At 49.6% G+C, this 72,089-nt stretch overlaps 1 protein-coding gene across 1 annotated transcript; it reads right to left on the reverse strand.

Moving 5' to 3' along the window:
• Positions 1–45,490: 45,490 nt before the first annotated feature.
• LOC140387664 (lectin-like) lies at positions 45,491–57,232 on the reverse strand. The gene is made up of 6 exons (XM_072470857.1): positions 57,203–57,232; positions 57,043–57,125; positions 49,215–49,375; positions 47,369–47,509; positions 47,173–47,281; positions 45,491–45,697 (listed from the first exon to the last, which is right to left on the reverse strand). Exons 2-6 carry the CDS (start codon positions 57,095–57,097, stop codon positions 45,618–45,620), a joined length of 546 nt encoding a protein of 181 aa, XP_072326958.1. The 5' UTR covers positions 57,098–57,125; positions 57,203–57,232; the 3' UTR covers positions 45,491–45,617.
• Between the last annotated feature and the right edge of the window lie 14,857 nt (positions 57,233–72,089).

Genomic DNA, 72,089 nt, shown 5'->3' on the forward strand with positions numbered 1-72,089 from the left:
TGTAAACAGAAAGAGGTTAGTGAAAGCAAAGGTGGGCCCATTAGAGTCAGGGACGCATGAAATTATAATGGGGAATAAGAAAAGACATTAAACTAATACTTGCTATCTGTCTTCAAGGTCGAAAACATAAAAATCATTGTGGATACAATAGGGTTCAGCAAGAATTATGAACTGAAAAAATCAATGTAAAGAAAGAAATAATTCTGGCGGAATTAATGGCACTAAGTGGCAACTCTTCCCTGGATCTGCAGCCTGAAGTTTTAAGGAGATAGCTGCAGTGATCGTGGGGGTGGTTTTGATCTTCCAGAATTCCTTGGAGTCTCCCAAGGATTTGAAGGTAACAAACATTAACAATCCCCTGATGTTTAAGAAAGTTTGAATAGAAAAAACAAGGAACAAAGTCAGTTATGCCAACATCAGAAATAGGTACACTCCAAGAATCTATTCTTGGGGAAGTGGTGACAGGGCAGATGGTGAAACAGAGTCAGCAGGATTTATGAAAGGAAAATCGTCTGCGGGATTCTCCGTCTGCGGGATTCTCCATCTGCGGGATTCTCCGTCTGCGGGATTTTCCGTCTGCGGGATCCTCCGTCTGCGGGATTCTCTTTCGGCGGGATTCTCCATCTGCGGGATCCTCCATCTGCAGGATTCTCCATCTGCGGGATTTTCCGTCTGGGGGATCCACCGTCTGCGGGATTCTCCTTCGGCGGGATTCTCCGTCTGCGGGATTCTCCATCTGCGGGATTCTCCGTCTGCGGGATTCTCCGTCTGCGGGATTCTCCGTCGGCGGGATTTTCCGTCTGGGGGATCCACCGTCTGCGGGATTCTCCTTCGGTGGGATTCTCCGTCTGCAAGATTCTCAGTCTGCGGGATTCTCCATCGGCAGGATTCTCCGTCTGCGGGATTCTCCATCTGCGGGATCCTCAGTCTGCAAGATTCTCAGTCTGCGGGATTCTCCATCGGCAGGATTCGCCGTCTGCAGGATTCTCCGTCTGCGGGATTTTCCGTCTGGGGGATCCACCGTCTGCGGGATTCTCCTTCGGCGGGATTCTCCGTCTGCGGGATTCTCCATCTGCGGGATTCTCAGTCTGCGGGATTCTCCGTCTGCGGGATTCTCCATCGGCAGGATTCTCCGTCTGCGGGATTCTCCATCTGCGGGATTCTCCGTCGGCGGGATTCTCCATCTGCGGGATTTTCCGTCTGGGGGATCCACCGTCTGCGGGATTCTCCTTCGGCGGGATTCTCCATCTGCGGGATTCTCCGTCTGCGGGATTCTCCGTCTGCGGGATTCTCCATCTGCGGGATTCTCCGTCGGCGGGATTTTCCGTCTGGGGGATCCACCGTCTGCGGGATTCTCCTTCGGCGGGATTCTCCGTCTGCGGGATTCTCCATCTGCGGGATTCTCCGTCTGCGGGATTCTCCATCTGCGGGATTCTCCGTCTGCGGGATTCTCCATCTGCGGGATTCTCCGTCTGCGGGATTCTCCATCTGCGGGATTCTCCATCTGCGGGATTCTCCGTCGGCGGGATTTTCCGTCTGGGGGATCCACCGTCTGCGGGATTCTCCTTCGGCGGGATTCTCCGTCTGCGGGATTCTCCATCTGCGGGATTCTCCGTCTGCGGGATTCTCCGTCGGCGGGATTCTCCGTCTGCGGGATTCTCCATCTGCGGGATTCTCCGTCTGCGGGATCCTCAATCTGCGGGATTCTCCATCGGCAGGATTCTCCGTCTGCGGGATTCTCCGTCTGCGGGATTCTCCGTCTGCGGGATCCTCAGTCTGCGGGATTCTCCATCGGCAGGATTCGCCGTCTGCGGGATTCTCCATCTGCGGGATCCTCAGTCTGCAAGATTCTCCGTCTGCGGGATTCTCCGTCGGCGGGATTCTCCGTCTGCGGGATTCTCCGTCTGGGGGATTCTCCGTCTGCGGGATTCTCCGTCTGCGGGATTCTCCGTCGGTGGGATTCTCCGTCTGCGGGATTCTCCGTCTGCGAGATTCTCCGTCGGAGGGATTCTCTGCTTCGCCGGCAGCGCATCCACACCCGTGGGTTTCCCGATGGCGTGGGGGTGGCCACAATAGGAAACCCCATTGGCCGACTGTGGGAATGGAGAATCTGGCTGCTGGCGGGGGCCGTGCTGGAAAACGGGGCTGACGGGAAGGAGATTCCCGGCCCACGTCTGTCATTTGTGAGGCGACACTTGGAGCACTGTGTACAGTTTTGATCACCTCGCCCAAGAAGGACAGACTTGCCCAAGAGGGAATGTAACAAATGCCCACTTGTCTGCTTCCTGTGTTAAGGGGATTGTCGTGTGAGGAGGATTGAGTAGACTAGGCCTATGTTCCTAAGAGAAGAGAAGAATGTGGGCTGATTGCACTGATACTGACAACAATGTTGAAAGGTGGTGACAGGGTGGATGCTGAGAAGCGGTTTTCCTGGATTTAGCTACAATATCAGGGGTGTATTGATTTGGAGCATTAGGCACCACTTCCGAGATTCTCTTCCCAGTGTTCCTGTCCAGTCCTGTCAACCCTTACCACTGGCACACTCTGGATTTCAATGGAGTGCTGCTACATACACCCACCAGATGAAGGGTGGGTGTAGCTTTTCCCCAGTTAAAGGAGGGGGCTTTGAGTCAGTGACAGCAGACTTGGCTTGGATTCTGTGATCCTGAGGCTAAGAGTTGACGCCGTCGGAAACGCCGTTGCATTTCTCGATGGCGTCAACACGGCCTCAGGATCAGCAATTCTGGCCCCTACAGGGGGCCAGCACGACACTTGAGTGGTTCATGCCCCTCTAGCTGCTGATCCCAGTGTCAAATGGGTGCTGCGGAATCCACGCATGCGCAGTGGCACCGGTGCCAATGCGCGCATGCGTAGTGGCTTCCTTCAACGCATCGGCCCCGATGCAATATGGCGCAGGACTACAGGGGCTGGCGTGGAAGAAAGGAGGCCCCCAGCCAGAGAGGCCGGCCCACCAATAGGTGGGCCCCAATTGTGGGCCAGGCCACATCGGAAGCCCCCGCCCCGGGCTCGGACCCCCCCCCCCCCACGGGCCACCCCCTGACCCTTCCACGCCGAGTTGCTGCTGAGAGCAGATATGGGCGGCGCCGGCAGGACTCGGCTTTTTTACGACAGCCGCTCAGCCCATCCCGGGCCGAGAATCAGTGGGCCAGCTGCGTTGAGCGGCCCCCGACCGTTGCCGCGCCAACCACGCCAGCGCCAATGGTGGCGATTCTCTGCTCTGCAGAGAATCGCGTGTCGGGGTGGTGTGACGCGATTCGCGCCGTTTGTGGGGATTCTCCGGCCCAGCACTGGGCTGAGAGAATTCCGCCCAGCAGTGTTTGAGTTGGAGGCACTGATGATGCCCTTACAACAACAACTTGCATTCATCCAGCACCCTTTCATTCCAAAATAAATCCCCGTGTGGAGTGACTTTCCGTAAAGATGTGAACACATCATCTGATTCAAAATGTGGCTGGAAGGTCTGTGAAAGGGAGAGAAAGATCGAGACTGATCTTCACTGACAACGGAACAGCATTCTAAGGAAAATATGTGGTAATATTCCAGGTCAGGAATCTACACTCTTGGGTTTGAGGTCTCAGAGTTTAGCTGGGAAATTTTAGGCAGCCTTTGGGGTGAATTTAAATTAAGTGAGCTGAGGTTTGGAATAGTTAAATCTGCTTCTGTGGTTCCTCTGGAATACGTAACGCCCAACTACAGTCTGATGTATATTTGGAAAGCGAAGATTTCTGTGACTTTTCTTAAACATGGTTCGATGTAAAAGATGGAGCAGAATGTTTCCTGAAATGTCATGAATGGATGAAGAAGGATAGAAGGGATAGTATCTAGATTAGAACCTGAACTACTCTTGTTACAAAGGGCGAGATTCTCCAGTCACCCAGTCACATGTTTCTCGGCAGCGCGCCATTCGCTGGCGACGGGATTCTATCTTCCTGCCACTTCTCAATGGGATTTCCCAAGGTAACCACCCCACGTGGGGATACACTGACAGCAGGAAAAGTGAATCACATTGACCGGAGAATTCCGACCAATGTCTCCTCACGTTGTTCATCCACTGTTTTAATCTGTCTTACGGGTTTATCAGGGTTTATTCCTTTTATACCAGTTTGGAATTTGCAGTTTTGTTGTCCAAGTACTTTTGTCTCTGACTGTCCCCTTTCTTTTGAGTTTTCATTTCAAATCTCATTGTTATGGATACCATTCCCCTGTTGCTCCCCAATCCTTACAGCACCTCTTTGCCCCATTTTATTTTGTATAATTACACCGAGCCCTGCTCCCTTCTGAACATTGTGATGTAGAGGACAGCCCTGGACACATTGCAGAAACCTCACTGAACAAAGAACAAAGAAAATTACAGAACAGGAACAGGCCCTTCGGCCCTCCCAGCCTGCGCCGATCCAGATCCTTTTTCTAAACCTGTCTTCTATTTTCCAAGGATCTACTTCCCTCTGTTCCCCGCCCGTTCATATATCTGTCTAGATGCATCTTAAATGATGCTATCGTGCCCGCCTCTACCACCTCCGCTGGCAAAGCGTTCCAGGCACCCACCACCCTCTGCGTAAAAAACTTTCCACGCACATCTCCCTTAAACTTTCCCCCTCTCACCTTGAAATCGTGACCCCTTGTAATTGACACCCCCACTCTTTGAAAAAAACTTGTTCCTATCCACCCTGTCCATACCTCTCATAATTTTGTAGACCTCAATCAAGTCCCTCCTCAACCTCCGTCTTTCCAACGAAAACAATCCTAATCTACTCAACCTTTCTTTATAGCTAGCACCTTCCATACCAGGCAACATCCTGGTGAACCTCCTCTGCACCCTTTCTAAAGCATCTACATCCTTCTGGTAATGTGGCAACCAGAACTGCACGCAATATTCCAAATGTGGCCTAACCAAAGTCCAATACAACTGCAACATGACCTGCCGACTCTTGTACTCAATACCCCGTCCGATGAAGGTAAGCATGCTGTATGCCTTCTTGACCACTCTATCGACCTGCGTTGCCACCTTCAGGATACAATGGACCTGAACTCCCAGATCTCTCTGTACATCAATTTTCCCCAGGACTCTTCCATTGGCCGTATAGTCCGCTCTTGAATTAGATCTTCCAAAATGCATCACCTCGCATTTGCCTGGATTGAACTCCATCTGCCATTTCTCTGCCCAACTCTCCAATCTATCTATATTTTGCTGTATTGTCTGACAGTCCTCCTCGCTATCTGCAACTCCACCAATCTTAGTATCATCTGCAAACTTGCTTATCAGACCACCTATACCTTCGTCCAGATCATTTATGTATATCACAAACAACAGTGGTCCGAGCACGGATCCCTGTGGAACACCACTAGTCACCTTTCTCCATTTTGAGACACTCCCTTCCACCACTACTCTCTGTCTCCTGTTGCCCAGCCAGTTCTTTATCCATCTAGCTAGTACACCCTGAACCCCATACGACTTCACTTTTTCCATCAACCTGCCATGGGAAACTTCATCAAACGCCTTACTGAAGTCCATGTATATGGCATCTATAGCCATTCCCTCATCAATTAACTTTGTCACTTCCTCAAAGAATTCTATTAGGTTTGTAAGACATGACCTTCCCTGCACAAAACCATGCTGCCTATCACTGATAAGTCTATTTTCTTCCAAATGTGAATCGATCTTATCCCTCAGTATCTTCTCCAATAGTTTGCCTACCACTGACATCAAGCTCACAGGTCTATAATTCCCTGGATTATCCCTGCTACCCTTATTAAACAAAGGGGCAACATTAGCAATTCTCCAGTCCTCCGGGACCTCACCCATGCTCAAGGATGCTGCAAAGATATCTGTTAAGGCCCCACCTATTTCGTCCCTCGCTTCCCTCAGTAATCTGGGATAGACCCCATCCGGACCTGGGGGCTTGTCCAACTTAATGCCTTTTAGAATACCCAAAACTTCCCCCTTCCTTATGGCGACTTGATCTAGAGTATTTAAACATCCACCCCTAGCCTCAACATCCGTCATGTCCCTCTCCTTGGTGAATACCGATGCAAAGTACTCATTAAAATCTCACCCATTTCCTCTGACTCCACGCATAAATTCCCTCTTTTGTCTTTGAGTGGGCCAATCCCTTCTCTAGTTACCCTCTTGCTCCTTATATACGAATAAAAGGCTTTGGGATTTTCCTTAACCCTGTTAGCCAAAGATATTTCATGATCATTTTAGCCCTCTTTATTGCGCGTTTGAGATTTGTCCTACTTTCCCGATATTCCTCCAAAGCTTCATCAGTTTTAAGTCGCCTGGATCTTATGTATACTTCCTTTTTCATCTTAGCTAGTCTCCACCCGTCATCCATGGTTCCCTAATCTTGCCATTTCTATCCCTCATTTTCACAGGGATATGTCTGTCCTGCACTCTAATCAACCTTTCCTTAAAAGACTCCCACATTTCAAATTGGGGCAGCACGGTAGCATTGTGGATAGCACAATTGCTTCACAGCTCCAGGGTCCCAGGTTCAATTCCGGCTTGGGTCACTGTCTGTGCGGAGTCTGCACATCCTCCCCGTGTGTGCGTGGGTTTCCTCCGGGTGCTCCGGTTTCCTCCCACAGTCCAAAGATGTGCAGGTTAGGTGGATTGGCCATGATAAATTGCCCTTAGTGTCCAAAATTGCCCTTAGTGTTGGGTGGGGTTACTGGGTTATGGGGATAGGGTGGAGGTATTGACCTTGGGTAGGGTGCTCTTTCCAAGAGCCGGTGCAGACCCGATGGGCCAAATGGCCTCCTTCTGCACTGTAAATTCTATGAAATGTGGATTTACCCTTAAACAGCTGCTCCCAATCTACATTCCCTAGCTCCTGACGAATTTTGTTATACTTGGTCTTTCCCCAATTTAGCACTCTTCCTTTAGGACCACTCTCGTCTTTGTCCATGAGTATTCTAAAACTTACGGAATTGTGATCGCTATTCCCAAAGTAATCACTGACTGAAACTTCAACCACCTGGCCGGGATCATTCCCCAATACCAGGTCCAGTATGGCCCCTTCCCGAGTTGGACTATTTACATACTGCTCTAAAAAACTCTCCTGGATGCTCCTTACAAGTTCTGCTCCATTTGTGGGCAGCACGGAAGCATTGTGGATAGCACAATTGCTTCACAGCTCCAGGGACCCAGGTTCGATTCCGGCTTGGGTCACTGTCTGTGTGGAGTCTGCACATCCTCCCCGTGTGTGCGTGGGTTTCCTCCGGGTGCTCCGGTTTCCTCCCACAGTCCAAAGATGTGCAGGTTAGGTGGATTGGCCATGCTAAATTGCCCTTAGTGTCCTAAATTGCCCTTAGTGTTGGGTGGGGTTACTGGGTTACGGGGATAGGGTGGAGGTGTTGACCTTGGGTAGGGTGCTCTTTCCAAGAGCCGGTACAGACTCGATGGGCCAAATGGCCTCCTTCTGCACTGTAAATTCTATGATTTCTATGATCTACGCCTACAACACTACATGAGTCCCATTCAATGTTGAGGAAGTTAAAATCTCCCATCACGGCCACCCTATTGCTCCTACATTTTTCTATAATCTGTCTACATATTTGTACCTCTACTTCACACTCGCTTTTGGGAGGCCTGTAGTAAAGTCCCAACAATGTTACTGCACCCTTCCTATTTCTTAGCTCTACACATATTGCCTCAGTGCTCGAATCCTCCATCGTGCCCTCCTTAATCACAGCTGTGATATCATCTCTGACCTGTAATCCAACTCCTCCACCCCTTTTACCTCCCTCTCTATCCCTCCTGAAGCATCTATACCCTGTCTTGCCCTTCGCTCAACCAAGTCTCAGTAATACCAATAACATCATATTCCCAGGTACTAATCCAAGCCCTAAGTTCATCTGCCTTACCTGCTACACTTCTCGCATTGAAACAAATGCACCTCAGACATCCTGTCCCTTTGCGTTCATCATCTCTTCCCTGTCTACTCTTCCCCTTAGTCACATTGAGTTTATTATCTAGTACCTTACTGGCTTTAGTTGCTGCCTCTTTACTGACCTCTAACTTCCTAATCTGGTTCCCATCCCCCTGCCACATTAGTTTAAAACCTCCCCAACAGTGTTAGCAAAAGCCCCCCCTAGGACATTGGTTCCAGTCCTGCCCAGGTGTAGACCATCCGATTTGTAATGGTCCCACCGCCCCCAGAATCGGTTCCAATGTCCCAAAAATCTGAACCCCTCCCTCCTGCACCATCTCTCAAGCCACGTATTCATACTGACTATTCTTGAATTTCTCCTCTGACTGTCTCGTGGCACTGGTAGCAATCCTGAGATGACTACCTTTGAGGTCCTACTTTTTAACTTATCTCCTAACTCCCTAAATTCTGATTGTAGGAACTCATCCCGTTTTTTACCTATATTGTTGGTGCCTAGATGCACCACGACAACTAACTGTTCACTCTCCCTCTTCAATATGTCCTGCAGCCGATCTGAGACATCCCTGACCCGTGCACCCGGGAGGCAACATACCATTCGGGAGTCTCGTTTTAGACCACAGAAACGCCTGTCTACTCCCCTTAAGATTGAATCCCCTATGATTATAGCCCTGCCAGTCTTTTTCCTGCCCTTCTGTGCAGCAGAGTCAGCCATGGTGCCATGAGCCTGGCTACTACTGCCTTCCCCTGGTGAGTCATCTCCCCCAACAGTATCCAAAACGGTATACCTGTTTTGGAGGGAGATGACCGCAGGGGACACCACCTGCACTGCCTTCCTGCTCTTTGGTCACCCATTCCCTGTCTCCCTCACCAATCCTAATCTGTGGTGTGACCAACTCACTGAACGTGCTATCCACGACCTCCTCAGTATCGCGCATGCTCCAAAGTGAGTCCGTCCGCAGCTCCAGAGCCATCATGCGGTCTAACAGGAGCTGCAGCTGGACACACTTCCTGCACATGAAGGAGTCAGGGGCATCGGCCGCGTCCCTTAACTCCCACATTCAGCACGAGGAGCATAACACGGGTCTGGGATCTCCTGCCATTTTTACACTTTACCTTAACTGATTACAAATATAATATCAAATAATGAATAAGTGAAAGGAATAAAGATATTACTTACCAATCACAATACTTACCAACACACAAAGAGTTAAATTTCTCCCAGCTACTGCTAATTGGAGCACTTTCCGTACCAGCCAATCAGGTCACTGCTTTGCTGTGCTGTCACTCTTCAAGGGAAGTTTTTAAAGAGGAAAACTTACCTTCCCGACAGACCCCTGGCCACTGTTCCCGCCGAAAATCTGAAGGCCGCTTCTCCGGCAGCTGTATCCCCGCCGTTCTCCTCACACTCTTTTATCCTGTGTCCCCGCTGCTCTCCTCGCGCTCTTTTATCCTGTGTCCCCGCAGCTCTCCTCGCGCTCTTTTATCTTGTGTCCCTACCGCTCTCCTCGCGCTCTTTTATCTTGTGTCCCCGCCGCTCTCCTCGCGCTCTTTCACTGAGTCTCCGCTGCTCTCCTCACGCTCTTTTATCTTGTGTCCCCACCGCTCTCCTCGCGCTCTTTCACTGAGTCTCCGCCGCCCTCCTCGCGCTCTTTTATCCTGTGTCCCCACCGCTCTCCTCGCGCTCTTTCACTGAGTCTCCGCTACTCTCCTCACGCTCTTTTATCCTGTGTCCCCACCGCTCTCCTCACGCTCTTTCACTGAGTCTCCGCCGCCCTCCTCGCGCTCTTTTATCCTGTGTCCCCACCGCTCTCCTCGCGCTCTTTCACTGAGTCTCCGCCGCTCTCCTCGCGCTCTTTTATCCTGTGTCCCCACCGCTCTCCTCGCGCTCTTTCACTGAGTCTCCGCTGCTCTCCTCGCGCTCTTTTATCCTGTGTCTCCGCCACTCTCCTCACGCTCTTTCACTGAGTCTCCGCCCCTCTCCTCGCGCTCATTCACCAGCAGTCACTCTGTCCTCACTCCGACCGGATTCAACTGGAAATTGCCAATCAGCAGCTCCGCTCTCTGCCCTCTGCTGGATGCTTGCCTTGACTTGAACACCTAGGGTGTCTTGCTCAGGTACACTTTCTGGATGCAGTGACGGCAATGCACTGATGCAAATTTTCCCCGCAACAGCCACTGCTTCTGTATTATCCTCTAATTGTCCTGCATATCCCTTCTTTCCTCGCTTTTCCATTGTTTGGTGGTTTACAATACACTCTGAATAGATTAGTGGATCCTCGTTATTAACCACAGAATTCCTACAGTGCAGAAGGAGGACATTTGGTTCCTCGAGTCCGCAATGACCAACAAAGAGTAACCTGCCTCGGCCCACACCCCCACCCTAACCTGTAACCCATAACCCCACCGAACCTGCAAATCTTTGGACACTAAGGAGCAATTTAGCATGTTCAATCCACCTAACCTGCACATCTTTGGACTGTGGGAGGAAACCTGAGCACTCAGAGGAAACCCACACAGACACAGGGAGAACGTGCAGACTCTACACAGTCACCCAAGGCTGGATTTGAACCCGGGTCCTTGGCACTGTGAGGCAGCAGTGCTAACCTCTGTGCCACCGTGCTGCATAATTATTACTTAACGTTAACAAATAGTTTCAGCTTTTGCACATTATTTCTAAGTTCCAGGTTGTAGCTGCATCATTGATTAATTCTGCCACCCATCCTTACCCCTCTTCCTACTGTAACCCGCTGTAGCTCCCTGTCCTGCCCTCGTCAAAACTGTATTCACACTTTTATATCATAACCAGCTCACCGCAATATGAGCATTTGACTGACCAATTTTATTCAGAATGCTTTGCACAGTCACAAGTAAACTATTCAAGATCTCTATTTATGTTTCACACTCTTGCTCACTGTAATTCCTCTTCCACCTTTCTGTTCCTGTGACGCTGCTACCCACATCAGGAGATAGTCAAGACGTCAAATAAAATTGGGAACTTTGTGCTGAGTTGTTGTGGAATTTATATTATTCTCTAAGTCTGAATAAAGATTGTAGACTTCCAGTTAACACAAATACTTTATTCAGTAGGTTTGTTCTGTTTCCAGAGCTTAACTAGATGCAATACAGTCAAGAGATATGACCAGTGAAGCTAAGGTAAGCGGCCTATGCTGAGCTGTCTCTGTCTGCTGCTGCTGCTCCCTAGCCCTGTGCTTCTGAAAGAGGCGGATCCTACCTTGGGCTGGACCCTTTATACCCGTCTCTGATGCCCTCTAGTGATGCTGTGGCTGTTACATCTGTCTGCAGTCCCTGGTGTATGTGCAGATGTATGTACAGATGTACAGATCACCACATTCCCCCCCCCCCCTTTTATTGGACATGTTTTCTAGACTGGCCTCAAGAAAACTGTACATAACAAGTGGTGAGAATATGCAAATCTGCACATTGTGAAAATGATAATAGTAATACAGAAACAATTAACTGTGTTGTGAGTCCATCGTGAGAAATGTCCATAATCGTCTTGTGCATGCGTTGAAGTGTCGTCACAAATCTAGCCGGTCGGGTGCCTTGCGGCTTCTGCTGGAGCGTCTTAACGGTGGTAGTAGGGATGATGGTGTGATGTCATCAAGATTACTGTCTGGCGTTGTGTGGCGAGGAACGTCCTGTGGACAAATGGACTGGTCAAGTCCAGTGTGGGAAATACTGTTGTTGCAGGTCGAATCTCTAATAGATCCCGGCGGTTACGGCAAAAAAGTACTCCCGCAGACGATTTGACAATGTAGGACCGCGGTGCCTCCTGCCTGATCACCGTGGCTGACTCAGACCATCCGCCTCCTGGGTCCCTGATTCTGATGGTGTCACCTATTGTCAGTGGCTTGAGTGGGATCGCATGTTGATCGTAGTATAGTTTTTGTTTGGGGCATATTGCCCGCATGTCGTCGAGAACCGGTGTGTTGCCGGGGTCTCGGAATTGCTTTGCCGGTAGGGTTGTCCGGATGTCTCTGCCGAAGAGCATTTGCGCTGGTGACAGTCCTGAGCTCAATGGGGTTGCTTGGTACGATAACAGAGCTAGGTTGATGTCGGAACGTGACTTGGCTGCTTTGCTGATGAGCCATTTAATGATGTGGACATCTTTTTCCCCTGTTCCATTTGATTGCGCGTAGCGATTCTGTGATGCACCATTGTCTGACCTCGACTTTTCCTTGTGTTTGTGGTATTGATTCTGTATGTCATCGTTCGTGAAAGCTGTTTTGCTTGTTTGTTCTGGGGCAGATGTGAATTTGTGAGATTCTTTATCATGCCCTGGCATGTTTGCAGTCTTGTCAGTGTTTCGCAGTGTGCTGTGGCATTGTCCTTCACGTGCAGAGTTGTACCATGTTGTGCAGGTCGTTGTTTCATTGTTGTCATTCTTGTTGTTCTTTTTGTCACGCTTGTTGATCTGTTTTCGTTGTTTTCGCTTTTATTCTTGCTCTTTTTCTTGTCGTGCTTGTTGTTTCTGGGATGCTTTTTGTTGCTTTTGTTGTTGCTGTTGTTCTTGTTTCTGATGTACTTCGTGCGGTTTTTGTTGTTCTTGTTGCGCTCAATGAGTGTGCCATGTGGATGATTTGAGTTATTGTCACAGTTATTCGTGTCCGTGTCCTTTGTGGTCTCTGCTACATTGAGCATATCTTCTTGAGAATTGTGAGAATGATCTGATGTGGCATTGATGTTGGTGACATCAGTCATTTGTGGTGGATTTGATTCCTCTTCTTTGCTTACTTGGTATTCCTCTTCTGGAGTCATTTCTGGTTCACTTGAATCATCATTGATTTCTAGGTGCTCCTCTTTTGGAGTCATTTCAGGGTCACTTGAATTATCATTGAGTTCTGGGTGCTCCTCTTTTGGAGTCATTTCAGATTCATTTGAATCATCTGTGATCTCTTTGTGCTCCTTTTCTGAAGTCAAATCTTCAAGATTTCTATTGATGTGGTTTCTCTGGACTCTTGGTGCTCCTCTTCTGGAGTCAAAATCTTCAATATTTCAATTGACATGGTCTCTCTGGACTCATGGATGGCCGTCCTCTGATTATTGAATACTTCCGTGCAGACGAGCTGAGATATGTCAGTCTCGCTGTGATCCTGCACATCCTGTATGGGAATTGTGATTTCTTCGTCACTTGTCTCACATACAGTGGGTAGACATTCAGTGTCTTCTTCTGGTGGCTCAAATAAGCTTGATAGATCTTCATGGTCTTGTACATGCATGGCGTTCACTATGGAGTCTTTGCTTGCTTCCATTTTTGAGTCTGTCACCGAGCTGTCTGTGGAGGCTTGCGTCACTCTCTTTGTGGAGGCTTGCACGCTCTCTTTGTGGAGGCTTGTGTCGCTCTCTTTGTGGAGTCCTTCATCGCTCTCTCTGTGGAGTCCTTCGTCGCTCTCTCTGTGCAGTTTGTCATCGCTCTCTCTGTGGAGTCTGTCTTTGCTCTCTTTGTGGAGTCGTGCAGTGTTCTCACTGTAGAGTCAATCTGTGTTCTCTCAACGGAGTATTTCTGTGCTCTCCGTGATGGGTCGTCTTCATCTAGGGTATTGCTGTCATCCAATGTATCGACGATCTGCCATGGCATCATGGTGTTAGATTCATCTACCATGAGAAGACTCGTATTAAACTGTTCAACCGTGTTGTTGATGCTGTGATCAGGATCTCCGAATAACTCAGCCATGTCTGAGCAGTATTGTGTGTATTGTTCGATAGACAAATCATCGTTTTTTTGTTTTGGAGTTGTGACCGTTCTCTTCATGTTCAATGAACAAATCATCTTCTTGTGTGGAGGCTGGGACCCTTCGTGGTGCGTGGACCACTCTCCATTTCTTGACATCAGGCCTCAGCATAATCCTGCACTCACGAGTCGGGATGTCATATATGCTGGGCTGAAGATTCCCCATTCCGAAGAACTCATCGTCGGGGTCTTCACTGTACAACACCTCCAGTTGCGGTTCGGATTTGGTACTGGGGTAGCCATCTCCCAAGATGAAATCTTCGTCTGAGTCGTAGTCTACAAGGACCATATCATCTTCTAGGGCGGTGCTAACTGCTTGTTCCAGGGTGTTGTGAAAGTTATTTTTAACTGCTGGTGGAAGTTCGGGCATTGTTCTGTCTTTTGAGGCAAGAAAATTGGGTGTTGCAGCTTTAAATTTATTTTTGTTCATTTTTGTGCATTTCCCTTTTAAGTGGGCGTGGTCCTGGTTCTCTGACGTCATGACGCTAGTGACGTCATGGGCCATACTCGATTGCGCATGCGCAATTTGAGTTTCCTTTACTATGCGCTCTTGGCACAACTGCGCATGTGCGGCTCCTTCCTCAAAATGGCTGCCGCTCAGAACTTCCTTCAGTCCTGTCCCTGCCTCGTGGTAAGTTTTGGCGCCGTTTTTTCCGATTTTCTTTTCTAGACACTGATTCTGTGTTTGTAAAGACTGACAGTATTGATTTTGTTTGTGTTCATGAGTAAGGCACTTTTGTACAGCGAATTCTAGAGTTAGATGCTTATTTTGTAATAGTTCTTCCCCCAAATTTTTATGAGATAGTCCAGAAATTAATTGATGCATTATCACAGTGTCTCTGAAACCAGCATAATCACAGCCTTGTGGTATTAACTTGAGATTTGTCATAAAATCAGAGATGGGCCCTCCATTTCTCTGACAAGAGTTAAATCTTTCCAGCATCTCACCAGCCTGACTGTTACAGCATTTAGCAAATTTTTTGAGTATGATTTCTACTTTGGATTTGTCTTCATCTTCTAAGTAATTAAAGCAATTATAGATTTCTCTAGCACCATGCCCTCCTGTTGAGAAAAGTAGGGCTATTTTCATTGCATCAGAGGCATAGCTTAAATCATTAGCTGTGATAAATATTTGGAACATCTGTTCAAACATTTTTCAGTTATATCTTAAATTACCGGTTGTTCCAACAAGTTCCATCGAATCAGTTAGTCGTCGAGGATCCATTTGCTGCAAAGTCTTCCACAGTCGAATATCCGGTTTAAGTTTTTCTTCTCTTGCTGATGTCTAGCTAGCTTTCTGAAATCACTCCTGGTATCATATATTATTCTCTAAGTCTGAATAAAGATGGTAGATTTCCAGTTAACACAAATACTTTATACAGTAGGTTTGTTCTGTTTCCCGAGCTTAACTAGATGCAATACAGTCAAGAGGTATGACCAGTGAAGCTAAGGTAAGCGGCCTATGCTGAGCTGTCTCTGTCTGCTGCTGCTGCTCACTAGCCCTGTGCTTCTGAAAGAGGCGGATCCTACCTTGGGCTGGACCCTTTATGCCCGTCTCTGATGCCCCCCAGTGGTGCTGTGGCTGCTACATCTGTCTGCAGTCCCTGGTGTATGTGCAGATGTATGTACAGATGTACAGATCACGACAGAGTTTAGACTTTGATTAAAATCTGAAGTATCTGTTCTAACACCTTTGTTTTAAATCCTTCCGTTGCTCTGCCCTGTCTGAACGTCCACAGGTTTCACCTCAACTCAACCAAGGAGTTGCCATGAAGCCAGTGTTAACAGGAACGCTTTCCCACACTTTATCATGGCTTCAATTTGACTGAGCTCTCACACAAACCATTCAATGGAGACAGTTACAGAAGCTCGATAGCTCATTTCTCACTTGGCTTGGTCGATGCAGAAATCCTCATCACATTGAGGAAAAGTTCTTTGTTCTGCACTTAGTGCCATAACCTACGGCAGGGACCGAGTGAGCTCCTAATTGGGAGTTGGCCAGATCACTCTTCTGGGGTGAAATTCTCCCGAAACGGCGCGATGTCCGCCGACTGGTGCCCAAAACGGCGCCAATCAGACGGGCATCGCGCCGCCCCAAAGGTGCAGAATGCTCCGCATCTTTGGGGGCCGAGCCCCAACATTGAGGGGCTAGGCCGGCGCCGGAGGAATTTCCGCCCCGCCAGCTGGCGGAAACGGCCTTTGTTGCCCCGCCAGCTGGCGCAGAAATGACATACCCGGGCGGCGCATGCGCGGGAGCGTCAGTGGCCGCTGACAGTTTCCCACGCATGCGCAGTGGAGGGAGTCTCTTCCGCCTCCGCCATGGTGGAGACCGTGGCGGAGGCGGAAGGGAAAGAGTGCCCCCACAGCACAGGCCCGCCCGCGGATCGGTGGGCCTCGATCGCAGGCCAGGCCACCGTGGGGGCACCCCCCCGGGGCCAGATCGCCCCACGCCCCCCCCAGGACCCCGGAGCCCGCCCACGCCGCCTTGTCCCGCCGGTAAGGTAGGTGATTTAATTTACGCCGGCGGGACAGGCATTTTGGCGACGGGACTTCGGCCCATCCGGGCCGGAGAATCGAGCGGGGGGGCCCGCCAACTGGCGCGGCGCGATTCCCGCCCCCGCCGAATCTCCGGTGCCGGAGGCTTTGGCAACCGGCGGGGGCGGTATTCACGCCAGCCCCCGGCGATTCTCCGACCCGGCGGGGGGTCGGAGAATGATGCCCCTGGACTGAATGGGCTTCTTCCATGCAGCCAGTGCTCCAGGTTTCTATTTAATTAACCTCATTGCAAAGGAATTACATTTTGAAGTGTGATTATGCAGGCAGTTTGCACACAAGATGACTGGGAATGAAATAACTCACAGGTGACACTACCATCATTTTTGTTGATGGAGGTTGGGCCTGGCACACTTGGAAAACTCATTTGCTCTTCTCCAGCCATCGCCATGGGGATGTTTACATCCCATCTGAAAGACTGTAGCTTTGCCAATGTGACACCTCCTCAGTGTGGATTGAAGAGTCAGTCTAGGTGACAGACTCACTCCTGCAGCAACACTTGAAAGGATCACATTATTTGACTCATAAATCCAAATACACATTAGATCAATGAACGGCCAAACTGTGCAAACATTTGAGCTTCCACACAGCAAGGAGGCTGAGTATGTGTTCAGTGGGTGTGATTATTGAACTCAAAGTGAACAGTTGTTCCGCTGCCCAGCTTGTAAACAGTATCAAAGAAATTTACAGTCTTCAACTCAACAGCTCCCACAATGCACTCTACGTTTTTAACACTTGCAGTAAGAAGACTTTCGAATAGTTACTGGGAGGAGGGGTTTGCTGGAAGGGGAAAAGGATTCAGCTCTTCATCCTCTTCTGCCCTTGGCCTCAACTCCATTGACTCACCCTCACTGCTTATCCCTCACTGTTCATCCCCATTCAGCTCAGTCTTCAAAATTATAATCCACCCAGCAGCCTGTTTTCTGGGAAGGAGAATCCCAGATTCCCACTGCCCTTTGTGTGAAAAAGTGCTTGTTCACATCACCCCAAAACAGCCGAGCTTTAATGTTTGGATTAATCCCCATGTTTTGGATACCCACAGAAGAGAAAATAATTTCTTTATACCCATCCTATTGAATTTCTTTCTGGTTTTAAACACCTGGATCAGATCAAACTCGAGGGAATAAAAAACAGTTTCTACAACCTGTCCTCATATTGTAGGTGTTGTAACCCCAGCGGAGGTCACAGGATAGGAACCTTCAGGTTACCCATGCCCTCCGGGGATATGAACCTCCTCGGTAAAGGGGCGGGACTTCCCCTTAACAGGTGTAGTCCCTCCAGTATCTAAACCCCAACCTGGGAAGGAGACCCTCTGGGGAGTGGTGGTGATTTGACTGTTAGTAATAATAAACCTCTTTGTGCTCCAACCAACTGCTTATGCCTGGCTGCTTATCTCAGATCTAACAGTAACCCTGGTACAATTCTGGTGATTCTCAACTGTACCGTAATCCGGGCCAATCACTGCTAAGGGTTGGTGCTCAGAACTGAACACAGTTCTGCGGTTGGGATCTGATCAAGACTCTGGACGTCATTTCCTCTCCTTTGTTTTCAGCAATCTTGAGAGAACGGCCAACGTTCCAATAGTTTTTCATTATTTCCACTCCGTGTGCACTGGCTGTTTGTGATTAATATATACGGTGTTACAGACAATTATGTTTCTAATGTCTCCTTGACCCTAAGCTGAAATAAAATGTTCTTGACAGGGGAATTGTGATATTATTATAGCCCTGCCTGGAGACAAGCAGATGGATCTGGTTGGCAAGGGGAAAGAAGCCCAACCTGAGGTCTATTGAAAATTAAGTGACAGTTTTCACTCCTTGACATAGAAAATAGAGAGTTACTATTTGCAGATAGAGACAGGGGGAGAATGGGAATGAGACAATGTAGCACTTACTGTAAAGAGCAAAGAAAGATTGTTCTTGTGTTAGCAACCAAGCAGAATGCTGGTTAGAGTTGATTTTCTATTTGAAATGAAGGAGCTACAATGGATTAGATGTTTGGTCTTTCAGGAACAAGGAGAGTCACTGAGGTGCAATGTGCGATGCTAAAGCTACAATGCTTCCATCTCAGCATCCTCCGCAAACGTGGTAAGGAGCTGAACTTGTCTGATGCCCTTTCCAGATCCTTGCTACCCATCAGTGACCAGACAGATCATGCGGAAGACATAGACATCATGAAAATAGAGTGCTGTGCTCCTGCAGAATCCATGAAATCAAAGACGGACCTCAAATGCAAACAACTGCACAACAGCATGGCGGCATAGTAGCACAGTGGTTAGCACTGTTGCTTCACAATGCCAGGGTCCTAGGTTCGATTTCCGGCTTGGGTCATTGTCTGTGCGGAGTTTGTACGTTCTCCCCGTGTCTGCGTGGATTTCCTCCGGGTGCTCCGGTTTCCTCCCATAGGTTCAGAAAGACATGCAGTTAGGCGATTTGGACATTCTGAATTCTTCCACTGTGTACCCGAACAGACGCCAGAGTGTGGTGACTAAGGGTTTTTCACAGTAACCTAATTGCAGTGTTAATGTAAGCCTACTTGTGACAATAATTATTATGTTATTATTATATACATCATCATGAGGCACTGGCCAAAATCTTCAAGGGAGCTTCCCCACGAGCTCCAGACATTCTTCGCCTTCAGAGGTGAACTGACCGTACGGGATGGACTGATCCTGCGTGGCCAGCGATTCGTCATCCCTACTATTCTTCAGAGGTACTACACCCAACAGCTTCACCAGGGTCACACAGGGTTGGAAGTTGCCAGGTGCAGGGTCAAGGAATCACTGTACTGGCCCTCCATGTGCACAGATGTGGAATGGGAACGTTGCAGATGTGCACCATGCATCGCAGTCAAGCCACATCGACAAAAGAACCGTTGTAGTCACATGTGGTTCTGGCCCTCCCATGGTCATTGACAACAGCTGACATAATCGAATGGAATAGTAAACAACATTTAGTCTTTGTCGACTCATATCTCGGCTGGTTTGAACTCGACCACCTGCCGAACATGACGAGTAACACAGTCGTCATCAAGCTCAAGCGACACTTCACCACACATGGTATCCCTCACACACTCGTGCCAGACAACGTTCGCCGATTCATCTCCACCTTTCAAATCGTGACCTGGATATGACGGAATTTAAAAAAATGTATTTTCTATTGAGGCTTTTGCGATTTTTTACAGAGTTTACAGAAAGAGATCATCATGTATTTACACAGGAATAAACCCCTCTCCCTCCATCTCCCCTTCCCCCCTGACAGATGGCCCCGCCCTCCATCTCTTCTCCTTTACTCTTAAGGTGGTGCAACTGGTTCTGCTGAATGGAGTTTGCCACCCGGGGATTGGGGGGTGCGTGGGGTGGGGGTGGGAGTGGGGGTGGGGTGGGGGGGGCGAGGGTGGTGGTGGTGGGGGGGGGGGCGAGGGTGGTGCCCCTTGGCCTGAAGCAGCCCCCGTTCTGACCTGGTACCTTTGTCCCTGCCACAGGGCCCTATCTTTGTGGCCTTGTTATTGACCCTCCCCCTCCGTTATTTATCCCGGCTGTTTCTGTCCCCCCGCCCGCCCCTCGCCGGCCTCCTTTCCTCCCTTTCCCTTTGCTTTGGTGCCTTGGTGGCCCCTATGTGCACCCCCCCCCCCTTGCCCTATCGGTTATTAGTTTCAAACAAGTCTTGGAACAAGTTTGTAAATGGCTTCCATGTTCTGTGGAAGTCCTCTTTCGACCCTCGGATGGTGAATTTGATTGTCTCCAGATGGAGAAAGCGGAGAGCCAGTCTGCAGCTTTGGGTGGGGCTGTTGATCGCCAGTTGAGCAGGATTCTTCGGCGAGTGTTTCGGGAGGCAATGACCAGGGTGCCGCCGCCCCCCCCCCCCCCCCCCCCCCCCCAACCCATAAATAGTTCTGGTTGGTCTGATACCCAGAAGACTGCCACTTTCGGGCTTGGCTCCACCCTCACCCCCCACAACCTTGGACATTGCTTCAAAGAAGGCTGTCCAGTACCCGACCAGTCAGGGGCATGCCCAGTCATGTGGGTGTGGTTGGCCGGGCCTCCCTGGCACCGTTCACACTTGTCTTCCACCTCCAGGAAGAACCTGTTCATTCGGGTTCTGGTTAGGTGTGCTCTGTGCACCACTTTGAACTGCAGGAGGCTGAGCCTTGTGAATGTGGTGGTGGAATTGGCCCTGCTCAGTGCTTCGCTCCAGAGTCCCTACCGTAGTCCTTCCTCCCATTTATCCCGTATCTCCTCCAGGGGAGCATGCCCCTTCTAGCAATCTTCCGTACAAGTCCCCGCAGTTCCCCCCCACCCAAGCTGCCCACATCCAGTAGTTTCTCTAACATTGAATGTCTCGGTGTCTGTGGGTATGTTGTCCTCTCCTTGCGGAGGAAGTTGTTTGTCTGTAGGTGTCACAGTTCATTCCTCTTGGGCTGTTCTAGTTTTTCTGTCAGTTCTTCTAACGCCGTTAGTCTGTCCTCCGTGTAGAAGTCCCTAACATTCAGGGTCCCATCCAGTCCTGTCTCCACCTCTTAACGGTGGTGTCTACTATGGCTGGCACGAACCTGTGGTTGTCGCAGATTGGGGCCATAGTGGACATTTTGTTTAAGCCGAGGTGCTGTCTGATTTGATTCCAGGTTCGGAGTGTGGCTGCCACCACTGGGCTTGTTGAGCGCTTGGCTGGCGGGATGGGAGAGTCACTATGGCGAGGGCTCGTGGGGGGGGGGAGGCGTTCAGGAGCTCTCCTCCATCCTCACCCATTCCGTCTCCAGGTCTTTCACCATCCCCACACTTTTTCTGCTGTGGCTACCCAGTGGTAGTATTGTACGTTTTGGAGGGGCATGTTTCTTTTTCTCTACGGGGAGAATGTGCAAACTCCACATGGACAGTGACTCAGGTCCGGGATCGAACCTACGACTCTGTTCCGTGAAGCAGCAGTGCTAACCACTGCATTGCCATGCTGCCAGCAGGTCCTTTTTTACTTCCTCCACCAGATTGGCCAGGTTCCACTGTGGATCCGTGTCCAGTCGTGGGCAATCTGGATCCCCAGATAGCGGAGTTTGCATTGGGCTCGCTTGAATGGCAGTCCCTCCAGCTCTGCCCTTCCCCCTCTCGGGTTCACCAGCAATACCTCACTCTTGCTCAGCTTGAGTTTGTAGCCCAGGAAGGCGCCAAACTCTGGATAAAAGCAAATTACTGCGGATGCTGGAATCTGAAACGAAAGAGAAAATGCCGGAAAATCTCAGCAGGTCTGGCAGCATCTGTAGGGAGAGAAAAGAGCTAACGTTTTGAGTCTGATGACTTTGTCAAAGCTGCTTTCATTTAAGGCTCCAAACTCTCTCAGGAGCTTCAAGCTCCCCTCCATGCTGCTTTGTGGGTCTCAGACGGACAGGAGCAGGTCATCCCCATAGAGCTAGACTCTGTGCTCTCTGTTTCCTCTTTGGATTCCCTTCCAATTTTTTGCCGCTTTGAGGGAAATTATCAATGGCTCGATTACCAGGAGGAATAGGGAGAACGGGTATCTCTGCCTTGTGCAGCTGGAAGTATTCAGAGCTGGTGCGTACGCTCGCTTTGGGAGCGTTGTACAGGAGTTTCCCCCAGGAGGTGAACCCTGTCCCCAGCCCAAACCACTCTGGTACCTCGAACGAGGTACTTCCACTCGACTCTGTCAAAGGCCTTTTCTCTGTCCAGGGAGATGATCACTTCTGGTGTCCCCTCCCTGGATGGGATCATTATCACTTTCAGCATGTGCCTGATGTTCGCTGTTCATTTTCATCCCTTGCCAAAGCCCATCTGATCTTCTGAGACCATCTCGGGTATGCAGTTCTCCAGTTGCCTGGCCAGCATTTTTGCGTGGATTTTCACATCCACATTGAGCAGGGAAATGGGTCTGCAGAATCCGCATTCGGTTGGGTCTTTGTCTCTCTTGGGTATCAATGATATAGTGGCCTGTACTAGTGTTGGAGGCAGGGTGCCCATCCCTAGTGAGTCTCTAAACATCTCACTCAGGTGCAGGGCCGCTGCTGTCGCAAATCTTTTACAGAAGTCCGTCGGGAAAACATCCAGTCCGCCTGCATGGAGCTGATGCCCTCTCCCAGTTCTAGTATAAAAATTGGTAAGTCATGCCGCAGCTGTATAGAACCTTATTTAGGCCACGCTTAGAATATAGTGTTCAGTTCTGGCCGCCACACTACCAGAAGGAGATGGAGGCTTTGGAGAGGGTGCAGAAGAGGTTTCCAGGATCTTGTCTGGTATGGAGGGCATTAGTTATGAGGAGAGGTTGGATAAACTCAGTTTTTTCTCACTGGAACAGCGGAGGTTGAGGGGCGACCTGATAGAAGTCTACAGAATGATGAAAGGCATGGACAGAGTGGACAGTCAAAAGCTTTTCCCAGAGTGGAATACTCAATTACTCGGGGCCATAGGTTTAAGTTGCGAGGGGCAAAGTTTAGATGAGATGTGCGAGGGAATTTTTAACACAGATGGTAGTGGATGCCTGGAACTCGCTGCTAGAGGAGGTGGTGGTAGCAGGTACGATAGTGACGTTTAAGGAGCATCCTGACAAATACATGAATAGGGAGGGAATAGAGGGATACGAACTCCTGAAGTGTCAAAGGTTTTAAATTAGACAGGCAGCATGGTCGGCGCAGGCCTGGAGGGCCGAAGGGCCTGTGACAATAAAGATTATTTATTTTATTCAGATGCTATCTCCCAGACGCCCATCCATTGAATAATGGCGGGTACATGAGGGAAGTGGGAAGCCCAATATGAGGGTCCCGAGTGATCCAGTGAGCAGTCCCACCCAGAGAGGTGAGGGAGAGCTCGACTGAACCCCAAAAAGGAGGCATGAACAATGACCATCTCCTTCAGCTGAGGCACAATTAGTGTGAGTGGCCTCAGGGGAGAGGGATAAGCCCTCTGGAAGAATGCCTGTGGTTGCTCCTGATCCCCTAGGCTGTGACCCTCACCCCTGCAAATGTCCATTTACCTCCCATAAAGAGGCCACCACCAAGGAAGTGGCGGACACCAACTTGGCAAGGAACCACTCCGAGAGCAGGAAACTGCCATCGAAGCTTCACCATAATTTCCCAAATCTCCCTTCCAGCTCAGTTTCCATGAGGACAGAATAATTCAGTCCCATTTCAATGTTTCTTTCTAAGAGCTGCAGGACTCAGAATGGGCCAAATGGTCGAGTTTGCTGCTGTAAATGTTGATGATGCTAATTCAGTGAACTTGCAGTACCGCGTGAGGCCTGCAGATGATAGTGTTGAGCTTTAGGACCATTTGGCCTCAGCAGTGTCACCAGGTGGTCTACATTGGAACTACAGCACCTTCACTTCCAGCATTAGAAAATTAGTAACTTTGTAAAATTGTTGCACGATTACCGCTCAAAGTGAGCGGCCTCACAACACAACATCCACTTTCATATAACACCTTTAACCTAATAAAAACATTCCAAGCTGCCTGACTGCAGCATCATTATTGTGAAGAGCCTCTGTCTGAGTCGCTGAAAATTCTCAGTCTGTTCCTGCGATGATGCTCAATCTGTGCTCCTTCACTGTGACTTTACCAACATCCTTTTCAGTGAAGACAGAGGCAAAGTATTCATTTTGTATCTCAGTCACACCCTCTGATTCCACAAGAAGATCTCTTTTTCCCCCCTCGGACTGCTCCATCATTCCTTTCCCGCTCCTTTGTCCAATTAGATGTTTTTCAAACTTTGGTTCCGAATATGTTACCCAGCAATCGATTTTTATACTTTCCATTTGTCCCTCTATTCTTTCTCAGCTGTACTCTGTATCCATCTTGCCTCTCTTCTGAACTCTGAAAAGAACATTTATCAGAAACCTCCCTTTTATGTTTCATTTTAATCTCTACGGCCGCGATTTAATGGGCGCGTTGCGCTTAAGCGAGAGTGCGACGAGGACGTTAAATCACACGTGAGGTCAAAATCGAGAACCGCGCTGGTCGCCGATCGGTTTGTCATCTAACCGGCCGGCTCCCGTTAGGGAAATCAGGATCCCGCTATGGCCAGAAACCAATAATCACCACTTAAGCCCAATCTCTGCACAATTAACGGGCGCGACGCCCTGTCTAACAGCCTCCCGTGATCTAACCGCCTCCCCAGCAACTGGTCACATGGGCGCTGAATAGTACTCCTGGTTCAAACATGAAACTGGCAGGAGGGCTGCTGCGGGGCCCTGCGGAGGTGAGTATCCATCTTCACTCACAGGCAAAGAGCCCGGGGCCTGGAGTTGCTGCCCCGGTGCTCGGAGGGGGAGTGGGGCAGCCATGGGGGGACAGCCTCAGTCAGGATGGGCCGCCATCGGGGAGGCAGGGGTTGCTGAGCATGCGGGGGGTGGACACCCATGGCCTAGGCTAGGCTTGGGGTGGGGGGCAGGGGAGAAGAATGTCTCAGCGCCCGCAGGTTTGCCATGCCAACCCATGGACCGTGCGGTCCCAACATTGGTCCCTGCCTGCCCCACCAACCCCCCATAAATTCCTGCGGGTAGGCGGCCACGTAGCAAGGTGAGTTATTACCCAGAATCCCAATCAGACCGTGATGCCTGAACACTGTGGGAGGCAACGGCCAACATCCGATTACCCAGGTGCTGGGGCCCGGTAACCGGAGACATCTCCCCCACCAGAGGGTGGGTGTGTGCACGGGGGACCAGCGCCCACTCCAGGTAACATTATGTGCGAGTGGCTGGGGGACAGAGTCTGGGGTCCAGTGACCAGGGGCCCCGCTGCGGCTGGGTGCGCAAGGGCAGGGCGTCTCAGAGGGCCCCGGCACACCTGCCGGCGGCACATGCCGCACTGTACCGGGTACTGACTGCGAGAGGCGCCGTTATCAGGGGGTGGAACCCAGGGGAGCTGGTGGCCACCGTCGCCACTCCATAGGATGGCTCTGGTTTGACACCCAGCGCCCCCTCCTCCCGGTCAGTGCCCTAAGAGCCCTGGGGTTCCCCTTGGGGCAGAAGGGCAGCTGGATCAAACCCCGGCTGTTCCTGCATCATCTGGTTCTGCCAGCCGTGGCAGCTCCCCAATGTCTGCAGCATGGTGTGGACGCCCTTGGCGGTGATCCTCAGCGACCGGGACAGGCTCCTCAGAGACTGGGACATGCTCTCCGCAGCACCTCGGCTATGCCCACCTGAGACTGGGACATACTCCTCAGCACCTCACCAAGGTCCACCTGGTACTGTGTCACGTCCCCCAGCGACTGGGACATGCTGTCGGGACCCTCAGCCATGGCTGCCACTGACTGCACCTATGCCTTGTTCACCAGGCTCTCCACTGCGGTCGGTGTTGGCCTCGGTGCCACGCATTGCCGGTGCCATCTCCTGCACTCGTAGCCTCTGGGACTCCTCCAATCGGTATGGACCTGCTGGAGTGTCGCCGACATCACCCTCTGAATCTCACGGCTGCTCCCTGTTGTCTGCATCAGCTCCGGGTAAACCTGTTCCAGAGGCTCAGGAACTGACTTGGACACAGCTGGGTCCTGGGATCCAGCAGAGCCCCGACTGCTGTCTCGCCTCGGTGTTCCTGCCGCCACCAGATGTACATCAGCAACAGTGTGGTGCTCACCAGAATGTGCCCCAGAAGCATGTCCACTACTTTCCCCCGCCGAGTTTTGTGTCTCTGTGCTGGTGGAGGGTGGGGATTATCATGGTGGCATCCTCAGGTCTCTCCTTCCCTCTCTGTTCTCTTGGGCAGTTGGGGGGGAGGGTCCCCAGATGGGCCAGCTGCAGTTCCTGGGGGAGAATAGACATGTGGTCAGTGGGAGGGATGGGTCTGTCTGTATGGCATTACCACGTTTGACAGGCCATCTGGGTGGAGCCAGTGGATCCTCACCTCTGCGCCGTGCGCCGACCTCCACGGTGGTCACTGCTCGATCCTTGGCCACTTCCGCGTTCCTCATCGGGGGGTGAGCTACATTTTCTTCCAAATCATTTATATACACCACGGACAACAAAGGCCCCAGAACTGATCCCTGTGGAATGCCGCTAGTCACAGCCTTCCATTCAGGGAAACAACCATCTACTGCTACCCTCTGTCTTCTGTGCTCAAGCCAGCTCTATATCCAACTTGCCAGCTCTCTTCTGATCCCGTGTGACTTCACCTTTTGTACCAGTCTACCATAAGGTATCTTGTCAAAGGCTTTCCTGAAGTCCATGTATCCAACATCCACTGCCTTTCCCTCATCTATCATCTTTACCACTTCCTCGAAAAACTCGATCAAATTATTGAGGCATGACCTCCCCTTCACAAAACCATGCTGTCCATCACTAATAAGTCCATTTGTTTCCAAATATGAGTAAATCCTATCCCTAAGAATCTTTTCCAACAATTTCCCTACCACGGACGTAAGGCTCACCAGCCTATAAATTCTTGGATTATCCCTGCTGCCCTTCTTAAACAATGGAACAACTTTGGCTACTCTCCAGTCCTTTGGAAATTCACCTGTTGCCAATGAGGATATAAAGATTACTGTCAAGGCCCCAGCAATTTCCTCCTTGCCTCCCGTCAGTCCCTGGGGACCTATCTACTTTTTGCTTTTTAAGCAAATATGATCAGGGGTAGTCAGCATGGCTTTGTGAAGGGTAGGTCATGCCTCACAAACCTTATTGAGTTCTTTGAGAAGGTGACTGAACAGGTAGATGAGGGTAGAGCAGTTGATGTGGTGTATATGGATTTCAGCAAAGCGTTTGATAAGGTTCCCCATGGTCGGCTATTGCAAAAAATACGGAGGCTGGGGATTGAGGGTGATTTAGAGATGTGGATCAGAAATTGGCTAGCTGAAAGAAGACAGAGGGTGGTGGTTGATGGGAAATGTTCAGAATGGAGTACAGTCACAAGTGGAGTACCACAAGGATCTGTTCTGGGGCCGTTGCTGTTTGTCATTTTTATCAATGACCTAGAGGAAGGCGCAGAAGGGTGGGTGAGTAAATTTGCAGACGATACTAAAGTCGGTGGTGTTGTCGATAGTGTGGAAGGATGTAGCAGGTTACAGAGGGATATAGATAAGCTGCAGAGCTGGGCTGAGAGGTGGCAAATGGAGTTTAATGTAGAGAAGTGTGAGGTGATTCACTTTGGAAGGAATAACAGGAATGCGGAATATTTGGCTAATGGTGAAGTTCTTGAAAGTGTGGATGAGCAGAGGGATCTAGGTGTCCATGTACATAGATCCCTGAAAGTTGCCACCCAGGTTGATAGGGTTGTGAAGAAGGCCTATGGAGTGTTGGCCTTTATTGGTAGAGGGATTGAGTTCCGGAGTCGGGAGGTCATGTTGCAGCTGTACAGAACTCTGGTACGGCCGCATTTGGAGTATTGCGTACAGTTCTGGTCACCGCATTATAGGAAGGATGTGGAGGCTTTGGAGCGGGTGCAGAGGAGATTTACCAGGATGTTGCCTGGTATGGAGGGAAAATCTTATGAGGAAAGGCTGATGGACTTGAGGTTGTTTTCGTTGGAGAGAAGAAGGTTAAGAGGAGACTTAATAGAGGCATACAAAATGATCAGGGGGTTGGATAGGGTGGACAGTGAGAGCCTTCTCCCGCGGATGGATATGGCTGGCACGAGGGGACATAACTTTAAACTGAGGGGTAATAGATATAGGACAGAGGTCAGAGGTAGGTTCTTTACGCAAAGAGTAGTGAGGCCGTGGAATGCCCTACCTGCTACAGTAGTGAACTCGCCAACATTGAGGGCATTTAAAAGTTTATTGGATAAACATATGGATGATAATGGCATAGTGTAGGTTAGATGGCTTTTGTTTCGGTGCAACATCGTGGGCCGAAGGGCCTGTACTGCGCTGTATTGTTCTATGTTCTATGTTCTATGTTCTAAGATGCAACTTCATTAATATCAACATGACTCAGAATATCTACACACTCTACCCCATATTCCTCATCCACCAAGTCCTTCTCTTTGTGAATGCTGAGTCAAAGTATTCATTTAGTATCTTTCCCATTTCTTCTGGTTCCATACAGAGATTCCTTCCAATATCCTTGAATGGACCAACCCTTTCTCTGGCTACCCTCTTGCTCTTTACATATGTGTAAAACGCCTTAGGCTTTTCTTTAATGCTGTTTGCCAATGACATTTCATGATCCCTTTTAGCCTTCCTAACTCCTACCTTAAGTTCCTTCCTACTTGCTTTATATTCTTCAAGGACTTCATCTGTCCTAAGCCTTTTAGACAAGATTTTTGACAAGATTCATAATATCCCTGGTTATCCAGGATTCCCTATACTTGCCACCCTTATCTTTCATCCTCACAGGTACATGCTAGTCCTGAATTCAAATCAACTGACATTTGAAAGCCTCCCACATGTCAAATGTTGATTTTCCCTCAAACAGCTTCGCCCAGTCAACACTCTCCAGATCCTGTCTAACGCTGTTGTAATTAGCCTTCCCCAGTCTAACACCTTCACCTGAGGTCCTGCGAAGTGATATTACTAAGCTACTCTTGATGATGAAGATGGAGGTTCCTCCACCCAGAGTACATTGAAATGAAACAAAAATCACTTATTGTCACGAAAACAGCGCCGGAGGAGAGAGCTGGGAGATTTTAAAAGCGCGGGAGGAGAGAGCCGGGACAGCGAAAACAGCGCCGGAGGAGAGAGCCGGGAGATTTAAAAAGCGCGGGAGGAGAGAGCCGGGACAGTGAAAACAGCGCGGGAGCAAAGAGAGCCGGGACAACAAAAACAGCGCCGGAGGAGAGAGCCGGGAGATTTAAAAAGCGCGGGAGGAGAGAGCCGGGACAGCGAAACAGCGCCGGAGGAGAGAGCTGGGAGATTTTAAAAGCGCGGGAGGAGAGAGCCGGGACAGCGAAAACAGCGCCGGAGGAGAGAGCCGGGAGATTTAAAAAGCGCGGGAGGAGAGAGCCGGGACAGCGAAAACAGCGCGGGAGCAGAGAGAGCCGGGACAACGAAAACAGCGCCGGAGGAGAGAGCCGGGAGATTTAAAAAGCGCGGGAGGAGAGAGCCGGGACAGCAAAAACAGCGCCGGAGGAGAGAGCCGGGAGATTTAAAAATCGCGGGAGGAGAGAGCCGGGACAGCGAAAACAGCGCCGGAGGAGAGAGCCGGGAGATTTAAAAAGCGCGGGAGGAGAGAGCCGGGACAGCGAAAACAGCGCCGGAGGAGAGAGCCGGGAGATTTAAAAAGCGCGGGAGGAGAGAGCCGGGACAGCGAAAACAGCGCCGGAGGAGAGAGCATGGAGATTTAAAAAGCGCGGGAGGAGAGAGCCGGGACAGCGAAAACAGCGCCGGAGGAGAGAGCCGGGAGATTTAAAAAGCGCGGGAGGAGAGAGCCGGGACAGCGAAAACAGCGCCGGAGGAGAGAGCCGGGAGATTTAAAAAGCGCGGGAGAAGAGAGCCGGGACAGCGAAAACAGCGCGGGAGCAGAGAGAGCCGGGACAGCGAAAACAGCGCCGGAGGAGAGAGCCGGGAGATTTAAAAAGGGCGGGAGGAGAGAGCTGGGACAGCGAAAACAGCGCCGGAGGAGAGAGCCGGGAGATTTAAAAAGCGCTGGGAGGAGAGAGCCGGGACAGCGAAAACAGCGCCGGAGGAGAGAGCCGGGAGATTTAAAAAGCGCGGGAGGAGAGAGCCGGGACAGCGAAAACAGCGCCGGAGGAGAGAGCATGGAGATTTAAAAAGCGCGGGAGGAGAGAGCCGGGACAGCGAAAACAGCTCCAGAGGAGAGAGCCGGGAGATTTAAAAAGCGCGGGAGGAGAGAGCCGGGACAGCGAAAACAGCGCCGGAGGAGAGAGCCGGGAGATTTTAAAAGCGCGGGAGAAGAGTGCCGGGACAGCGAAAACAGCGCCGGAGGAGAGAGCCGGGAGACTAAAAAAGCGCGGGAGGAGAGAGCCGGGACAGCGAAAACAGCGCCGGAGGAGAGAGCTGGGAGGTTTTAAAAGCGCGGGAGGAGAGAGCCGGGACAGCGAAAACAGCGCCGGAGGAGAGAGCCGGGAGATTTAAAAAGCGCGGGAGAAGAGTGCCGGGACAGCGAAAACAGCGCCGGAGGAGAGAGCCGGGAGACTAAAAAAGCGCGGGAGGAGAGAGCCGGGACAGCGAAAACAGCGCCGGAGGAGAGAGCTGGGAGGTTTTAAAAGCGCGGGAGGAGAGAGCCGGGACAGCGAAAACAGCGCCGGAGGAGAGAGCCGGGGGATTTAAAAAGCGCGGGAGGAGAGAGCCGGGACAGCAAAAACAGCGCCGGAGGAGAGAGCCGGGAGATTTAAAAAGCGCGGGAGGAGAGAGCCGGGACAGCGAAAACAGCGCCGGAGGAGAGAGCCGGGAGATTTAAAAAGCGCGGGAGGAGAGAGCTGGGACAGCGAAAACAGCGCGGGAGCAGAGAGAGCCGGGAGTGCTGGGAGAGGTGAGTGCACAAAAGGTGTGGCAGGAGTGCCTTTAGTCACGGAGTGCTGATTGGAACAGAGTGCATCTGAGTTTAGGTGAGTGACTGAGTTCGGGTGAGTGGCGAGAGAGGGCTGTGTTTTTGTTGGTGTTCGGGTTTATCCTTGAGGTTCTATAAAGAATTTTTTTTTTACATATTTAAATTAATTAACTAGTTGAATATGGCTGGACAGGTGATGTGCTGTTGCTGTATGATGATGGAACTGGTGGATCCCATTGAGACCGTCAGTGACCACATCTGCAGCAAGTGTTGGCTGCTCGAGGAACTTCGGCTCAGAATTGATGAGCTGGAGACCGAGCTGCACACACTGCGGCACATCAGGGAGGGGGAACATTACCTGGATGCTTTGTTTCAGGAGGCAGTCACACCCGGTAGAATAAGTTCTGTTAATTCGGACAGTGGTCAGGGACAGAGTGGTGTGACTGCAAGGGAGGTAGGTAGGGGGATCCTGAGTTTAGGAGTTGCGGAGCCTCAGCCCTTGACCTTGTCCAACAGGTATGAGGTACTTGCTCCCTGTGTGGATGAGGAAGAGGGCTGTAGGGAGGATGCGTTGACTGACCACTGCACCGTGGTACAGGAAGCCATTCAAGAGGGGGGAGCAAAAAGACAGGTGGTAGTTGTAGGGGATTCTATAATTAGGGGGATTGATGGCATCCTTTGTAAGCCAGATCGAGAGTCCCGCATGGTATGTTGCCTGCCTGGTGCCAGGGTGAGGGACATCTCTGATCGGCTTGAAAGGATTTTGGAGAGGGAGGGGGAGGATCCAGTTGTTGTGGTCCACGTTGGGACTAACAACATAGGTAAGACTAGGAAAGAGGACCTGTTTGGGGATTATCAAACACTAAGGACTAAATTAAAGAGCAGGTCCTCCAGGGTTATAATCTCTGGATTACTACCCGAGCCACGTGCCAATTGGCATATGGTTAAAGGAATGGTTCAGGTGAAGACTGTCCCAACGGTACAGGTCCCTCCTGCCCCAGTACTGCTGCCAATGCACCATGAAGTGGAATCCCTCTTTCCCGCACCACTCCTTTAGCCACGTGTAAAGCCATATGGATCCTGAGTTTAGGAGTTGAGGAGCCTCAACCCTTTTTGCTCCCCCCTCTTGAATGGCTTCCTGTACCACGGTGCAGTGGTCAGTCAACGCATCCTCCCTACAGCCCTCTTCCTCATCCACACAGGGAGCAAGTACCTCATACCTGTTGGACAAGGTCAAGGGCTGAGGCTCCTCAACTCCTAAACTCAGGATCCATATGGCTTTACACGTGGCTAAAGGAGTGGTGCGGGAAAGAGGGATTCCATTTCATGGGGCATTGGCATCAGTACTGGGGCAGGAGGGACCTGTACCGTTGGGACAGTCTTCACCTGAACCATTCTGGGACCAGTGTTCTAGCGAATAGGATAAATAGGTTGGTCACAAGGACTTTAAACTAGCAAGTTGGGGGGAAGGGAAGTGTAAAGCTATGGACAGTATAATGGTTAATGGAGATCAAGGCAGCAGGTTGCGTGACAGGTTATTGTGTAGAGATATGGGTTCAAAGACAAGGAAAATTAGGAGAAAGGGTAAGAGGAAAAATAAATTGTGAAAAGTTACTGATCAAGGTGTTAGGATTCATAACAAAGACATAAAAAACAGCATAAGTGTACTTTACCTGAATGCTTGTAGTATACGAAATAAGGTAAATGAGTTGATTGCGCAAATCATCGTGAATGACTATGATTTAGTGGCCATTACTGAAACATGGTTAAAGGATGGTCACGACTGGGAGTTAAATATCCAAGGGTATCAGACTATACAAAATGATAGAATGGACGGTAAGGGCGGTGGTGTAGCTTTGTTGTTTAAGGATGGCATCCGGGCAATAGTAAGGGATGATATTGGTGCTATGGAGGACAAGGTTGAATCAATTTGGGTGGAAATCAGGAATAGTAAGGCGAAAAGGTCACTGATAGGAGTAGTCTATAGGCCACCAAATAGTAACAGGATGGTAGGGGAGGCAATAAGCAAAGAAATAACGGATGCATGTAGAAATGGTACAGCGGTTATCATGGGAGATTTTAATCTGCATATCGATTGGTTTAACCAGGTTGGTAAAGGCAGCCTTGAGGTGGAGTTTATAGAATGTGCCCGGGATAATTTCCTGGAACAGTATGTAATGGAACCTACAAGGGAACAAGCGGTCCTAGATCTGGTGCTGTGTAATGAGGCAGGATTGATTAATGATCTCATAGTTCGGGATCCTCTTGGAAGGAGCGACCACAATATGGTGGAATTTAAAATACAGTTGGAGGATGACAAGGTGAAATCAAACACTAGTGTTTTGTGCTCAAACAAAGGCGATTACAATGGGATGAGAGAAGAACTAGCTAAGGTAGACTGGGAGCAAAGACTTCATGGTGAAGCAGTTGAGGAACAGTGGAGAACCTTCCGAGCGATCTTTCACAGTGTTCAGAAAAGGTTCATACCGACAAAAAAGAAAGACGGTAGAAAGGGGAAAAATCGACCGTGGATATCTAAGGAGGTGAGGGAGAGTATCAAATTGAAGGAAAAAACATACAAAGTGGCAAAAATTAGTGGGAGAGTAGAGGACTGGGAAGTCTTTAGGGGACAACAGAAAGCTACTAAAAAAGCCACAAAGAAGAGTAAGGTAGACGATGAAAGTAAACTGGCTCAGAACATAAAAGCTTCTACAAATATATAAGACAGAAAAGAGTGGCTAAGGTAAATATTGGTCCTTTGGAAGATGAGAAGGGAGATTTAATAATAGGAGATGGGGAAATGGCTGAGGAGCTGAACAGGTTTTTTGGGTCAGTCTTCACAGTGGAGGACACAAATAACATGCCAGTGACTGATGGAAATAAGGATATGGTAGGTGAGGACCTTGAGATGATTGTAATCACGAAGGAGGCAGTATTGGGCAAGCTAATGGGGCTAAAGGTAGACAAGTCTCCTGGCCCTGATGGGATGCATCCCAGAGTGTTAAAAGAGATGGCTAGGGAAATTGTAAACGCACTAGTGATAATTTATCAAAATTCACTAGACTCTGGGGTGGTCCCAGAGGATTGGAAAGTAGCAAACGTGACACCACTGTTTAAAAAAGGAGGTTGGCAGAAAGCAGGTAATTATAGGCCGGTAAGCTTAACTTCTGTTGTAGGGAAAATGCTGGAATCTATCATTAAGGAGGAAATAGCGGGGCACCTGGAGGGAAATTGTCCCATTGGGCAGACGCAGCATGGGTTCACAAAGGGTAGGTCGTGTCTGACTAATTTGGTAGAATTTTTTGAGGCCGTTACCAGTGCAGTAGATAACGGGGAGCCAATGGATGTGGTATTTCTGGATTTCCAGACAGCTTTTGACAAGGTGCCACACAAAAGGTTGCTGCATAAACTAAAGATGCATGGCATTGAGGGTAAAGCGGTAGCATGGGTAGAGGATTGGTTAACTAACAGAAAGCAGAGAGTGGGGATAAATGGGTGTTTCTCTGGTTGGCAACCTGTAACTAGTGGGGTCCCTCAAGGATCAGTGTTCCCGCAGTTGTTCACAATTTACATAGACGATTTGGAGTTGGGGACCAAGTGCAATGTGTCAAAGTTTGCAGACGACACTAAGATGAGTGGTAAAGCAAAAAGGGCAGAGGATACTGGAAGTCTGCAGAAGGATTTGGATAGGTTAGGTGAATGGGCTAGGGTCTGGCAGATGGAATTCAATGTTGCCAAGTGTGAGGCTATCCATTTTGGGAGGAATAACAGCAGAATGGATTATTATTTAAACGGTAAGATGTTAAAACATGCTGCTGTGCAGAGGGACCTGGGTGTGCTGGTGCACGAGTCGCATAAAGTTGGTGTGCAGGTGCAACAGGTGATTAAGAAGGCTAATCGAGTTTTGTCTTTCATTGCTAGATGGATGGAGTTCAAGACTAGTGAGGTTATGCTGCAATTGTATAGGGTGTTGGTGAGGCCCCATCTGGAGTATTGTGTTCAGTTTTGGTCTACTTACCTGAGAAAGGACATATTGGCACTGGAGGGAGTGCAGAGGAGATTCACTAGGTTGATCCCAGAGTTGCGGGGATTAGATTATGACGAGAGGTTGAGTAGACTGGGACTGTACTCATTGGAGTTTAGAAGGATGCGGGGGGATCTTATTGAGACATATAAAATTATGAAGGGAATAGATAGGATAGATGCGGGCAGGTTGTTTCCACTGGTCGGGGAAAGCAGAACTTAGGGGGCATAGCCTCAAAATAAGGGGAGGTAGATTTAGGACGGAGTGTAGGAGGAACTTCTTCACCCAAAGGGTTGTGAATCTCTGGAATTCCTTGCCCAGTGAAGCAGTTGAGGCTCCTTCTTTAAACGTTTTTAAGAAAAAGATAGATGCCTTTCTAAAGAATAAAGGGATTCGGGGATATGGTGTGCAGGCCGGAGAGTGGAGCTGAGTCCACAAAGATCAGCCATGATCTCATTAAATGGCAGAGCAGGCTCGAGGGGCCAGATGGCCTACTCCTGTTCCTAGTTCTTATGTTCTTATGTCACAAGCAGGCTTCAATGAAGTTACTGTGAAAAGCCCCTAGTCGCCACATTCCGGCGCCTGTTCGGGGAGGCTGGCATGGGAATTGAACCGTGCTGCTGGCCTGCCTTGGTCTACTTTAAAAGCCAGCTATTTAGCCCACTTTGCTTAACCAGCCCCCTTGATACCCTCAGTGCCTTTGACAAGTCATGTTCAACATGGAAAAGCTCTGATTGATCAGCTGTGGAAGGTGGTGGGACATAGGTAGTTATCACCAGGATGTGTCCTTGTCCATGTGTAGAATTACACCACAAGACTTAGAAACCTTTAACAAGGGCGGCAATGGGCACTAAGGTGGAGAATCTCTTTTCCTAAATAATGCTTTACAAAGGGCTCAAACACTCCAAAGGCTGAGAGTCTCTTCCCATTCCTGGCACAAACAAATAAATGAAACCAGAGAAGATGGAGGCCATTCGGCCCCTCGAGCCTGCTATGTCATTCAATAGGACCATGGTCGATCTGTTTGTGTTTCAAGATCCACATTCCCATCTGCCCCAATGACCTTTGACTCTCTTCCCTCAGAACAATCTATTTACCTCGGTCTTAAAAATATTCAGTGACTCCTCTTCCACTGCAGTCTGAGGCAGCGTTCCCAAGTCGCACAACCCTCCGAGAGATAAAAAACCTCCTCATCTCTGCCCCGTAAGTGCGATCCCTAATTTAAAGACAGTGAATCCTAGTTCTGGGATCCTTTCCACGTCCTTCTTGGCCACACCTTTCAGGATCTGATACACTTCAATCAAGTCACCCCTCACTCTTCCAAACTCCAATGGAAACAAGAACAGCCCGGCCAACGAATCCTTACAAGACAACCGCTTCATTCCAGGTTTCAATCTAATGAACCTCCTCTGAACCACCTCAAACACATTTACATCCTTCCTTAAATAAGGAGACAAAACTGCGCACAGTATTCGAGATACAGTCTCGCTAATGCCCTTTATAACTGAGGCATAACATCCCTACATTTATGTTCAATTCCTCTGTAATAAAGGATAACATTTTATTCGCCTTCTTGATTAGCTGCACACTGACCTTTTGTCTCTGATACACGAGAACACCTAGCTCCCTCTGCACCTCAGAATTCTGCAGTCATTCTCAGTTTATGTAATAGAACAAAGAACAATACAGCACAGGAACAGGCCCTTCGGCCCTCCCAGCCTGTAGCGGTCTTGATACGACCCTTGGCCAAAACCTCCGAAATTCCTAGAGCCATATCCCTCTATACCCATCCTATCCATGTATTTGTCGAGATGCCTTTTGAACGCCGTTAAAGTATCTGCTTCCACAACCTCCCTTGTCAACGCGTTCCAGGCACTCACCAACCTGTGTGTGAAAATCCTGCCTCGCACATCGTCTCTAAACTTTGCCCCACGGACTTTAAGCCTGGTGACTGACCCATCCACCCTGGGAAAGAGTGCCTGCCCATCCACTCTATCCGTGCCCCTCATAATCTTGTAAACCTCCATCAGGTCACCCCTCAACCTCTGTCGATCTCATGAAAACAGTCCAAATCTATTCAGTCTCTCCGCTTAGCTAACAACCTCCAGACCAGGCAACATCTTGGTAAACCTCCTCTACACCCTCTCCAAAGCCTCCACATCCTTCTGGTAGTGTGGCGACCAAAATTGTGTGCAATATTTCCAGTGCGGCCTCACCAAGTTTCTATGGAATTGCAGCATGACCTGCCAGTTTTAAAACACGTTGCCCCATCCAATGAAGACATCCCGGATGCTTTCTTGACTACCTTGTCCACTTGTGTTGCCACTTTCAAAGATCCGTGGACCTGCATGCCCAGATCTCTCTGACTTTCTATATTCCTAAGAGTTTTGCCATTTACTGTATATTTTCCCACTGTTAGACCTACCAAAATGCATTACCTCACATTTGTCTGGATTAAACTCTATTTGCCATTTCTCTGCCCAAGTCTCCAACCTATCTATGCCCCGCTGTATCCTCTGACAATCCTCAACACTATCTGCCACTCCACCAACCTTGATGTCATCCGCGAACTTACTAATCAGACCAGCTACATTTTCCTCCAAATCGTTTGTGTATCCTACAAAGAACAGAGGCTCCAGCATAGATCCCTGTGGAACACCACTAGTCACAACCTTCTACTGCTACTCATTGTCTTCTGTGACCGAGCCAGTTCGGTCTCCATCTTGCCACCTCACCTCTGAACCTGTGTGACTTCACCTTTTATACCAGTCTGCCATGAGACACCTTGTCAAAGATGTTACTGAAGTCCATGTCAACAGCATCCACTGCCCTCTCCTCATCAATCATCTTTGTCACCTCCTCAAAAAACACGAGGAAGCTAGTGAGGCATGACTTCCCCTTCACTAAACCATGCTGCCTATCACTGATGAGTCCATTTGTTTCCAAATGGGTATAAATCCTGTCCCTGAGAATTCTCTCCAACAAGTTACCAACTCCCGACATGAGACTCACTGGCCTACAGTTTCCAGGATTATCCCTGCTACCTTTCTTAAACAGCGATCCCACATTAGCTATTCTCCAGTCCTCTGGGATCTCTCCTGTTGCAAATTAGAATACACAGATGTCAGTCAAGGCCCCAGTAATTTCCTCCCTTGCTTCCCTCAGTATTGTGGGGTAAATCCCATTGGCCCAAGAGACTTTTAAAACAATCATTACCTCCTCCTTTTTGATGTCAACATGACCCAGACTAACCACACATCCGACCCAAGAATCATCTTCCACAAAGTTCTTTTCTTTGGTGAACATTGATGCAAAGTACTCATTTAATAACTCGCCCATTTCCTCTGGCTCAACATATAGATTCCCCCCACTGTCCTTTCCCTGGCTGCCCTCTGTAGCCATGTAAAATGGCTGCGTTCCGTTTAATCTGGCCAAAACCCAGTTTAAAACGGCTAACCCGAAAGACTGCTGGGAAAAGCAGCCAAGGAGACACAAGCAGGCAGCTGCAGACAGTTTTGCATATTCGGCTCTGGGAAGGTAGCCCAGATAGATACTCAGGGCTATCAACAGCCCATCAACCCAGGTATTCACAGTTGCATTCAGGACTGTTTGCAGCCAATCTATTCAGACATCCACAGTTAAATCGGCTATCCCCGGGAACAATTGCAACATATTAGCAATTGAATACCGGGCCAGACCTGTCGGCGCCTGCAGTGGCCGAAACAAAGACAGGTGAGCGACCACCCCCCGATCGAGGAATCGCCTCACCATTGGACACATCGACCCCAGAGATTGTGGACAGAATCCAATCACTTGGGACTCAGGGTCAAGGGCCGCCCCGGGAGGCGGGAAGCCCCTGGGACCTATAAAAGTGAAGGTCCAAGTTCAGATCTCTCTCTCTCTCATCTTCGCCTGCTCGAGACCTTCGCAAGACCAGCCACCGTGTATAGTAAGTTTGAATCCAGCGATCGCTATCCGGCAGAGACACCTAGCCACCGACCTGTAGCAGCCTTTTGGATCCCGCGGGCCAGATTTGATTGGACAAGCCATTCGTTTCCCTGACCTGGTGGGCTCTTCCTAAGTTATGTATTGGCCAGTAGTGATAGGTTTATTATATAAAAAGTAGTATTAGGGTATTAATATTACTTGTTGTATATAATAAATGACCATTGTTTTAATCCTTACTAAGCGGTGTGCTGTGTTATTAATCATAACCTGAACTTGAACCACGTGGCGGTATCATAAAGATACCTGGCGACTCATGAGCAAAGGTGACCTAAATAGAGCAAATAGACTAAGGTTAAAAAGAGCAACACCTCTTGCTTTTTTTGAAATTTAAAGTGCCCAATTCATTTTTTTCCAATTAAGGGGCAATTTAGCATGGCCAATCCACTTACCCTGCACAGCTTTGGGTTGTGGGGGTGAGACCCACGCAGGCACAGGGAGAATGTGCAAACTCCAGATGGACAGTGACTGTGCAAACTCCACACAGACAGTGACCCGGGACCAACCCAGTTCCTCGGCGCCGTGAGGCAGCAGTGCTAACCACTGCACCACTGTGCCACCCCTCTCTTGCTTTTTACATATTAATAAAAAGCTTTGGGATTCACCTTAATCCGACTGGACTTTTAATGACCCCTCCCCACCCTCGTAATTTTCCGTTTCAATACCTTCCTACATTCTTCTTCTCCTCAAGTGTTTTGACTGTCCCCACCCTTCTAGACCATACAAATACCTCCTTTTTCTTTTTGACAAGGTTCACAATATCCCTCATTATCCAAGGTTCCCTCAACTTCCCATACATATCCTTCGTACTCTCAGGAACGTGACTTTCCTGAATCCTAATCAACTGTCGCTTGAAAGACTCCCACATGTCCGCTGTTGATTTACCTTCCAACAGCCACACCTAATCCAAATTCTTCAATCCCTGTCTAATGTTATCATAATTTGCCTTTCCCCAGTTTAGCACCTTAACGCGAGGGTTACCCTCATCCCTATCCAGAAGTACCCTAAAACTTACGCAATTGTGGTCACTACTCCCCAAATGTTCCCCCACTGAAACCTCAACCACCTGTCCAGGCACATTCCCCAATAGCAGCTCCTGTACTGACCCTTCCCTAGTTGGACTACCCACATATTGGTTAGCACTATGGTTTCACAGCGCCAGGGTCCCACGTTTGATTCCGGGCTTGGGTCACCGTACGGAGTTTGCATGTTCTCCCCGTATCTGCTTGGATTTCCTCCGGGTGCTCCAGTTTCCTCCCACAAGTCACAAAAGATGTGCTGTTAGGTAATTTGGACATTCTGAATTCTCCCTCTGTATACCCGAACAGGTGCCAGAATGTGGCAACTAGGGGCTTTTCACAGTAACTTCATTGCAGTGTGAAGTAAAAAACTCATCACTATTCTTAGAATTCCCCCTATACTAAAAAGGATCAATAAGACATTCTAAATGGTGAACAGGGATTCTCACTCCCTGCCTCCTATGCAGAGTTAGGTGGGTGCTATTCGGGTCAATCTATAATTTCAAGTTAACCCATATCTTCATAGAAGATTTCATCTACTTACCACCTGGTAGTCTGGGCCCTGCGTTGCTAAGTAAGTAAAGTAGACGTTGTAATAATCCACAGTTTCAGGTTAAAACTTTGTAATTTTATTATTATTTTTTCTTTTAAATGATACAATCACTGTCTTTATAAAAAAGTAAAAAGATCTTGCTTCTGGATTCTCCTGGTTGGTTGAAAAGACCTTCAGGTCTGCCTTGACAATCTCTCTTCTTTATCTTTTGGTTGACATTATCGTAAAGTAACTTTGTTTTGCTCTTGATTGTTCAATGTACCTTTAATCTTAATTACTTCTAATACGACTACGTATTCATGTTGAGCATGACTTTAGTTCATCGACCTCTGATTATATTTTTTCCCTTGTCATGTTCAAAAGTGATTTGATCCCAGAGGGGTGTTACATCTGGTTCCTGTCACTTCTAAAGTTGCTTTATTACCCAATAGTGCCCTTAGCTTGTCGGAACTCTGACCCCGATTTGGTGTTAACCTGTGCTTTCATGGACACGTCGTCTCTGGCTTCCCATATTCAACTGGTGTCAGCAGGATTTCACGCCTAAACATTTGTCACCAATGCAACTGAAGATCCTGGCAATTCTTTTTTAGCTGCTTACTAAAATAATTAACTTCAAAGAAAGTGTGAAATATTGTTTCTCTTCATGTAACTAAAAGTTCAATCTGCTTTAACTTGAAAGACAGGCATCAGTTTTACAGCATGAGCTGTTACAAGCTGTTTTCTTAACACCTGTTTGATAAAGGCTATCTGCATTTAAAAACCTTCTTTGCAGCTGCTGTTAACCCTTTGTGGGATTTTTCCCTACATTTTCTCATGTACCCTCAGTTCAGGTTTTTCCAGACTTCTATGTTTCAAATGACATATTTTCCCATTTTTACTTTACAAGTATTAATGGAAACCTACTTGTGACAATAAAGATTTTTTTTTTTTAAATTAAAAGAAGCCTTCCTGGATACACCTTAGAAACTCTGCCCCATCCCTAGCACTAAGTGAATTCCAGTCAATATAGGGGAAGTTAAAATGCCTTACCACAACAACGCTGTTACTTTTGCACCTATCTAAAATCTCTCTTCCTATCTGCTCCTCTCTCTCTCACTGGCAGCTGGGGGGACTGTAATAAACCACCAACATTGTGATTGCTCCCTTTCTGTTCCTGAGCTCAACCCAGATTGCCTCATTGTATGAGCCCTCCAAGGTGTCCTCCCACAGTACGACTATAATATTCTCCTTAACCAGCAATGCTGCTCCCCCACCCTTTTTACATCCCCCCCCCCCCCATCTCTCCTGAAGCATCTATATCCTCCTACATTCAGTTGCCAAACCTACCCTTCCTTCAACCACATTAATGTGATAGCCACAACAACATAGTTCCAAATATTAATAAGTGTTCTAAGTTCATCTGCCTCAGCCGCTATACTTATGGCGTTGAAACAAATACACTTCAAACCACTGCGTTTGAGCAGACAGGGTGATGTTATTCTCTTATTTTTGTTCTCTATTTTCCCTTCATTTATTACTTTGCTTTTTTATTCTTCTTGCCAAAGTGAACAACCTCACATTTTCCCACATTATATTCCATTTGCCACATTTTTTCCCCACTCACTCAATCTTTCCATAACGGCCTGTTAATTCCTTTATGTCTTCTTCACAACATTTGTGCCCCTCATCAAAGTCATTGATGTACATTAATTGAGGCTCCAGCACTGAGCGCTGTGGACCCCACTCGTCACATCCTGCCTGTCAGACAACGACCCATTTATACATACTCTCTGCTTTCGATGAGCTAGCCAGTCTTCAATCCAGGGTAATATGCTGAACCCCAAACCATGAGCTGTCAATTCCTGCGATAACCTTGGACGTGGCAACTCACCAAATGCCTCGGGAATTGTCAGTGGGAGCCCAGTTTTGGTGGTAGGAGCAGCAGGTAGTGACAGAGGGACAAGAGTCGGGAGTCATGGTGGACATGTTGGTGTCAGGGTGTTCAGGTTGCCATCAGGGTCAGAGGCTGCAGCAGGCAGGGCCTGAACTTTAAAGATCCAGTGAGTTTGGGACTGTACTGAAATTAATAAACTCACTTTATTGTACCCTTAAAGTCAAACTGATGATCTGTGGATTGACATTTTTTGTAACTCTACCTTCTGACGGCAATAGCACCAAACCTCATTTTAGCCTCGGTCCAAACACGGATAAAAAAGGAGCTGAATCCAGGGATGAGGTGAGGGTCGCTGCCCTTCACATCGAGGCTTTGGGACCAAAGGACTCGAGTAAAATTGGAATCAGTGGGAATAATCCCCACATATTGGAGTCATACCTGAGGAAGATTGGACCAATCATATAACTACAGCTGAGAGGTTGGGAATTGCCTCCTCATCTCCTGACTCCCCAAATCCTGTCCACATCTACAAGGCATAAATCAGGAATATGGTGGAATAATCTCCACTTGCCTGGATGAGTGCAGCTCCAACCAAACTCAACAAGACCCAACACCTTCCAGGACAAAGCAACCTGCTTGTTTGACACTTCCTATAACAGCAGTGCAGGATGGCAGCAATGCGCATCATCTGTGGTGATATGCATCACTGTAAATAAACAAGGGGTGAATATAAATACACTACACCTAGCTAGACACTAGAGGGAGCACCAGAGACATCATGACATGCAGACATACAGCCAATGGGACAGTAGATTAGGACATAACCAATGGCTAGCCAAGCCACCCAGACGCAACACTACCACAGGGGGGCTTTACACACACCCATATATAAGGACACAGCACACCTGATCTCTCTCTTTCCAGTGGCAACACTGAGTGAGTACAGGCAGGGTTGATTCAACACATCATACCCACATGTGGATTGTAGCAGACTGGTTCGTTAGTCTGAGTAGCTGTAGCAGGATTAACAGGAGCGTCGAATCCAAGTAGGAGACTCGTGAACAGTTTAATAAATGTGTTAAAGCTATCTCCAAGTCTGAACCTTCCTTTGTCAGAGTATACATCAAGGAAGCAGCTTATGCTACGTCAAGAAGCAAAACAAATCATGGCTTCTTTGACAGCACCTTTCAAACCTGTGACCTCCACTGCCCAGAAAAACAAGGGCAACAAGTGAACCACCTGCAATTCCCCCTCCACATCACACACCACCCTGACTTGGACCTATATTGTTCCATCACGGTAGGATAATGGTTAGTACAGTTGTTTCACGGCTCCAGGGTCCCAGATTCGATTCCCGGCTGGGTCACTGTCTGTGCGAAGTCTGCACGTTCTCCCCGTGTCTGCATGGGTTTCCTCCGGGTGCTCCGGTTTCCTCCCACAGTCCAAAGATGTGCAGATTAGGTGGATTGGCCATGCTAAATTGCCCTTAGTGTCCAAAACATGTTAAGTAGGGGTTACTGGGTTACGGGGATAGGTTAGATACATGGGCTTCCGTCGGGTGCTCTTTATAGGGGCTGGTGCAGACTCGATAGGCCGAATGGCCTCCTTCTGCACTGTAAACGCTACGATTCCTTCACTGTCACTGAATCACAATCCGAGAACTCACACCCTATGGTCAGGTGGACTGAAACAGTTCAAGAAAGAGGATGTTGTCTATATGGACTTCAGTAAGACCTTTGACAAGGTCCCTCATGGCAGACTGGTACAAAATTTGAAGTCACATGGGATCAGGGGTGAGCTGGCAAGATGGATACAGAACTGGCTAGGTCATAGAAGGCAGAGAGTAGCAATGGAAGGGTGCTTTTCTGATTGGAGGGCTGTGACTAGTGGTGTTCTGCAGGGATCAGTGCTGGGACCTTTGCTGTTTGTAGTATATATAAATGATTTGGAGGAAAATGTAACTGGTCTGATTAGTAAGTTTGCAGACTACACAAAAGTTGGTGGAATTGCGGATAGCGATGAGGACTGTCAGAGGATACGGCAGGATTTAGATCGTTTGGAGACTTGGGCGGAGAGATGGCAGATGGAGTTTAATCTGGACAAATGTGAGGTAATGCATTATGGAAGGTCTAATGCAGGTAGGGAATATACAGTGAATGGTAGAACCCTCAAGAGTATTGACCGTCAGAGAGATCTTGGTGTACAGGTCCACAGGTCACTGAAAGGGGCAACACAGGTGGAGAAGGTAGTCAAGAAGGCATACGGCATGCTTGCCTTCATTGGCCGGGGCATTGAGTATAAGCATTGGCAAGTCATGTTGCAGCTGTATAGAACCTTAGTTAGGCCACACTTGGAGTATAGTGTTCAATTCTGGTCGCCACACTACCAGAAGGATGTGGAGGCTTTAGAGAGGGTGCAGAAGAGATTTACCAGGATGTTGCCTGGTATGGAGGGCATTATCTATGAGGAGCAGTTGAAGAAACTTGATTTGTTCTCACTGGAACGACGAAGGTTGAGGGGCGACCTGATAGAGGTCTACAAAATTATGAGGGGCATAGACAGAGTGGATAGTCAGAGGCTTTTCCCCAGGGTAGAGGGGTCAATTACTAGGGGGCATAGGTTTAAGGTGAGAGGGGCAAGGTTTTGAGTAGATGTACGAGGCAAGTTTTTTTACACAGAGGGTAGTGGGTGCCTGGAACTCGCTACCGGAGGAGGTGGTGGAAGCAGGGACGATAGTGACATTTAAGGGGCATCTTGACAAATACATGAACAGGATGGGAATAGAGGGATACGGACCCACGAAGTGTAGAAGATTGTAGTTTAGTCGGGCAGATGGTCGGCACGGGCTTGGAGGACCGAAGGGCCTGTTCCTGTGCTGTACATTTCTTTGTTCTTTGTTTGTTGTTGACAGAGTGGATAGTCAGAGGCTTTTTCCCAGGGTAGAGGGGTCAATTACTTGGGGGCATTGGTTTAAGGTGCAAGGGGCAAGGTTAAGAGGAGATGTACGTGGCAGGTTTTTTTACACAGAGGGTAGTGGGTGCCTGGAACTCGCTGCCGGAGGAGGTGGTGGAATCAGGGGCACCTTGACAAATACATGAATAGGATGGGAATAGAGGGATACGGACCCAGGAAGTGTAAAAGATTTTAGATTAGACGGGCAGCATGGTCGGCACAGGCTTGGAGGGCCGAAGGGCCTGTTCCTGTGCTGTACGTTTCTTTGTTCTTTTGTTTGTTCTTACAACCACCTTCTCAAAGAGGGATCCATATGGACCTTGTCAGCAAATTTCCTATCACATGAATAAGTTAAAAAGTCATCCAAGTCTGTGCTGTCTGCTTCCCCATGGAGTATTGAGTGGAGAGGTGGTTAGGAAGCGACAGTGGGACAGGAAGGCTGCTATAAACTAGACTCACACAGCTCGTGATGCAATTCTATTTATTATTGATTCAGAGACTAAGTACAGTCACAGAGGCAGTGATTGTGTCTACAAACAAATCAAAACATTGAATCCACTCCTGGACAGGATCACGGAGCATCAGCAGATTCTTCTAGCAATAGGGCAGCTTGTAGGAGCAAATGGAAGGATATTTTACACCACAATTTTCATCATTCCAAACAAACTGATTCCCTGTAGAAAGAAAGGTTGAATTCAGTGAAGTGAGCAGCTATTGTTCTAATTAGTTGATTCTTTCTGTTTTGAGAGTGCCAATGATCTTCTCATTTTAACCATCTCTTAATCCCTGAGTAACCCGGGGGTGGGCACTATGTTCCTCTGCGCTGGGCCCCTGTAGGGCTCCGCCATGTTTCCTGGGGGCCGGCGCAGAGATAGCAACCCACACGCATGCGTGAACTCGCGCCGGCCGTGCTGGCGCCCGTTTCGGCAGCTGGAGCCGCATGAAGTGTTCCAGTGCCACACTGGCCCCCTGTGCAGCGCAGGATCGCTGCTCCTAGGGGCCAGATGACGTCATCGTAAAACGCTCTGCTGTTTACGACGGCGTCAACACTTAGCCCCAGGATCGGAGAATGCCGCCCAGTGTGTGAGTCACTGAAATCTGAAAACCTGGTAATCATGGAAGTTACAGTGCAGAAGTAGGCCATTCGGCCCATCGAGTCTGCACGGGCTCTTGGAAAGAGCACCCTACCCAAGGTCAACATCTCCACCCTATCCCCATAACCCAGTAACCCCACCCAACACTACGGGCAATATTGGACACGAAAGGCAATTTATCTTGGCCAATCCACCTAACCTGCACATCTTTGGACTGTGGGAGGAAACCGGAGCACCCGGAGGAAACCCACGCACACACGGGGAGGATGTGCAGACTCCGCACAGACAGTGACCCAAGCCGGAATCGAACCTGGGACCCTGGAGCTGTGAAGCAATTGTGCTATCCACAATGCTACCGTGCTGCCCGTGATATTTAGTGTGGGTTGGACAGTTCCCTGAGTGAAGATGCGGAGTTTACCCTGGGTGAGATTCTCCTGTGTGGGTGGACAGCACGGCCTCACCACCAGGGGTTAAACTGTCTCCTTCCCCATTGCACAAACTTCACACAATTGGAACATTCCCAATTAGAATTCAGCTTTCAAATATCTGTCTCGATTACATTATCTCCAATCTGGGAATTGAATCCTGTGGAAAGGTGGACGTCTGTTTGGTGCATTAGTAAAGTGAGGGCTGGATACAGGAAGGTTGAATCTTTTGCGTCGGAATGTTGTATAAACACAGAGTGGAGTCCTGCTCACCGGGAGCATGGCTGCATCCTGGGACATGTCAGGATCAGCTCAGTAAATGTGCAGTTATGAAGCTGCTCTTGGTCTAACCTCATCACTGCAGAACCCACAGTGACGCACAATTGAGCAGAAGGAGAAACTTTAGTGTCACTCCCAGTGAATGTTCCTTTATCCACAGCATGTGACCCATGTACTTTCCCCCAGGAAACAGTTTTACCTGGAAGGTGACTGTCAGAGGGGCAGGAAGTAGAGATCTGTCAAAGTCTAAAACTCAACCACATAGAGTCCACTTAGAATCTCATCCACTGATCTATTTGCCCGGAATTACTTTCCCCTAGGACACAGTCACAATTCACAACATCAACTTACTCCATCCAAAATGCGCACAGTCTTCATTTCCGAAATTATTATTGGGTTCACCCCGACTCCATTTAGTAAAATCTATTGAAGATCCATCAGTCCAAAGGAAAGTCCCCTCCTGTGGAAATGTAAAATTAAATTACATTTAAAAATGTAGAATTTGTTTACCATAAATAATAAGATGAATCACCTCAAGAAACGTTACCTTGAAGAAGTCATGTATACCAATCCAAGTTGGGACAACACTTCTTTGGGCTTCAGTCACCATCTTTCCAATGAAGGAATTCTGAGTCTCGAAGTGTATGGAGGCAAGATGGCTGCCTGGGCCCAGAGTTTGACAATGCAGCTTTAAATAGAAACAGACCAATTGTACCTTGTTATCTTTTTACATTGAACATATTCAATTGTTTTGCGAAATATGTTTAAGATTGAAACTTTGTTCTTTTACAGAATGTGAACAATAAAACTACAAACTCCTGCTAAATGTGCATGATCTCCTGATAGGGACTGATCCCAAACACCAGTGACTGGGACACTCACACTGATTACATGGAACCAATCGTATTGTGGCTTCAAATTACAATACCAGCAGCTTTTGTGTATCAGCTGATATTGAGCTGGGTTTGTGCTCGAACGAACGCTCTCTGGATTATTTGGTGTTTCTCCTGTTCTCGCCAATATTTATCCATACAACAGCTGTCAGAACAGACATTGACAGTCACTGCAGCCCATGGCATTGCAAAGTGACCACATTCACACTAACAGATTTATCATACTGACAGACCACTGCTCAGAGGTGTCTGTGGAGTTTCATTTAATTTAAATTACGATTCTATCTGGAGATCACGAGGCTCAATGGCAGCAACACAGGAATTTAACAAGTTGATGCTGAGGGAGGTGAAAGTTACACACTCAACGGCTTTGGTTCGAGCGCAAATGTGTAAATTGTGAGAGATTTAGGAATCCAAACTCAGAAATCACCGAAAGGCTTTGGACAGGCACAAGCAGCACGGTAGCATAGTGGTTAGCACTGTGGTTTCAGAGCGTCAGGGAATTGTGAATCCAAAGTAGAGAGATTTAGGAATCAAAATTCAGAAATCACCGATTTCAGCTGCCTTGGCCACAATCCCTGCAAAAACCCTCTCGGGAGATTTAACGGTCTCGTCGCGTCACCGAGTTGGGCGCGGCGAGGCCGTTAAACAACAAATGGTGGGAAAGTCCTTCAACTATATTATAATTTCATTGCATGTGATTCCCGACCTTTGAACCTCGTTATGTGACCAGTGGGGGGCAGGGAGACTTGGAAAACGAGATGTTGTCTGCGGGTTTCTGGATTTCTGACTCTCGCGATATTTTGCGTCAAGTTGCCGTTTGCCCTTGTGGTGAACACGGGGACAACATCGCAGCATCTGTTTCCCTCTGCTTCAAAACATTCTTCAAAATGACAATTTCTGATCAAGCTTTTGCTGAGCTGTAGGGTGTAACTGGGTGAAGCCTGTAAGATGCAAACTCCACTGATTTGTATCTGAATTTGAATCAAAATCCAACAACGTGGGCAAAAACCAAACCCCGATTTGCATATTGGAGTAAACATTGTCTGGTCTGAAGTGTGGGTGTGGAGTGAATAATGCTGATCTTTCAATGGACCTTGTTTCCTCTGATCTGAAGATCAGGATCCCAATCCTGTCCCCACTAACCTTCCACACCTTGTATTTTACAGCAAGTTGCACTGGATGGTGATCAGGATCAGGGAGCTGTGCTGATTGGATTTTCTTCTAATACAGAGACACTCAGACCAGTTCTAACACTCTCATCACTGTCCATGGATGAACCAATGATCTTCATTGTCTGCACTGTTCAATGTCACAGATCATTACCCTCAGTGTTAATGGAGAATCCAATGTAGATCATATTACCCAGGTGATGGAACACTGAGTCAATTCCAACTGTGCAGATATAAACAAGAAGATTCTTTCCTCCTGTGTTTGGTCAGGTTTAGAAACATTGAGGAACAAATACTTGAATAACTACCAAAGATTTCAGGGTCTTACCTCAGCATCTGCCCAAGTCTTTTTATCAGAAACAAATTTGTAGCAATGGCCAAAATAATACACGTCATCACCACAAAGTCCTTTCCCCGAGAGACCACGTTTCCCAAGGTCCTGCTCCACCTCTGCCTTTTTCTCCAATTCAACCGACGGAGGAGGTTTAGCTGCAAATTAAAACAAAACTGTAATAATCACAACATTCACAGTTCATTTCTCATTCATGGGGCTAGAAATTGATGAATACATGGTAGACAAGACCTGACTCACGAGTGGGATTTTTCACCTTATTGAATTAACCCATTACTCACAGACCATGTTTACATCAAAATATCGAGAAGTTACAGAACAGGAAGAGGATGTTTGCTCCAATTGGCCAATGCCTGTGTTTCTGTCCCTCAGGAGTCTCCTCCCACTCTGTTTACTTCCTCTCACCCGACCACCACATCACTTCATTCCCATCTTCCCCATGTGTTTATCTAGTTTCCCCTTAAGCGAATCCAGCAGCCTTTGTCCTTATCCTCACAGCAGCAAGAATGAGGATCAGTCTCCATGGGGCCTCCTTCTCTCCCTCCTCTTGCCTCCTGACAGACACACAGTCATCTTCCTACAATGTGCTTCACTATGAGGTGACTGTGATCTGGAGAGAGCCGTGTGGGTATTTCCCCTCCTCCCTTGTGTTGGAGGCTCTCAAACTCACACTTCAGCTCAATGACTCTGAGCTGCTGTGTCTCAGGCAAGAGACACTTCCTACAGGTGTAGTCATCTGGGACAGTCTGATTGTTCCCAAATTCCCATGTCCTATTAATGGATACACCCCCTGTGCTGCCAATTTAATCTTTATTTTTGTTAACAGTCATTGATTTCTCGAGCTAATAGAATCAGTTTACCTGCATCTCTCCAGCAGCTCCAACTCACCCTATTCCAAACGCTGGTCTTGTCCCCATTTCCATCTCATTCTTTGTCTGACTGACGTTCAAACAAGAAACTAGTTCTCTATCTTTCTTGTTTTAATGAACACAATACTCCAACAACTTTACCAGATCAATTCCCACCTGGGTCCTTCCAGATCTTCCTGTCTCTCTAACCCCATCCCTTCTTCTAATGCCAGCTCTGACGTGTATTCACTGTGCACTCTGACCTTCTCCTCTCTGATGCTAAATGTTTTGTGCTCAGCTAAGGACTCCGTTTTATCACTTTCTGTCCTCCCCTCAAATAATTTTGTGCTCGACACGAAGCTGAACTCTTCTTCCATCATCTTCACCTCTGCGCTCACCTCTTTGGACAGGAATCCTCCCCCTCGTTCATTGGATCCTTTCACCCGTCTCCACCATTCTCCCGCTACCTGGAACCATTCTTCTGACCTTGATCGTTTCATTGAGAACTGTTGCCATGACATCGGCCATCTTAACCACTCTGCTGCTCTCACCCACTCCAACACTTCTGAACTTTCTGCACTCAGTTCACACCCAACCCTGACTTTGTCGTCAAATCTGCCGACAAGGTTGGGGTTGTTGTTGTCTGGCGTACCGATCTCCACCTTGCAGAGGCTGAGTGCCAATTCTCAGACACTTCTTTCACCCTCCACCTGACCATGACCTCACCCCAAATATCAAACCATTATTTCCAGGCATCTGGAAATGCCTCATCGTGTCTGGGGATCTTCCCTCTACAGGGGCGGGATTCTCTGATCCCCCGTTGGGTTGTAGAATCACCCGGGGGACGGCGTGAATCCCGCCCCCGCTGGCCGCCGAATTCTCAGGCACTGGAAATTCGGCAGGGGTGGGAACAGCTCCACGTTGGTCGGCGGGCCATCCCCCCCCCCCCCCCCCCCCCCGGCAATTCTCCGGCCCATGATGGGCTGAATTCCCGCTGCTGTCATGCCAGTCCCGCCGGCGTGAATCAAACCACATACCTTAATGGCGGGGCTAGCGGCGCGGGCGGGCTCGGGGTCCTGAGGGGGTCGCGGGACGATCTGGCCTGGGGGTGCCCACACGGTTGCCTGACCCGCAATTGGGGCCCACCGATCCGCGGGCGGGCCAGTGCCGTGGAGGCACTCTTTTCCTTCCGCCTCGGCCATAGCCTACGCAATGGTCGACGTGGAAGTGACCCCCCCCCCCCCGCGCATGCGCGGGGATGACGTCAGCAGCCACTGACCTGAAGGTGAGGGCTTAGCCCCTAAAGGTGCGGCGAAATCCGCACCCTTGGGGCGGCCCGACGCCAGAGTGGTTCATGCCACTCCCTCCCGCCGGGACCCCCCGCCCCGCCGGGTAGATGAGAATCCCGGCCCAGACTCCAAATTCATGGGCACAATTCTCCCAACGGAAGACTAAGTGCCGACGCCGGAGTGAAAACCGGAGTGTTCACTCCGGCGTCGGAATCCGCTCCCAGCCCCCTATTCTCCCGCCCCGGGGGGCTAGGAGCGGCGTCGCGTCATTTACGCGTGTAGGGCCTTGGCGCCGCTTAAAAGCAGCGCTGCGTAAATGACGTGGCCGGCGCCACATAAATGACGTCACCCGTGCATCATGCGCGGGTTGGTCGGCGCCAACCTACGCATGCGCGGTTGCCGTCCTCCGAGGCCACCCCGCAAGAAGATGGCGGATGGATCTTGCGGGGCGGAGGAGGAAAGGAGGTCCTCCTTCAGAGAGGCCGGCCCGCCGATCGGTGGGCACCGATTGTGGGCCAGACCCCCCCCGGTACAGGTACCCCCCTCCCCCACTCCCCGCCCCCCACAGGCTGCCCCCCCAGCGTTCCCGCGCAGTTCCCGGCAGCAGCGACCAGGTGTGGACGGCGCCGGCGGGAACCCATCCTGTTGGGCCGGCCGCTCGGCCCATCCGGGCCGGAGAATCGCCCCTCGCCTGTTGCAAATGGCGAATGGCGATTCTCCCAGCGGCCAGCCGTGATTCTCGCCGCGCTGGTTTGGGGAGGCGTGGGAGAATCGCGTGCGGGTGTCGGGGCGGCCCATAGTCCCCAACCCTGCACAGCCCACTTCTACCTCCCTCCCAGAATTCACAACAGGATTGTCCTGGTAGAGCCATCGTACCAGCCTGGTCCTGCCCCACAGAGCCCATTTCCTCCTATCTTGCCTCCGTCCTCTCTCTCCTTCTCCAGTCTCTTCCCACCTACATTTACCATTCCTCTAATCCCAACCTCATTTTTATAATTTCCAATTCCTTGGCCCTAACTGTCTTCATGTCACCATGGACGTCCATTCCCTCTGCACTTCCATCCCTCACCAGGAGGTTTTGGGGGCTCTCCATTTCTTTCTAGAACGCAGGCCTGTCCAATCACCTTCCTCCACCTGGCTGAACTTGTTCTCTCATTGAATAATTTCTCCTTGAACTTGTCTCACTTCCTCCAAATAAAAGGTGTAGCTATGGGTACCTGCATGGGCCATGCCTTTTCCTTTGTGAGCTATGTGTTCCGGTCCTACTCTGTCCCCCCACACCCAGAGATCTCATTCCATTACAAAGGTGACTGTATCAGAGCCGTCTTAGCCTCTCGTCTGGACTTTGAAAGATTTATCAGTTTTGCTTCAAATTTCCACCCCTCTCTCACCTTTACATGATCTACCTCCCTTCATGGACACTTCCCTTCCCTCCCATGACTTTTGTGTCTCCATTCCTCGTGATAAGTGTCTACTAATAACCATTACAAGCCAACCAACTCCCACAGCTACCTCGACTACATTTCCTCACACCCTCACTCCATAAGGACTCCATCCGATTTTCCCAGTTTCCCTGCCTCCATTACAACTGTTCCAGTAATTCTACCTTTCAAAATGGTGCTTTTTCCTGAGCCAGCCGAGGTTTCCCACGATTGACAGGGCCCTCAACTGTGTCCGACCATGTACCGCACTTCTTAGCTCACCATTTCTCCTCCCTCCCATAACCATGATAGGCTTCTCCATGTTCTCACTTTTCACCCCAGCAGCCTCCGCGTTGAAAGGATCATCCTCCGCCATTTCTGTCAACTCCTGCATAGTGCCACCACCAAACACAATTTCCCCCTCATCTCTCCTGTCAGCATTCCACAGGGACCATCCACTTCGTGACACCCTCTTCCGCTCCTCTTTCAACCCAACACCTCATCCCTTCCCACATTACCGTGCTATGCAATTGCAGGGTGTGAACCACCTGCCACTTTACCTGCTCCCTCCTCTCTAATCAAGGCCACAGACGCCGCTTCCAGGTGAAGTCACAATTCACTTGCATCTGCCTCAAGTTAGTCGACTGCATTCACTGCTCACAATGTGGTCTCTCTACTTTGGGGAGACTAAACACAGGCTGGGTGATCCTTACGGAGGTGTAGCTATGGGTACCTGCATGGGCCATGCCTTTTCCTTTGTGAGCTATGTGTTCCGGTCCTACTCTGTCCCCCCACACCCAGAGATCCTTACGGATCACCGTTGCTCAATTCAGAAACATGACCTCCAAACATTTTCATTCACAATTTTGGTCTCAAGCTCACATTTCTGTCCTCGACCTGAGCTTGTTGCGCACATTGAAATTGGCTGGTATGATGTCGTGGGCATCACAGAGATGTGGCTGCAAGGGCATCAGGGCTGGGATCTAAATATCCAAGGATATATGTCCTATCGAAAGGACAGGCAGATGGGCAAAGAGGGCGGGGTTGCATGGTTAGTAAAAAATGAAGTTAAATCGATAGCAAGGAGCGATATCGGATCAGAAGACATAGAATCTCTGTGGGTAGAGTTGAGGAATCACAAAAGTAAAAAGACCCTGATGGGAGTTATGTACAGGCCCCCCAGCAGTAGGCAGGATGTGGTGCAGAAAATAAATCAGGAGATAGAAAAGGCATGTAAAGAAGGCAATAATACAATAATCATGGGGGACTTCAATATGCAGGTGGACTGGGAAAATCAGATTGGTAGTGGATCCCAACAAAAGGAATTTGTGGAATGTCTAAGAGATGTTTTTTTGCTTGTGACAGAGCCTAATTCTGGATTTGGTGATGTGGAATGAGGCAGACTTGATTAGGGAACCTAAGGTGAAGGAACCCTGAGGGAGCAGTGACCACAATATAATGGAATTTACCCTGCAGTTTGAGAGGGAGAAGCTGCAATCAGATGTAACGGTATTACTGTAAAATACGGGTAACCAGAAAGACATGAGGCCAGAGTTGATTGGAAAAGGAGCCTCGCAGGGAAGACAGTGGAACAGCAATGGCAGGGGCTTTTGGGGGTTATTCGGGAGGCACAATAGAAATTCATCCCAAGGACGTGGAAACATGCTAAGCGTAGGACAAGGCATCCATGGTTGATGAGGGAAGTCAAGGACAGCATAAAAGCTAAAGAAAAAGCATACAAAATGGCGAGAATTAGTGGGAAGTCAGAGGATTTGGAAGGCTTTAAAAGTGAGCAGAGGACAACTAAAAAAGCAATAAGGGGGGAGAAGATGAAGTATGAGTGCAAGCTAGCTAGTAATATAAAGGAAGATAGGAAGAGTTTTTTTTAATCTATAAAAGGCAAGAGAGAGGCAAAAATAGACACTGGACCACTGGAAAATGTGGCTGGAGAAGTAATAATAGGAAACAAAGAAATGGCAGATGAACTGAACAGTTACTTTGCATCAGTCTTCATGGTGGAAGACACCAGTGGGATGCCAGAGTTCCAGGAGAACCAGGGGGCAGAGGTGAGTGCAGTGACCATTACTAAGGAGAAGGTTCTGGGGAAACTGAAAGGTCTGAAGGTGGATAGGTCATCTGGACCAGATGGACTACACCCTGGGTTCAAAAAGATATAGCTCAGGAGATTGTGGAGGCATTGGTGATGATCTTTCAGGAATCACTGGAGGCAAGAAGGGTCCCAGAGAACTGGGAAAGTGGCTAATGTAACACCTCTGTTTAAGAAGGGAGGGAGGCAGAAGACGGGAAATTATAGGCCAATTAGCCTGACTTCGGTCATTGGTAAGATTTTTGAGTCCATTATTAAAGATGAGATTGCGGAGTACTTGGAAGTGCATGATAAAATAGGACTGAGTCAACATGGCTTCGTCAAGGGGAGGTCATGTCTGATAAATCTGTTAGAGTTCTTTGAAGAAGTAACAAGGAGGTTAGACAAAGGAAAACCAGTGGACGTGATTTATTTAGATTTCCAGAAGGCCTTTGACAAGGTGCCGCATAGGAAACTGTTAAGTAAGTTAAGAGCCCATGATGTTAAAGGTAAGATCCTGGTATGGATAGAGGATTGGCTGACTGGCAGAAGGCAGAGAGAGGGGATAGTTGCCAACGGCGACTAGTGGTGTACCTCAGGGGTCGGTGCTGGGATCACAACTTTTCACAATCTACATTAATGATCTGGAGGAAGGAACTGAAGGCACTGTTGCTAAGTTTGCAGATGTTACAAAGATTGGTAGAGGGGCAGGTAGTATTGAGGAAGCAGGCAGCCTGCAGAAGGACTTGGACAGGCTAGGAGAGTGGGCAAAGAAGTGGCAGATGGAATACAATGTGGAAAAGTGTGAGGTTATGCACTTTGGAAGGAAAAATGGAGGCATAGATTATTTTCTAAATGGGAAGATGCTTAGGACATCAGAAGCACAAAGGGACTTGGGAGTCCTTGTTCACGATTCTCTTCAGGTTAACGTGCAGGTTCAGTCGGCAGTTAGGAAGCAAATGCAATATTAGCATTCATGTCAAGAGGGCTAAAATACAAGACCAGGGATGTTCTTCTGAGGCTAGATAAGGCTCTGGTCAGACCCCATTTGGAGTAATGTGAGCAGTTTTGGGTCCCGTATCTGAGGAAAGATGTGATGGCCTTGGAAAGGGTCCAGAGGAAGTTCACAAGAATGATCCCTTGTGAATGAAGAGTTGTCGTATGAGGAACGGTTGAGGACTCTGGAGTCTGTACTCGTTGGAGTTCAGAAGAATGAGGGTGAATCTTATTGAAGCTTTCAGGATACTGTGTGGCCTGGATAGAGTGGACATGGAGAGGATGTTTCCACTTGTTGGAAAAACTAAAAGCGGAGGACACAATTTCAGACTAAAGGGACGATCATTTAAAACAGAGATGAGGAGGAATTTCTTCAGCCAGAGGGTGGTGAATCTGTGGAGCTTTTTGCCGCAGAAGGCTGTGGAGGCCAAATTACTGTGTGTCTTAAAAAAGGAATAGATAGGTTTTTGATCAATAAGGCGATCAGGGGTTATGGGGAGAAGGCAGGAGAATGGGGGATGAGAAAAATATCAGCCATAATTGAATGGCGGAACAGACTCGATAGGCCGAGTGGCCTAATTCTGCTCTAATGTCTTATGATCGTCTGGACCTGCTGCAATGTTCCAGTGAAGCCGAACACAAACTGGAGCGACAGCAGCTCATTTCCGATTGGAACTTCTGAATTTAACATTGAGTTCATTAACTTCAGACCATGATCTCTCTTCGCCGTTTTGAAATATTTATTTTTCTCCCCCCCCACCCCCCCCCCCCCCCCACCTCTGTTTACAGACCCAGTCCGTAACTTGCTCCTATGTTTTACTGTCAGAGACTGCTGACCCTTGTTTGGCTATTAACACATTCTGACCTGTATACCACTATTAACACCTGCTTTAGTCTTTAACGCTCATTACCACTCCCTTTGCCTCATGTCCATGACATCTTTGTGAAATCTCTCCTCAACACGCCTGCCTACACCTGGTCTTCTGTTTTGCTCCATCTACTCCACCCTCGTTCTTCAACATCACAACACCATCACATTTCTCCCTCTTTTCAGCTCTGAAGAAGTCAGGCGGACTCAAAATGTCCACTCTGATTCTCTCTCCACAGATGCTGCCAGACATGATGTGTTTATTTCCAACATTTTCTGTTTTCATTTCAGTTTACCTGCTACATCACTGGTGAATAATGCAGCCAACAGCAAGACTCCAAACAGCATCATGTTTGTAGTGAAGTTCCTTTCTTCAAATCTGAAATATAAAAAAGATTCAACATTAACATTAAGATTCCCAATTAAAAGATGGGAATTTGCAGCTCCCATTCCTACCTCTCTCTTTCCCAGCTGTCTGATGTGATGGGGTTTTAAGTGCAACTGTGAATATATAGAGCAGACCAAAGACTAATGGAATCTCAAAATCAAATCCAATTGGCTGGACCATTAATGATGTCAAAATAATTATTGAGTAATTAGTGGCTGAGAGCCAACAGGAGATGCTGGAAGATTTACAAATATTTACTGTGCCACACCTGAGATTGTGTAACGTGGCTCTGTAACTTCTCAGTGAGGAATGGAAGCTGCTGTTATTTCCTAAACCCATTAATCAGACTGTAAATTAACCAATTGAAGAAATTAGGATTTAACGATCAATGAGAACATTTAGAATTTTCTCATTATTATGAGACGAGGACCTCAAAATATAGAAATTATATCCTCAAAGCACGAGAATTTACATCAGATAATCCAATCCCTTTTGTAATAGATCTGAACCCCATCTATTCCCCCGTATCTCACCTTAATGGTAGATCTGCTTCACACACTGGCAGCAGTGAGAATGTAACCCATTTGTAAAGAATAGTACAGGAGACTCATGACAAAGATAAAAGCAGCTGAAGGAACAAGTTGTAGATGGACAGCAAACTGGCTTGAAAACAAAGAATAGGGGCTGGATCCTTCGTCAGCCGATGCTGAAATTCGGAAATGCGATTGGGCGGAGAATCGATTTCAACGCCAAATTTGCGGCGGCGCCGGTTTCATGCCAAAGCAAAATTCTCCGTCACCTCCACAGCGCCATCAGTATGTTGCGGAACGCATGTACAGTAGATACCGTTGGCATATCATTAGCGGCCCGACCCAGTATTTTCCAGGTCCTCCACGATTCCCCTCCTCTGGTTTGCCGAATTCCCAATTAGGCAGTTCACTTGTGCTTTTAAAAATCGTGAAACCAGCATCGTGGCTGATGAAAGACAGGGAGGAGGTAGAACACAGAGAGGCACCTCCATGGGCTGCTGAGCCGGACGCTCGCCTGGCTGGCTGGGGTGAGGAGGCCCTGCCAGAGACGAGGGGAGGGGGCGGTTGGGGGTGGGGGGGTTGGGGTGTAGGGTGGAGGTCTCGGGGGAATGGGCAGTGTGGCCGGGCTGACCCCCACGGTACTAGGTGGTGTCCAGGCATGGATTGCCATTGCCGCAACCTGCAAGGCAGCCATATTGCTGCACACCCACTGACCACCCACCTTGGCCCCTGTTTGTGCAGGGTGACACTGGCCTGCATCGAGGTGGCCTGCTGCATCCTCCACAACAGTGTGCAGCAGAGGGGCAATGGTCTCCCCGCCTGCAACCCCTTTCATGATGCACATCTGCCGCACCACAGTGTGCGCGCATTGGGTTGGCAGTAACACCGGGTATGGTCCATGGGATGGAGGATGATGACAACCCCGCTCTGCGATGAGCTCTGGTGCTCCACATCGTATGACAATGTAGCACTTTCCACCGTCTACCTGGGTGATCCCTGCTTGCGAGCTGCCCATTCCATCGCACAGTGCCGTTGAATCCCTGGGTGACGGTAGTGGGGACGGTCAGGGGGGAGGTTGGGGAGCCAGCCCACCCACAATGTCTGCCCATCCCCCCGCACCCATTCTCTGGCAAGCCCAGACCAGCCCACTCCTCACACCCATCTGACATAGCATCGAGGCAGGTTGTAACAGTGTTAATGCGTGCTTAATGTGCACAAAGATTTACAGAAACATGACTTAGCCCCTATAACTAAACTGTGCCCTGCACCCGTGCCATCTTAACAGGTGTCTAACTTTCTGACCTTTCGGGTCCTAACGCTACGTCTAGGTGGATCCGCAGGAGTGGAGGCGGCCTGCTGTCATTCCCACCCTGTGACCTGAGTCCCTGTTGGCAGATTTCTTCTGAGGCTGTTGCTCAGGTATCCCAGGTGGCATGGTGCCACCCTGTTCTCCCCACTTCCCCACCAGATGCACCAGGGACAGGAGAGGGGGAGTCCGATGCACTGTGGTGTTCTGGCATCTCCCCTGCAGAGTCACCAGCATGGCCCCCATCACCTCCTCCTCCCGCGGGCTGCCCGATGGCACCCGGGCTACTCCATGAGACGGGTGTGGGCGGAGCTAACCCCATGGCACCCCACCGCCTGGCGCTGCCAGTCCTGGAGGCATGCTCTGGTCCCGACCAGGATCTGCATGCTCGCGGCCTGGAGTGGACCATCACTGTCTGGGTCTGTGCCACATCACGCTGCGATTGTGCCACCACCTTCTGGCCTGTGTCACATGAGTCATTGACTGTGCCAGCTCCCTTTCAGACTGGGCCACCTCCCTCTGTGTCCGTGCCATGTCAGCCAGTGGCTGGGCAATGCCGCCGATGTTCCCAGCCATGGCCCGCTGTGACTGGGCCATGCTGAGGAGCGCCGCTACGATGTCCAGGTGGCGCTGGCACATGGCTGCCTGTGAGAGGGCAGCCCTGTCTCTGGCCTCCACCTGTACAGAAGTCCCCAGGCCTTCAACGTGCTGATCCTTAGTCAAAACCCTTGCCCCCAAGGCCTCCGCCACGGACGCCACCTGTGTGGTGTTGGCCTGCATGTCACGCATGGTCGGAACCTCCTCCTGCTGTTGCACACGGTTGGACTCCTCCAACTGCACCTTCAGGTGCTGGATGCCGACATCTCCTCATGTTGTCTCTGGCTCTGTAACTGCATCTCAACAAGAGATGGGCCCATCCATTCCAGAAGCCTGAAACCAGTCTGGACGACAGCCAGTTCCTGGGATTGGCCCGATCTCCGACTGTCTGCCCCCTCAGGAGTTCCTACCTCCACCTGATGTACCGGAGCAGCTGTGTGGTGTGCACCAGATAGTGTCCCAGGAGCCTCTTCACTAAAATGCCCAACCGAGGTGAGTGTCTCTGGGATGTGGAGGGTGATGGAGACAGCTGTGATGGGAAATCAGTTTCATCTCCGGATTCGAGCTCCGGGGTGTCTTTGGTCTCTTGCTGAGGGCTGCTGTCCGTGCTGCTCTCCTCATCACTGGTCGGCACACAGTGGGGGGGCTCTGTCTGTGGCACTGAGTGTGGGTGGGAGACACCGGATGGACTCACCCCATCTCCAGAAGGTCCTGCCAGGCACAAGACAAGGCGCATGTTTAGACTGTGGGCTGAAGGGTGGTGGTGGCGGGGCGGGGGGGGGGGGGGGGGGGGGGGGGGTGAGGAGAGTGGGGATGAGGGTGAGGATGGGGGTGAGGGTAGGGGTGAGGGTGAGGGTGGTGTTGTGGGGGTTGATACAATGAGTCTGGTTTAGCACAGTGGGCTAAAAAGCTGTCTTGTAATGCAGAACAATGCCAGCTGCGCGGGTTCAATTCCCAGACCGGCCTCCCCTAACAGGAATGTGGCGACCCGGGGCTTTTCACAGTAACCTCATTGAAGCCTACTTGTGACAATAAGTGATTATTATTATCATGTGACAAGTAGAACCGCAACTCAGCGGGGTCTCACTTCCTCGCCGACAGCCGATCTCCACCCCAGTGACCTCCCTTTCCTCTGTGCTGCCGTACACGTCCAGGGCCCTCTGTTCAGCCATGGGAAGGGGCCGCAGGTCCAGCGGGCCTCCTCCATTCGTCCCCTGCTTCCGGCAGTTATGGGCAGCCTTCTCCTGGGGGGAGAAATAGAAGACAACAGTGTTAGATAGTCTGACGCATGCAGCCCAGGGGGTGGGTAGCTGGTGGCCTCAGTGGCCAGGGCACCCAGCCATGACGGCCAGTGTAGAGATCTCTGTTTCTGCATGTATGTGCATGTGTAATCAGTAGAATCAGATGATCACTAGAGGGCAGTACTAACAGGGGTATAAAAGCAAGCTCATTCTGCTCCCTGGTCTTTTTTGGGTGTACTGTGATGAGAGAGAAGGAGTGTAGATTAGCTCAGAGTGTTAGTGCAATTAAAACATAGTTATTGTATTTGGATCTTGTTAACCTTAATGCTCGTATTAATATTAAAGTAAAGAACACATGAAATTATTGTTTTCGTTACTCAATGAATCTTTTGTTATTACTGGACGACTTCGCGTCTCTTTCATCAAGATTCAGAAAACCTCACCAACAACAGTATTGAGTAACAGATATTACATTCAGTAGTATAACATAACATACTTGAACATACATGTGAAGGGGAGGTCGTGTCTCACTAACTTGATAGAGTTTTTCGAAGAGGTCACAAAGATGATTGATGCAGGTAGGGCAGTGGATGTTGTCTATATGGACTTCAGTAAGGCCTTTGACAAGGTCCCTCATGGTAGACTAGTACAAAAGGTGAAGGCACACGGGATCAGGGGTGAGCTGGCAAGGTGGATACAGAACTGGCTAGATCATAGAAGGCAGAGAGTAGCTATGGAAGGATGCTTTTCTAATTGGAGGGCTGTGACTAGTGGCGTTCCGCAGGGATCAGTGCTGGGACCTTTGCTGTTTGTAGTATATATAAATGATTTGGAGGTAAATGTAACTGGTCTGATTAGTAAATTTGCAGACGACACAAAGGTTGGTGGAATTGCGGATAGCGATGAGGACTGTCAGAGGATACGGCAGGATTTAGATTGTTTGGAGGCTTGGGCGGAGAGATGGCAGATGGAGTTTAATCCGGACCAATGTGAGGTAATGCATTTTGGAAGGTCTAATGCAGGTAGGGAATATACAATGAATGGTAGAACCTTCAAGAGTATTGGAAGTCAGAGAGATCTAGGTGTACAGGTCCACAGGTCACGGAAAGGGGCAACACAGGTGGAGAAGGTAGTCAAGAAGGCATACGGCATGCTTGCCTTCATGGGCCGGGGCATTGAGTATAAGAATTGGCAAGTCATGTTGCAGCTGTATAGAACCTTAGTTAGGCCACACTTGGAGTATAGTGTTCAATTCTGGTCGCCACACTACCAGAAGGATGTGGAGGCTTTAGAGAGGGTGCAGAAGAGATTTACCAGAATGTTGCCTGGCATGGAGGGCATTAGCTATGAGGAGCGGTTGAAGAAACTCGGTTTGTTCTTACTGGAACGACGGAGGTTGAGGGGGCGACCTGATAGAGGTCTACAAAATTATGAGGGAAATAGACAGAGTGGATAGTCAGAGGCTTTTCCCCGGGGTAGATGGGTCAATTACTAGGGGGCATAGGTTTAAGGTGCGAGGGGCAAGGTTTGGAGTAGATGTACGAGGCAAGTTTTTTACACAGAGGGTGGTGGATGCCTGGAACTCGCTACCGGAGGAGGTGGTGGAAGTAGGGACGATAGTGACATTTAAGGGGCATCTTGACAAATACATGAATAGGATAGGAATAGAGGGATACGGACCCAGGAAGTGTAGAAGATTGTAGTTTAGTCGGGCAGCATGGTCGGCACGGGCTTGGAGGGCCGAAGAGCCTGTTGCTGTGCTGTACTTTTCTTTGCTCTTTGTTCTTTGTGCTACCAGAAGTGTAATAAAACATGGTACTGGGATAATTGGCTTTAAAAGAACAGTACTAGTTAGATTAGATTAGAAAAAAGAAAGAAAATAAAGTACCGACTGTTCGACTGTGGAAGACTTCACAGCATTCGGTTCCTCGATGACCAACCAATTCAATGGAGCACGTTCAAGCTCCACGGCAGCTGAAAACTACCGGTAATGTAAGTAGTAACTGGAAAATGTTTAAACAGCAGTTCCAAATATATATGGAAGCTAGTGACTTTAATACAGCCTCTGAAGCAAAAAGAATAGCACAGCTACAGTCCCTGGCAGGTCAGCAAGCTGTAGAGATCTATAAATCCTTTAATTACTTGGAAGAAGAAGACAAAACTAAATTTAATGTGATAATCGCAAAATTTGACGACCACTGCAAAATGCAGCCTAATGAGATCCTGGAAAGATTTAAATTTTGTAGTAGGTCCCAGAGACACAGCGAGCCAATCACTAATTTTTGTTACAGACCTCAAGTTACTAGCACAAGCCTGCAATTTTGCTGATTTACGAGATTCAATGATCAGGGATCAATTAGTTGATGGACTCTGAGATGAAAGTTTAAGGGAATCACTTTTACAAAAAAATGACTAACTCTAAAAACCGTGATAGAAAAGTGCATATCGCATGAACAAAAAAAAATCAATACCTTGAATTTATTCAAAGAAAGAACGGCGCGAAAACTCACCACGAGGTAGAGGCAATGTTGAAAGTGAAGAAGATGCACGTTTTGAACGGCATCCATCTTGAGCGAGAGCAGTACGCACATGTGCACATCCAGAAAAGAAGCAAACCCGCAAAATTCCATTCTGCGCATGCGCAAAAAGCTGGGCAAGCGCAGTTGAAAAAGGAGCGCACTCAGGATGAAAATTGATTTGCACATGCGCAATCGATGATTACGCATGACGTCATGAGCATCATGATGTCAGAAGACTCAGACCATGCTCACTTAAAGGGAAACTGCCTGAAAATTAAAAATAAGAGTTTTAAAGCTACAAAGCCCAAATTTTCACCTCGAAAGGCAGAACATTGCTTGAATTTCAATCAACTGTTGAAAATAACTTTCGCAGCACCCTGGAATAAGCAGTTTGCAGCATCCAACATGAAAAGCACATTAGCAAATCCAAAACTAAAGAAGATGCTTTGTTTATTGTAGATTACTACTCAGACATGGCTGAGTTATTTGGATATGATGATCAGCAACACAGTTGAAAAGTTCAATACGACTCTACTCATGGTAGATGAATCCAATACCATGATGGAATGGCAGATCGTTGATACATTGGATGACAACAACCTGTCAAATAGCCAAGAAGAAAACCACGCCACTAGGAGAGTACAGAACGGCTCCGTAGAGAGAGCGCTGATCATCTCCACAGAGAGAACACTGCACGACTCCACACAGAGAGCGATGGAAGACTCCACACAGACAGTGATGGAAGCCTCTACAGAGAGATCGTTGACAGACTCCAGAATGGAAGCAATTAAAGCCTCCAGAGTGACAACCATGCACGAAGAAGACTATGAAGGTCCATCCACCTCATTTAAACAACTACTAAAAAGACAATGAAAGTCTACCCACTGTATGTGAGAATAGTGACAAAGTGATCACAATCACCATATAAGATGTGCAAGATCACAGCGAGACTGACAGATCTCAGCTCGACTACACAGAAGCACTTAACAATCAAAATGAAACTACTCATGAGTCCAGTGAGACCACATCCAGTGAGACCTCATCAATTAAGACCTCATCTACTCTTGACAACCGACAAGAAACTGAAAACTTGAAGATGTTGACTCCAGAAGAGGAGCACCAAGAGATCAAAGATGAATCAGATCAACCAGAAATGATTCCAGGAGAGGAGCACCAAGGAATCAATGAGGAATCAAATCAACCAGAAATGACTGATGTCACCAAGAACAATGCAACATCAGATCATTCACAGAAACCTCAAACCATAAAGCTCAATGAAACATCAGGGGCGAAATTCTCTCCAACGGCGCGATGTCCGCCGACTGGTGCATAAAACAGCGCCAATCAGATGGGCATCGCGAAGTCTCTTTGGGGGCCGAGCCCCAACATTGAGGGGCTAGGCCGGCGCCGGAGGGATTTCCGCCCCGCCAGCTGGCGGAAATGGCGTTTGTTGCCCCGCCAGCTGGCGGAAATGGTGTTTGTTGCCCCGCCAGCTGGCGCGGAAATGCGGCGCATGCACAGGAGCGTCAGCGGCCGCCGACAGTTTCCCACGCATGCGGAGTGGGGAGAGTCTCTTCCGCCTCCGCCATGGTGGAGGCGGAAGGGAAAGAGTGCCCCCACGGCACATGCCCGCCCGCGGATCGGTGGGCCCCGATCGCGGGCCAGGCCACTGTGGGGGCAACCTCCAGGGCCAGATCGCCCCACGCCGCCCCCAGGACCCCGGAGCCCGCCCACGCCGCCTGGTCCCGCTGGAAAATACCACGCCGGCGGGACAGGCAATTTCTGGGCGGGACTTCGGCCCATCCGGGGTGGAGAATTGAGCGGGGGGTCCCGCCAACCGGCGCGGCCCGATTCCCGTCCCCGCCCAATCTCCGGTACCGGAGACTTTGGCGGGGGCGGGGGCGGGATTCATGGCGGCCAACGGCCATTCTCCGACCCGGCGGGGGGTCGGAGAATGACGCCCCAGATACCACAAAGGACACTGATACCAATAACTTTGAGAATTACTCAAATTACCCACAAGGACCAGTCACCAAGCACAACAAAAATAACAACGAAACAACAACCTGTACAACATGGTACAACTCTGCACATGAAGGACAATGTAACAGCACAGTCCAAAACATATCATGGGCATTGTTCAGACAAACTAAATGTCATGACAATGAAATTCATAAATTCATATTTGCTCCAAAACAAACAGACAAACCAGTTTTCAAGGCAGGTGACATACAAAATCGATACCACAAGCACAAGAAAAAGTCCAGGTCAGACAACGAACACTGCAACTGTAATATGACAAGCAGCACCATGCTCCTATATTGTAAAATCTGTTGAGGGTGTGCTGTTTAGACGTAATCGGGATAAAGATCGGGAGGCACTGGAAGACGAACAGAAATCTAGGGAGGATTGTCATCTTTACAGTCTGCACCCTCCCCGCCAGTGACAACGGGAGAGCATCCCATCTCCGAAACTCCCTCTTCATTTGTTCCACCACCCGAGTCAAATTTAACTTATGCAACCTGCCCCAGTCTCGTGCCACCTGTATCCCCAAGTACCGGAAACTTTCCCCAGCCAGCCTAAATGGCAGCTCCTTCAGTCTATTCTCCTGGCCCCTTGCCTGCACCACAAACATCTCACTCTTGGCCATATTTAATTTGTACCCTGAAAATCGGCCGAACTTCCTCAATGTTTCCAGTATATTTTCCATCCCGGTCAGTGGGTCCGACACGTACAGGAGCAGGTCGTCCGCATAGAGAGAGACCCTATGTTCCACCACCCCCCGCAGGATTCCGGGTCCTTGTCCCGCTTCAGTATCAGCGAGATGGTGATTTGCGACATCGTCGGTGGCAGGGTCCCTCTGTCTCTTGCCTCATTAAAAACCCTTGTCAGGACCGGTCCCACTATCTCCAAGAACTTCTTGTAAAACTCTACTGGGTATCCATCCGGTCCCAGGGCTTTCCCCGACTGCATGGCCTTTAGGCCCCCCAATACCTCCTCCGCTCTAATCGGGGCCCCCAGCCCGTCCACTAGTCCCCTGCCTACTTTTGGGAAGGTCAGTCCATCCAGGAACCTTTTCATCTCCTCCGGCTCTTCCGGGGGTTCTGAAATGTACAGCTTACTATATAAGTCCCGAAATACCTTATTCAATCCTGCCGGGTCCTCCACTCTGCTCCCCTCCCCATCGGCCACTCTACTTATTTCCCTGGTCGCCTCCCTCTGCCTGAGTTGCTGCGCTAGCAATCTACTGGCCTTCTCCCCATGCTCATACACCACTCCTAAGTTGTTCCACGGCCCTACTCGTGGATAGCACCCCCAGTCCCGCCTGCAATCTCCGTCTCTCCCTGAATAGATCCTCCCCCGGGGACCCGCATGCTCCTCGTCTATCCGGTGAATTTCCCTAACCAATCTGTCCATTTCTGCTATGTCCGCCCTGACCCTGTGAGCCCGAATTGAGATCAGCTCCCCCCCTCACTGCTGCCTTCAGCGCCTCCCACAGAGTCGCTGCTGAAACCTCCCCCGTATCGGGGCATGGTTCGAGATAGTGATTGCCGAGTATTCCGTATTCTTTACCTCCCCTACACAGTCCCTGCTCACGATAAAAAAATCAATCCTAGAATATACTTTATGAACACGCGAATAAAACGAGTAGCCCCTTCCCGTCGGCTATCTGGCTCTCCATGGGTCCACAGCCCCCATTTTCTCCATGAACCCTTTCAGCTCCCTTGCCATTGCTGGGAGTCTGCCCGTTCTGGGACATGACCGGTCCAGCCCCGGGTCAAGGACAGTATTAAAGTCCCCCCCCCCCATTATCAACTTACGTGAGTCTAGGTCCGAGATCTTCCCCAGCACTCTTTTGATGAAGTCAACGTCATCCCAGTTCGACGCATATATGTTCACCAGCACCACTCTTCTCCCCTCCAGCTTGCCCCTTACCATAAGGAATCTGTCCCCGCCGTCTGCGACTACGCCCTCCCCCTCAAATTGAACCCGCTTATTGATCATAATTGCTACCCCCCTGGACTTAGAATCCAAGTCCGAGTGGAAAACCTGGCTGATCCAGCCCTTCCTTAGCCTAGTCTGGTCAGACACTTTCAGATGTGTCTCCTGCAACATAATTATGTCCGCCTTTAGAGCCCGCAAATGCGCGAACACACGTGCCCTTTTAACTGGCCCATTTAGTCCTCTGACATTCCAGGTGATCAGCCTGGTTGAGGGGCACAACCTCCCCCCCACCCCCCCCACCCCGCTGCCGGTCAGCCATAACCTTTCTTGGGCCCGGCCCATGCGCCGTGCCATTCCTGGCTCGCCTCTTGGCTGCCTCCACCCCCGACCTCCTTTCCATTACCTACTTCAGATCCCCCCCCACGTCAGCAAAATAACTCCCCCTCCTCCCCCCCCCCCCCCAGCAACATCCCCGATAACCCCACCCCTGCCATTCACTGGCTGTATTCTCCCCCCCCACCTGACTCCCTTGACTAGCCAATCTGCTAGCCCGGTGACTCATTGCTCCAGCACCCCCTTGTCTCACTTCCATTGTTTCCCCGACCTCATCTCCCCACTCCCCAGCACACCATCCGCCACTCCGACCCACTGGAGCAGTCTCACTAAGATGGGAAAGATCAACCAAGATGTAAACATCAAACAGCAACGCGAGGCTGCTCCGGGTACAATACAGTCCCAGCTGTGTACACAGAAAAGTGTCAACCCACGTCCCTTTCTGAGCACCCAAAAATATATATATATATATATAACACCGCAATAACCCAGTACCCGTACATCCCCCATCCGGAACAAACATGAAAACCATAGACATAAATGAAACAAAAGCCCCCAACCAACATCTTTAATCCCCATTACTGACCGGCCACCCTTTTGTTACAATACAGGCTCCAGCGCACTCAGAGAGCCCAACAAAAGGTACCCACCACAACAGGAAAAAAAAGGAGAGAAACAAAAACAGAAAAAAGGAAAAAGACCATTCGAAAGGGGGGGGGGTGGATACTCTCCCCCCACACCCCCACGGGGGGGATACCCTCCCCCCACATCCCCCACAGGCAAAAACTGTCCTCACAAAATACACCACAAGGCACCTTTAAAGCAGTAAACAGTCGACCTGCAGTCCAGGCACAGTAGGCGCCCCTTCAACCAGTAATTCCCGGACCCTAGCTTGCGTCCGTGGGTCCTTTTTTCGAGACCAGCCCCTGATCCCTCACAAAGTCCATCGATTATTCGGGCCCGGAGAAGTAGTGGTGTTGGCCCTGATGCGTAACCCAAAGACGGGCCGGGAAGAGCAGACCAAACTTCACGTGCTTTTTGAACAACACCTCCTTAACTTGTTTAAAGGCTGCTCGCCGCCTGGCCACCTCCTGGCTTAGGTCCTGGTGAATGCGAAGGACACTGTTATTCCACGTGCTGCTCTTAGCGCTCTTTGCCCACTGCAACACCCGCTCCTTCTCCACAAACCTGTGGAACCTAATCACCATCGGACGGGGGGGCCCCCCTGGGCGCACCTGTCTCACCTGTACTCTGTGTGCCCCCTCCAGCTCCGGCGGTCGTGGACAGGCTTCAGCCCCCATCAGCTGCATCAACAGGTCCGCCACGAACGCTGTGGCATCAGCTCCCTCCGCCCCCTCCGGGAGGCCGATGATCCTCAGATTTTGTCTACGGGCTCTATTTTCCAGCTCCTCTACTCTGTCCAGCAGTCTTCTCTGTCTCTCCTTCAACCCGTCGACTTCTAGCGCAGCAATTGTCTGCGCGTCCGCCTGCTCCTCCACCGCCTCCCCCAGCTCCTTAACTTTTTCGTCCTGGGCATCCAGTCTCTGGTTCAGCTAATCCACTGCCTTCTGAAGTGGGTCCAAGTTATCCCGCTTCAACGACTCAAAACTGCTCTTTATCACCTGCAGCATGTTTTCTAGCACCTGCTGGATCGCCGGGTCCGAGGTCCGCAGGTCCGCCATCTTTGTTCCCGGGTCAGCTTCCCCTGCACCATGCCTTTGTCCCTTCCTCTCCCGTTTGCGCTGCTTTCTGCTCTCCCGCAATTCCATGCAGCTCTGCTCGCTCCTTAGCCCCCCGTGGCCGTCCTTTCATAGCCCCGCAAAACCGGGGAACCAGGTCCTCAAATCCCGCCGGAGTGAGAGCCCCCGAATGTGCGGCTCACTCACTCATTGCCGCCACCAGAAGTCCAGGCAGGCACTGTTCTAAGCTGATTAAAACCACGGTTTACATCTCCTCGTGTCTTTGAGTGAATTGATGGTTGCATCAATTTAATTAGCTTATATACAACTATGGAATCAGCCCTCAAACCTGACAGACTAGAACTCGATCCGCAGGCCGTGGAGGCGAAATAAATATTTTCGCACTGGCTTCGATGCTTCAAGGCCCGACCTCGCCGCGTCGTCCACGCCATCTGTCACTGATGAACAGAAGCTGAGCCTCCTCCACGCACAGGTGAGCCATCGCATTTCAGTCCAGCTTGACGAGGCCGCCTCCTATACAGATGCCCTCGCGCTGCTCCAACACATCTACATACGGCCTGTGAACGAGGTCTACGCGCGACACATCTTCACCACTCGCCGCCAGCGCCCCGGGGAGTTGCCAGATGACTACCTACGCGACCTCAAAGCCCTCACATGCAACTGTAATTACCAGGCCGTTACGGCCACTCGGCACATGGAGCTCGCCGTCCGAGACGTCTACGTGGCGGGAGTCCGGTCGAATTATGTGAGACAGCGCCTGCTCGAAAAAGGGGCCCAGGACAGGACGACACGGTAAAGTTAGCCACCTCTCTGGAGGTTGCTTTTCAGAGCCTTACTGCGTTCCCGGCCGACCACGCGACCCCCTCGTGGGCCTCCGACCAGAGACTACCCCAGGCCTGTGCCGCGCGGCCGCCCGCCCATCATGGGAGGCTACCCTGCTATTTTTGCAGCACTGCCCGGCCCGCAACGCGAACTGCAGCAGCTGCGGGCGAAAAGGACACTTTGCCAAGGTCTGCCTCGCCAGCTCTAAGAACTCTAACTCACAGACCTGCTCCTCAGACTCACAGGCCTGCAAACCCCGCAATGTGGCAGCGTGTCTGCCGACTCCGCCCCCTCACAACATGTACAACTAATGGGGGCCGCCATCTTGGACGCCATCTTCCTCACCACCCGCCACGCTCGACCAACGGGGGCCGCCATCTTGGCCGCCATCTGCTACACCGCTCGACGCGTACGATCTACACGGACAGTCATCACGGGGCCGCCCCAGCACCTCCGATCACGCCGCCGGCTACCCGCAACTCAGCGCGGTCACCCTGGACCAGTCGCGACCCAAGCACCTCCGGAGCTGTCATGATGGCTGTCCGGGTTAACGGGCACGAGATGTCCTGCCTTTTCGACTCCGGGAGCACAGAGAGATTTATTCACCCAGACAAGGTAAGACGCTGCTCGCTCCCAATTTTCCCGATGCAACAAACCATCTCCCTCACCTCTGGGTCGCACTCGGTGCAAATCCAAGGGTGCACTACTGCAACCATAGCGATACAGGATGCTGAGTACGCTAATTTTAAACTATATGTGCTCCCAGACCTCTGCGCTCCTCTCCTATTGGGACTCGACTTCCAATGTAACCTCAGGAGCCTTACTCTTAAGTTCGGGCGGCCCCTACCCCCACTCACCATATGCAGCCTCGCGACCCGAAAAGTCGACCCTCCCAGTCTCTTCGCAAACCTCACCGCCAACTGCAAGCCAGTCGCCACCAGAAGCAGGCGGTATAGCATGCAGGACAGGACGTTGATTAGGTCCGAGGTCCAGCATCTCTTGCGGGAGGGAGTCGTCGAGGCCAGCAATAGCCCCCGGAGAGTTCAGGTGGTGGTCGTCAAGACCGGGGAAAAGTTCTGGATGGTAGTTGATTACAGCCAAACCATTAACCGGTACACGCAACTCGATGCGTACTCCCTTCCCCGGATTGCAGACTTGGTAAATCAGATCACACACTACCACGTGTTCTCCACGGTGGATCTGAAGTCTGCATACCCACCAGCTCCCAATCCGCCCGGAGGACCGCCACTACACGGCTTTTGAGGCAGACGGCCGCCTGTTCCATTTCCTCCGGGTCCCCTTTGGCATCACGAATTGGGTTTCGGTGTTTCAAAGAGCAATGGACCGAATGGTGGACCAGTATGGGCTGCGGGCCACATTTCCGTACTTGGACAATGTCACCATCTGCGGCCATGATCAGCAGGACCACGACGCCAACTTCCACCGATTTCTCCAAACCGCCCAAAAACTCAACCTCACCTACAACAAGGAGAAATAAATTTTCCACACAACCAGACTAGCCATCCTCGGCTACGTCGTGGACAATGGGGGTCCTAGGGCCCGACCTTGATCATATGTGCCCCCTCCTGCAACTCCCTCTCCCTCACTGTCCCAAGGCCCTGAAGAGGTGCCTTGGATTCTTCTCCTATTATGCCCAATGGGTCCCCCAGCATGCGGACAAAGCCCGCCCACTAATTAAGGCCACCATTTTTCCACTGGCAACTGAGGCCCGCCAGGCCTTCAGCTGCATCAAGGTGGACATTGCCAAAGCCGCGATGCGCGCGGTGGACGAGTCCATCCCCTTCCAGGTGGAGAGCGACGCATCGGAGGTCGCTCTCGCCGCCACCCTCAACCAAGCAGGCAGGCCGGTAGTGTTCTTTTCATGGACCCTCACCACCTCTGAAATTCGACATTCCTAGGTCGAAAAAGAATGCCAAGCCATCATGGAAGCCGTGCAGCACT

This window comes from Scyliorhinus torazame, chromosome 13 (assembly GCF_047496885.1).
Source record: "Scyliorhinus torazame isolate Kashiwa2021f chromosome 13, sScyTor2.1, whole genome shotgun sequence".
Lineage (NCBI taxonomy): Eukaryota > Metazoa > Chordata > Chondrichthyes > Carcharhiniformes > Scyliorhinidae > Scyliorhinus > Scyliorhinus torazame.

Bases quoted from the DNA above. Each gene is read 5' to 3' on its own strand.
- LOC140387664 (XM_072470857.1), bottom strand. From the start codon at position 57,097: ATGATGCTGTTTGGAGTCTTGCTGTTGGCTGCATTATTCACCAGTGAT. The intron at 47,510-49,214 runs GTAAGACCCTGA...TTCTATTTAAAG, and splicing joins AGACTTGGGCAGATGCTGAG to CTGCATTGTCAAACTCTGGG. The intron at 47,282-47,368 runs GTAACGTTTCTT...ACATTTCCACAG, and splicing joins GTATACATGACTTCTTCAAG to GAGGGGACTTTCCTTTGGAC.